This window comes from Monodelphis domestica, chromosome 2 (assembly GCF_027887165.1).
Source record: "Monodelphis domestica isolate mMonDom1 chromosome 2, mMonDom1.pri, whole genome shotgun sequence".
Classification (NCBI taxonomy): domain Eukaryota; kingdom Metazoa; phylum Chordata; class Mammalia; order Didelphimorphia; family Didelphidae; genus Monodelphis; species Monodelphis domestica.
The window spans coordinates 171,365,993-171,428,265 of NC_077228.1; the positions used below are offsets into that span (position 1 = coordinate 171,365,993).

Sequence of the window (62,273 nt, forward strand, 5' to 3'; positions counted from 1 at the left end):
ACGCTCCCTTCGGTCAATCATGAGGATCCGATGGCAGGACCGAATCACCAACCAGGAAGTCCTCGACAGAACCAACTCCACCAGCATCGAAGTCATGGTGCTCAAAACCCAGCTACGATGGTCTGGACACGTCATCCGCATGGACCCACAGCGAATACCAAGACAGGTATTCTATGGTGAACTGTCAGCTGGACTCAGGAAACAAGGTCGACCAAAGAAAAGATTCAAGGATCAGCTAAAGTCCAACTTGAAGTGGGCTGGCATTACACCAAAGCAACTAGAACTCGCTGCCTCTGACAGAAGCAGCTGGCGAACCCACATTAACCATGCCGCCACCACCTTTGAAGATGAACGACGTCGACGTCTTGCCGCTGCACGTGAACGCCGACACCAGGCCACAACCGCACCTCCCGTAACAACTGGCATCCCATGCCCCATGTGCCACAAACTCTGTGCCTCAGTCTTTGGACTTCACAGCCACATGAGGGTACCTCAATAGATGATAATGCACAAAGACAATCATCATTCTCGGTCACCAAGGGACTACCACTAATAATAATACTAATAACTCAGATTGAACTGCTTGTCAGCTCTGGGAGCAGAAAGAAAAGAAGGGAGAGAGATAATATGAATCACATAACTTCAGAAAACTTATGTAGAAATTTGTTATTAAAATTTTTTTTAATCATTTTATTTAAAAATAAAGGGAGCAGGAGAATAGTCCTTTGTTCTTTAAGTGAATTTTGATAATATTCCATGCCTTACTAGGTAGTTGATCCCAAGAGGAATACACTTAAGGGAGAGCTAGAGTTTTGACAAATTTAGATGCTCTTAAGGGGAGGCATGAGCCACACATGATTATAACCTGATCTGTGTCATAGAATGATGGAATTTGAAATAAACTACCTACACCAACCCATAACTGAAAAAAAAAAATCCTTACTGCAACACATTCACTAAGTGGTAATTCAGCCCCATTTTGAAAACCACCATGAGATGAAGCAGTCATGTGCTGAAGTTAGCTCAGACTGGCTTCCAAGAGCTATTTGTTCAATTTTCAGTGTGAGCATTTATACCTTGGAAATCAGCAAAGGGCTATGAATTAGGGTTTGATTTATTGTTCTGCTGATTTGGGGGAAATGCTCGTGATGCAAATTAAACTTTTAAATGTATCTTGTGTACATTTTTTTTTGCAATTAGGGATATAATCTGAGGTCATTTGACATTCACTTCAACATTCAAAATACATGTTTTAGCTCAGATCTCCCTATAGAGTTCTCCCAGGCTAGGAAGTGTAGCAGCCATTCATGAGTCTGATTCTAACACTGATCATCATGGAAACTTTAACTAGCTATACTTCTCTGACCTGAATCAGTTCACCCCCTCCATAGGCAGCCTGATGGCCCTCCACTCTCAGGGTCTCACTACATTGGTGACAGACACCCAAAGGCTTTCTCCCTTCCCAAAGCTCATTACTTCCAAACCCAAGCAGTCCACCAGTCTCAGTAGGGATCACTTTGCACCAACGAATTCAATCTGACCAAGTTTTGTCTCTCATAGACTATGAAGTTGAAACAGCCATCAGACATCCTATACTCAGATTCTATTTGCTGTAGGAGTTTCTGCTACAACATCCTTCATAACGGGTTAGTTATTCAGGTTCTACTAAAATACTCTTTTTTCCCCCATTATTTTCCATTTTCCATTCCATTTTCCAACAGCTCGAATTGTTAGTGTTCTTCCTCACACTTTGTAGCATTCCAGCCACTACAAAAAGATGTCTTCCTGGAAGCCTAGACTTTTTGATGATTGTGTCAATGTCCCTTCAGATGGTCAAACAAAGCCTTTGACATTCGACCTGGTTTCAGATGTCATCCTCTGTTCAGTATATGAACTAGGCCAAGATGATTTGAGGAAAGTTCACTATTCCCAAGTACTCATTAGAGATTGAACTTCTAATTCTCCTTCCTCTCTAAACACGAATGAGGAGTATAATCAGAGGATCATAGATTTAGAAATGACAGAGAAGGGGCAGCTAGGTAGCATAGTGGATAGAGCTCTAGTCCTGGAGTCAGGAGGTCCTGGGTTCAAATCTAACTCCAAATACATCCTAGCTCTAGTGACCCTGGGAAAGTTACTTAATCCCCATTGCCTAGCTCTTAACACTCTTCTGCCCTGGAACACAGTAATGATTCTAAGATGGAAGCTAAGAATTTTTTTAAAAAGGGAGTTGATACTAAGACAGAAGATAAGGATTAAAAAAAAAACTTTTTAAAATAACTGATAAGGACCTTAGAGGTCTTCTAGTATATTTCCTTCATAGAAGAGGAAAATGAAACATGGAGAAATTAAATGACTTTCCCAAGGGCACATAGGTAATCAATAGCCAGTAAGGTTTGAATAATAGCTAGTATTTATATAGTACTTCATAAAGAGTTTTAATCCTTATAGCATCCCTGCAAAGTAGGTTCTATCATTATCCTCATTTCACAGGTGAGGAAACTGAGGCTGAGAGAGGCTAAGGGAATTGCCTTATAAGTGTCTAAGGTAAGATTTGAACTCAGTTCTCTTTAGCTCCATGCCCAACACTCTATCTACTGCAAGCCCCTCAGAGATTCCCTGACTGCAAATCCAGAACTCTTTTTATGAGAGTCCCCCAAAGATCATAGATCATAGATGGTCAGAAGGCAGAAGGCAAACTAAAGTTCATCTAGCCCAATTACCTCTCATTTTACAGATGAGGAAACTGAGGCCCACTGTAAAAGAGAGGATTTGCAACACAAAGCAAAGGATATCATCTGTCAATCAAAAGTAACATTTCAGTTTGGAATGTTCCCAGGAAAAACAGTTTGGAGCCAAATTGAAATTGACCAAATAAAAAAATAAATATACTTTAAAAAAATAGAAATCCTGAAAACGTGGGCAGAAAATCCCGAGTCTTTGTAACAGGGGGAGGGGAGGGAAGGAAATAATGTGATTCTTGTAACCAAGAAATAATGTTCTAAATTGACTAAATAAATTAATTTTAAAATAATAATAAATTAATTTTTTAAAAAACAAAGTTATGTGATCCAAATTATCTCCCTCCCTTCTTCCTTCCCCCCTCCCACAGCTAACAAGCAATTCAATATGGGTTATATACATATTATCAAGTAAAACATTTTCATATTATTCATTTTTGTAAGCAAATAAATCTTATAAAAACAAAACCCCAAAACATATCTTAGTATCACTTCTAAGACAGAAGAGTGACAAGGACTGAGCAATGGTGGTTAAGTGACTTGCTCAGGATCACACAGCTTAGGAAGTATCTGAGTTCAGATCTGAACCCAAGTCTGATAGATTGACTCCAGGCCTGACCACTTTATCCACTGAACTGCCTAGCTGCTCCTCTACCTATGTTCTCTGACTGAAAGAACTTGAGTCAATTTTTTTGGTCTGTCCTCTATATAGATGGAACCTAAGGCCATCTCTCCTTGAGCCAGATACTTCATTCCCTTTAAGAAAGTCCTTTGGGGGGGGGGGTGGAGGGGGCAGCTGGGTAAATCAGTGGATTGAGAGCCAGGCCCAGAGACAGGAGGTCCTGGGTTTAAACCTTGCCTCAGACACTTCCTAGCTGTGTGACCCTGGGCAAGTCACTTGACCCCCATTGCCTAGCCCTTACCACTCTTCTGCCTTAAAACCAACACATAGTATTGATTCTAAAATGGAAAGTAAGGGTTTTTAAAAAAAAGAAAAGAAAGAAAGAAAGAAAGTCCTTTCTGCCACCTTCCCTCTGTTAATAATGTTTGCTCCTCTCTGACTGTGTCCTTCACAACTTCCTTTACTTCTGCCTTTCCCTAACCCTAAGCCCATATTTAGAGGAATTTGTTCTCTGTGGAGTATTCTCTTACTGCCTCCTCACAACTAAACATGGTTCCTGTCCACCTCCTTCAGGCCTACAACCATTAAACCATGAACAAATCAACTCTGCCACCCCATCCTAGATGGGATCCATCATTTCAGTAACTTTCAATCCTCTCATTCATTGGTTCCTTCCCTCCTTTCTTCATTCTTCTTATAATGCCTCCTCTGAGAGAGGACCCAGGAGCATCCAGGTTCCTATCAGATTCTCAGAATCCACAACACTCTCTCTACTTGCTGCTTCACTCGACTTTTATTCTCTGAAAGAATTTCTTCCCTTCCCTTCCCTTTCCCCTTCCTTTTTCCCTTCCCTTTTCCTTCCCTTCCCTTTTCCCTTCCCTTCCCTTCCTTTCCCTTTCCTTTCCCCTTCCCTTTTCCTTTCCCTTCCCCTTTCCCTTCCCTTTTCCCTTCCCTTCCCTTCCCTTTTCCCTTTCCCCTTCCCTTTTCCTTTCCCTTCCCTTTCCCCTTCCCTTTTTCCTTCCCTTCCCTTCCCTTTCCCCTCCCTTCCCTTTTCCCTTCCCTTTTCCCTTCCCTTTTCCCTTCCCTTCCCTTTTCCCTTCCCTTCCCTTCCTTTCCCTTTCCTTTCCCTTCCCTTTTCCTTTCCTTCCCCTTTCCCTTCCCTTTTCCCTTCCCTTCCCTTCCCTTTTCCCTTTCCCCTTCCCTTTTCCTTTCCCTTCCCTTTCCCCTTCCCTTTTTCCTTCCTTCCCTTCCCTTCCCCTCCCTTCCCTTTTCCCTTCCCTTTTCCCTTCCCTTCCCTTCCTTTCCCTTCCCTTCCCTTCCCTTTCCCCTTCCCTTTTCCCTTCACTTCCCTTTCCCCTTCCCTTTTCCCTTCCTTCCCTTTCCCCTTCCCTTTCCTCTTCCCTTCCCTTCCCTTCCCTTTCCCCTTCCCTTTTCCTTTCCCTTCCCTTTCCCCTTCCCTTTCCCTTCCCTTCCCTTTCCCCTTCCCTTTCCCTTCCCTTTCCCTTCCCTTCCCTTCCCTTTCCCCTCCCCTTCCCTTTTCCCTTCCCTTTTCCCTTCCCTTCCCTTCCCTTTTCCTTTCCCTTCCCTTCCCTTCCCTCCCCCTTCCCTTTCCCCTTCCCTTTTCCTTTCCCTTCCCTTTTCCCTTCCCTTCCCTTCCCTTCCTTTCCCTTCCCTTCCCTTCCCTTCCTCTCCCTTCCCTTCCCTTCCCTTCCTTCCCTTCCCTTCCCTTCCCTTCCCTTCCTTTCCCTTCCCTTCCCTTCCCTTCCCCTCCCAACAGGAGGTTGGCAAGGACTAGTCCTTATGACTCCAGGTCTGGTGCTCTATCCACTGTGCTACCTAGGTGCCCCTTTTCTGATGGAATTTCAACCAAGTATCATAGTTCTGACTTACTTCAAGTCACAAAGAGGAACTGATATGTATTGCATGATGGTGCTGGAGGAGGAGGAGGAGGAGGAGGAGGAGGAACAGGAGGAGGAAGAGGAGGAGGAGGAGGAGGGAGAGAGGGGAGAGAATCCAGATAGAAAAATGTCATAAAATAATTGTAAAAAACTGTTTCTACATGTAATTGAAAAATTAAATTAAATTTTAATTTTAAAAAATCCACAGAGGAATGGAATGGAATCTGGGTCTATTGATACCCAGTGCAGTACTGAAGGAAGCTAGAGAAAAATAATCATGAAACCATACTGATTGGAGTGATTGCAAGTTTGTGTTACATAATCTCAACCAAGCCCTGACTAAAGCAAGGCAATACTTTTATGCCTCCTTAATCAATTCAGTAAAAGTAGCTAGGTGACTCACTGTGGAAAGATCACTGGAAGTCAGGAAGACCCAAGTTCAAATGCAACCTCACACTGTTAATAGCTGTGTGACCAATGGCAGGTCAATTGACTCTATTTGCCTCAGTTTCCTCATCTGTAAAACAAATTAGCTAACCACTCCATGTCTACCAAGAAAACCCAAAAGGGTCACAAAGAGTCAGATACAACTGAACAACAAAAAGTGCTTATAAATTGTTGACTCACTGAATGTCTGAATAATAACTGGCATAAAGAACTTTCTAGTAAAGCACTTTATATCCATTATGTTTTTTGATCACCACAATAATTCTGTGAGGTAAATAGTATAGTATTATCCCTATTTTACAGATGGGGAAAATGAGGCTCATATAGGCAAAGTGATTTGACCATTGTCATATAGCTTGTAAATGTCAGAGGCAGAAACTGGTTTTCTCCTAGATCCAAGTCTAGTATTCTTTCCATTACACTAAACTGCCTAACAGACAAGGGTGGAGACCAGCCAAAGAAAAAGGCTAGAGGTAGGAGAGTGGGGGAACTATCCAACAGGAGGATGGTGGGGGGTTGGTTGGGTGTGGCCCTTTTCTTCTCTCTGGCTCCCTCAGATAAGAAGGGCCTCCCTCCCCTGTCTTTCTCCCTTCTCCCAGGCTCCAGGCAGCGTGAGGGATCCACTACTTAGGACCATGTCATCAAGGAAAGAGCGGGCCCCATGGATATCTAAGCACCAGTGGGACTTCATGGCCTCCTTCCTTTTGGGGGCCCCAGGAGGTAAGGATTGGGGAACAAAGCTCCCTTGGGCATGGGCTGTTCAAGTGAATCGAATGAGAGGAGAAACAAGGCAGGGAAAAGAAAGTGAGACGAGTCTAGTTTATCACCACATCACTTGAAAAGGGTCTGTGCATTTTCTCAATAATAATTTTCATCATTTTAGCACTGGGCTGTTAGAAAGTGCTTTATATAGTTATATTGTTATAAACATATAATATTTATTTATGTGTTATTTCTAAATATGTTTACATCATATTTACATAATGGTCCAATAAATGTTTATACAAACCCTATGAAATAAATTGTTGAGTCATATCAGACTTTTTATGATCTCATTTGAAGTTGTTTTGGCAAAGGTACTGGAATGGTTTGCCATTTTCTTCTCCAGTTCATTTTATTACAGATGAGGAAACGGAGGCCAACAGAACTAAGTGACTTGCCCAGGGTCACATGGGTAGAAAATGTTTGTGACTGAATTTGAACTTAGGTTTCCTGACTCCAAGCCCAGCACACTACAGACTGCACTACCTACGAGGGCACTTTTATTATCATTCTCTTTTCAGATGAGGAAACTGAAGTTGAGAGAAGCCACTCTGGAAAGAACATTGTATTTTGAGCCAACAGACTTGGGTTTGAAATACCAATTAAACTACTTATTTCCCCCATGACCTTGATCTTTCTGGACCTCAGTTTCTTTATCTCTAAAATGAAAAGTTGGCCTAGATGAGATCTAAGGTCTCTTCTGGTTCTAATATTCTATGATTTTATCAGTACTTGAAGTGACTTGCTCAGGATTTGGACCCAGGCCTTCTGATTCATAAAGCTCTCCAGCTCATTCATTCATTAATTGCCCAGAAGTGGAATCCCCTTGAAATCTCTTCCCCTCCTCCCAAGCCCTGCAGGTTAGGCTCTGGGGAACCTACAAGCACAGGAAGCTCCCATGGCTACTGGACTCTGCCCCCTGTCATAAAAGGCTTGGTGAATTGTGGGGCATGAGGACAAAGAGTCTGGTGACATTTTAACCAGCCATCCAGAGGCTTGCCCAGATCAGATCAGTACCAGGGAGTTTGGCAGCAGACACACAGACACTGAAAATATCTAACAGCATGGAGGGTAGGTTTGGAGGCGGAGAAGAAGGCTCTGAGAACCTAGTCCTGGATGGAAAACCTTAGAGAATGAGGGAGCTAAGAGAAAGGAGAGAAATTAAGGGGGCCTGATAGACTGAGAATTGGGGAGGCCAGGGTGGAAGGAGGGAAGGATGGGGACTTTACAGAGAATTTCCTTCAGGGACTTAGGTTCTTAAATATGGGAATGAAGGGGCTGAAAATGAAATAACAGCTGGTATTGGTAGGGGAATAGAGAGACTCAGGATTTGAACAATGGGAAATCTGGGGATGAAAGAGAAAGTTAGGGAGAGGGTTGAACTCTAAGTTATCTATCAGTGCCCATTGTGATCAGCCTACTCTTCTACCTTGCCAGGGCAAGCCGGGTACCTTCGAAGGTCTAGTGTGGCCTTTTTGACCCAGGAGCTAGGTGCTTCCTTCTTCCAGAAGCAACAGCTCCCAGCAGCCCTGGCAGATACCTTTCTGGAGCATCTCTGCCTACTGGACATTGACTCAGAACCAGTGACTGCCCGAAACACCGGCATCATCGCTACCATAGGTAATTAATAATATAAATCAATAAATATTTATTAAGTGCTTACACTGTTCCAGGCAATGTGAAAAATGTTGGGGATTTTTTTTAAAAAGGCAAAAGATATTCCCTGCCCTCAAAGAGCGTAAAATCTTTAAAATGTTTTTTTTCAATTACATATAGAAATAATTTTTGACAATTGTTTTCTAACATTTTGTGATTTGGATTCTTCCCTCTCCCCACCTTCCCAAAGGCAGTAAATACAAGCTTATGATCTAATAGCAATGCTCACAGCTTACACTGGCTGATAGTCTGAGAAGCAAAGCACTTTTGTGCACTGTTATCATTAGAATGATAGTATCTTTGAGGGCAACTGGGTGGCCCAGTGGATTGACAGCCAGGCCTAGAGACAGGAGGTCCTGGGCTCAAATCTTGCCTCAGACACTTCCCAGCTGTGTAACCCTGGGTAAGTCACTTAACCCCCATTGCCTATCCCTTACCATTCTTCTGCCTTAGAACTAATACACAATATTGATTCTAAAACAGAAGGCAAGGGTTAAAAATTAAAAAAAAAAGAATGACAGCATCTTTGTGAGTTGAGGTGATGACAAGGAGCAACTATTCCCACTTGACTAAGAAACTGAGGCCCAGAAAAATCAATGGACTTGTCCAATGTCTCACTATAAATTAATAGCAGAGGCTGACCTGGAACCCATTTCTCCAGGGTTTATTTCCATTACTCCCAAATGCTTTCCATTTGGACTCCATGGTACCATGCCCCAATGTTCCCATTTTTCTTCTTTAGACTGCCACATCCTTAAAGGTATGGCTACCATTTGCACTACCCACATCATGGCCACCATTTTCCCTCTCCTCCTTCACATTGGTATTACTTTGCCTGCATCCCCTCCCCAACCCTAAGAGTATCCTCTCCTCCTTCACTTTTACACCAATATTATTCTTGGGCTCCAGGGAGAATGGAATCTCACATCCTCAAGCACTGCCCCTTCTCCAGAGCTTTTTCTTTGATGACTGATGAGGTAGAATGTAGATTTCTGAGAGGTCAGAATGATTGTAAATGAATGGGGGAAGGAAGTGTGACTCTGGGCAAGTTACTTAATCCTATTTGCCTGTTTCCTCATCCATCAAAAGAGCTGGAAAGGGAAATGGCAAACCACTCCAGTATCTTTGCCAAGAAAACTCCAAATGGGGTAATGAAGAATAGAACATGGCTTAACAACATTATTATTATTGTTATTATTAGTATTATCTGTCATATTCTTAAGATCTTTCACCATCCTGCTCAAACTCTTCTGGATGCTTTCCAGCTTATTAATACTCTTCCTAACATGTGGTGCCCAGAACTAAATCCAGCATTCCAACTTGACCTGGCCAGGACAGAACTTAATAGGACTTCTGTCTCCCTCTTTCTGAACCCTCCTGACAAAGCCTAAAATCACATTGGATTTTTTGGTTGTCATATCAATGTAAACAAACATTGAGTTGGCATTCCACTCAGATCCCTAGATCTTTTTCACAGAAAGTGTTGCTAGCCACCCTTCCCTAATTCCTGTGCTTATGAAGCTGACTTAAAGCTCCAAGTGTTCTACACTGGGTACTTCATTTTATTTGTTGTTGTTCAGTTGTATCAGTTTTGCCTTAATCTACTGGAGAAGGAAATGACAAACTACTCCAATATCTTTGCCAAGAAAACCCCAAACAGGGTAATAAAGAGTCAAACGCAATGGAAAAACTGAAAACCACCACTGGCAACAACAAACTTCATTTAGATTAGTCCTAACATGCTAGCCTCTCAGAATATTTTCATATCCTGACTATCATTTGCCTGAGTTTGAGCAATCTGCAAATTTGAACCACAAGGCTTCTTTGACATCATTTATATTATTGGTAAAAATATGAAGGAGGTGTAGCTAGGGAGCACAGTGATAGATCACCAGACCTGGAGTCTGGGGGAGCTGGGTTGAAATTTGACCTCAGACACTTCCTAGCTGTGTGACCCTGGGCAAGTCGCTTGACCCCAATTACCTAGCCCTTGCTGCTCTTTTGTCTTAGAATTAATATTGATTCTAACACAAAATGTAGAGGTTTAAAATATATATGAATATATGTATATATGAATTGGGACAAGACCACACTATAGGACCATTAGTAACTCTTTTTTGGGTCTAGGCATCCATACTATTCAGCCTCTATCTGTTCTATTCTCCAGTCAGTATCTTACCTTTGTCATCCATAAGATTAGCTTTTTTCAAATGTTTTCCTAAAATCAAGAAATTTTAACCTAACAGCATCTAGATCTAGAAACCTTATCAAAAAAGGAAATGAAATTACTCCAGCATGACCTATTCTAGATGAAAGTCATGCTGGGTTTTGGTGATAAGCATGTCATTATTCACTAACCTGCTCCTTAACAACACATCCATGAGGGGCAACTGTGTGCTTCATTGGATTGAGAGCCAGACCTGGAGATGGGAGGTCCAGGGTTCAATTCTGCCTCAGACACTTCCTGCCTGTGTGACCCTTGTCAGGTCACTTAACCCCAAATTACCCAGCCCTTACTATTTTTCTACTTCGGAACCAATACTTAGTATTGATTCAAAGATGGAAGGTAAGGGGTTAAAAAGATTGTATCCTTGAATTTTGCCAGGGAAGGAAATCAGTTGTTTGTCTAGAAATTTCAGATTACATTCTCTTTCCCTTAAAAAAAAAATCAAGTTATCATTCTTTAAAAAACACACACACAACTTCTGCCTTAGAATCAATACTGTGTAATTTTTAAAAATTTTATTTAGTCAATTTAGAATATTTTCCCCTGGTTATGAGTCATGTTCTTTACCTCCCCTACCCCCACCCTTCCTGTAGCCAATGCACAATTCCACTGGGTTTTATATGTGTCCTTGATCAGAACCTATTTCCATATTGTTATGTCTGCACTAGGGTGATCGTTTAGAGTCTACATCCCCAATCACATCCCCTGACGCATGTGATCAAGCAGTTGTTTTTCTTCTGTGTTTCTATTCCCACAGTTCTTTATCTAGATGTGGTTAACATTCTTTCTCATAAGTTCCCTCCTTGATCATTGCATTGCCACTAATGGAGAAGTCCATTACATTCTCTTGTACCACAGTGTATTAGTTTCTGTGTACAATGTTCTCCTGGTTCTGCTCCTCTCACTCCGCATCAATTCCTGGAGGTTGTTCCAGATCACATGAAATTCCTCCAGTTCATTATTCCTTTGAGCACAATAGTATTCCATCACCAACAGATACCACAATTTGTTCAGCCATTCCCCAATTGAAGGGCAGCCCCCCATTTTCCAATTTTTTTTGCCACCACAAAGAGCACAGCTATGAATATTCTTGTACATATCTTTTTCCTTATTATATCTTTGGAGCAATACTGTGTATTGGCTCCAAGGCAGAAGAGCAGTAAGGGTTAGGCAATGGGGGTTAAGGGACTTGCCCAAGGACACACAGCTGGGAAGTATCTGAGGCCATATCTGAACCCTGGATCTCCCATATCTAGGTCTGGCTCTCAATCGACTGAACCACCCAGCTTCCCCCTGTTTATCATTCTTGAATCCTGTCGTATCACACTCTTTCTTCATCTCTTCCATATATCACTGACAGTGAATGACTTTGCAATCATACCCACTAAAGTCCTTTCCAGTTGCTGGGAATTAGTTCATCTGGGCCTGCTAACTCAAACTCATCAAGGACTGTTAGGAGGTCTCTTACTGTCTCCCTACAAATCTGGGATTGTAGAGGGTTTCTCTGGAGCAAAAAGGAGAATCTTTTAATCAAAAGAGTTTGCCTGAACAGGGTCTCTTTGAACAGGCTGTTGTCAGATTGTTGACAGACTCTTTGTGAGTTTGGGGTTTTCTTGGTGAAGATACTGTAGTGATTGGCCATTTCCTCCTCCAGGTCATTTTACAGATGAGGAAACTGAGGCAAATGGTGTTAAGTGACTTGCCCAGGATCACATAGTAAATGTTACAGGTAGAATTTGAACTCGTCTTCCTGACTACAGACTAGTGTTCTATCTGCTCTACCACTTAGCTGCCTTTGGATTGGTGAAAGGAAATTGATTGAAGGAGGATGGTTGGTCTGGAAGAAGAGAAGACCTAGTGGGGTGGGGAACAATGAAGTAATAAGAGATACAAAAGTGGGATAGGTTTCCTGAGTAGGTGAGGGAGGGAGGACTGGATGATACTGGGGGCTTTTTCATCAGGTATCAGTCAATACTAAATGGTCCCCTGAGTCTCCTCTAAAAAGGAGATTTTGTGATTCTGTTTTTGGTCACAGGCCCCGCATCTCGCTCTGTGGATCGGCTGAAGGAAATGATCAAAGCAGGAATGAATATTGCCAGGCTCAACTTTTCCCATGGCTCCCACGAGGTGCAGGGAGGGATGGGAGACGATACTGCAGGAACTGGGGGAGAGGGGAGGGGGAATCTGCCCGAGGGTCTGGAGGCCCTGCGGCTGGGGAGGCTGAGGGTTTAGGAGAGGTTAGTTAGCCCGGGATCCCGGTCGTCATCTCTCTTTTCCCTGTCCCCCGTTCCAGTACCATGCGGAATCCATAGCCAACGTGAGAGAGGCGGCCGAGAGCTTCGCGGCGTCACCCATCACCTACCGGCCTGTGGCCATAGCGCTGGACACCAAGGGGCCCGAGATTCGCACCGGGATCCTCCAGGGGGTGAGGACCTGGGCAGTGGAAGGGCTGGGCGGTACAAGGAGGAACAAAGAAAAGAAGGGTGGGGTAGACGCAGAAAGGAGTAGGGCTAGAAGGGAGGGCTCCGGGATGGGGGTGGGCAGGGCCAAAGCGAGAAGGGAGAGGACCAGGAACTTGGGAGGTTAAAGACGAATGAGCTCAGGCCCTACGACGCAGAATCCGGAACTGCGTTCTTGGAAGAATCGGGTAAAGGAGAGACATTGATGATGTGTGCGGGCAGGGACGTGATCAATCCGGGTAGGGACTGTCAACCTCTAACCGGCCCAGGACAGAAAGAGCTATTTATTCTCTAGTGGCCTGTACTACCGGACTCTTACCAGGAAAGGGTCCAGGGCAAGATTAGAGCTGGAGACCAACCAAGCCCCCAGACTCCAGCCCTGCTCTTGCTTTCCATTCTCTCCCCTAGGGCCCGGAGGCAGAGGTGAAGCTAGAGAAGGGTTCCGAGGTCCGGGTTACAGTGAACCCGGAATTCCGGACTCTGGGGAATGCAAGCACCGTGTGGGTGGACTATCCCAACATAGTCCAGGTAGTACAGGAAGGGGGATTTATCTACCTCGACGACGGGCTTATTTCTCTGGTGGTTAAGCAGAAAGGTGTGTGAACTCACTAGCCTGCCCCCTCGCCTCCAAATCAGGCCCCGCCCCCTTATTCTGCCCCGCCCCAACAATTGTCCCTCCTCCCAAGTAGCTCCGCCCCCAGGGCATGTCCCAGTCTTAAAAACTATCAAATTGCACCAAATCGTCCCTCTCTTAATCGGCCCTTTGCGATTCCACAGGCCAAGACGAGCTGGTTACGGAGGTCGAGAATGGCGGGATCCTGGGAAGCAGGAAGGGAGTGAACTTGCCTGGTGCAGAAGTGGACTTGCCGGGATTGTCCGAGCAGGATGTTCAGGACCTGCGCTTCGGAGTGGAACAGGGCGTGGATATTGTCTTCGCATCCTTTATCCGAAAGGCCCGTGATGTGATTGCTATACGAGAAGCCCTGGGACTTCGGGGAAGGGGAATCAAGATAGTCAGCAAAATAGAGAACCACGAGGGTGTTGAGAGGTGAGACTTCCAGTCTTTGACTTTATCCCCACCCTACCCCCACCTCCCACCTTCAATTCCCCCATTCCCTCCTGGCACGAATTGAATTAAAAGGTCCCTAATCTTCCCTTCCCTGACTCTATCCTCCCTACTCTCCTTAATTTTGCTCTCTATCTCCTGGCTGTGCCCTCTTTTGGGCCCCAAACCCTCCAGGTTTGATGAGATCCTGGAAGTGAGCGATGGCATCATGGTGGCTCGAGGTGACCTGGGCATTGAGATCCCAGCTGAGAAAGTCTTCTTGGCACAGAAAATGATGATTGGACGCTGCAACTTGGCTGGCAAGCCAGTTGTCTGTGCCACACAGGTCTGGGAGAGAGCAGGGGCATGTCATAGGTTTTATGGGCACCTCCCTGTAGAGCTGTGCGCACCAACTCCCCCATAGAGTCCCTCAGCCTTCTTGCTGTGGCTTGGGATTGGGGTACAGATGTTCTTAGTATAGCCAGGCTACACTCAGAGAGGGTCATCAGATGGGAGAGCACCCAATGTAGTCCCAAGGAATGCCTAGTTTGAATGGGGAGGGGAGGGGATGATTAATCCATGGCTCTCATGGAAATGGTGCCTCCAGATGCTGGAAAGCATGGTCACCAATGCCCGGCCAACTCGAGCAGAAACAAGTGATGTGGCCAATGCTGTTCTGGATGGGGCTGACTGTATCATGTTGTCTGGGGAGACAGCCAAGGGAAAGTACCCTGTGGAGGCTGTGAAGATGCAGCATGCGGTATGGAGTTGATGGGGAACATGGGGGGGGGGGGTACCCAGGATCCAGAAAACCAGGACCATTTGCTCAAGGCCTAACCCTGATCCCTTCCCTGGTACTTTCAGATTGCTCGGGAAGCAGAGGCTGCAATCTTTCACAGGCAGCTGTTTGAAGAACTTCGTCGGGCAATCCCCCTAAGTCGTGACCCGGCTGAGGTCACTGCCATTGGTGCTGTGGAGGCTTCATTCAAGTGCTGTGCTGCTGCTATAATTGTGCTGACAACGACTGGCCGGTGAGAGATCAGCAAGGCCCCCAAACAGAGGTGGGAAATGGACATTAGGGGGGCAGGCTGAACATCAAGGAGAATGAAGAGCAGGGTTCCAGTGCTGGAATTATTGCTCTGGGAAAGCTATGGTAGGGCAGCTAGGCATAAAGTGTATAAAGGGCCAGGACTTCCAAATCTGACTTCAGACACTTCTGAGCTGTATGACCTTGGGCAAGTCACTTAACCCTAATGCCTAGCCCTTACTGCTCCTCTGCCTTGGAATCAATATTTAGTATCAATTCTAAGACAGAAGATGAAGGGTTAAAAAAAAACCCAAAAGATATGGCAATCCAAGGGCTTATGGAGACCAAGTACCTAATATCAGTGCCTAGTATTAGTAAAGGGCTTTATACTTTTCAAATTATTTTCACATTGTTATTCTATTTGTTCTTTACAGTCTGACTGAGACAGAGCAGTTTACAAATAAACAGTTCTAAAAAGATTAACACAAAGTCAATGACAGTCTGCATTGGATACCAGATCTCCCAGCTCACAAAAAGGTGCCCTTTCCACTAAGTTGCATGCTCTCTCCTCCAGTTCAGCTCAATTGATCTCCCGATACCGTCCCCGAGCAGTTGTCATTGCTGTCACACGTTTTGCTCAGGCTGCCCGCCAGGCCCATCTGTTTCGTGGTGTTTTCCCCTTGCTCTACCGTGAACCCCCAGCGCCCATCTGGTCTGAAGATGTTGACCGTCGTGTCCAATTTGGCATTGAAAATGGTAAAGCTTCCATGGTTCTTCCCAAGTTTTTGCTTTCCTCTCCCAAGACAACCTGTCTCTAGTGTCTGCTTTGGCTTCTGTTTCCATAGCAATTTTTCAATATCTCTCCTTCCCCAACTCCTCTCCTCTCCTGAGATTCATCAGAACTCATTTATATCACAAAAGCCACCAAACTAAGTTGATATGAAAGCATGTGACAAAAGAGGCCAATTTATTGTCTTCTCTTGAGTCTGGGATAAGAGTTAATGGATAATGCCATCTCTTTACATTGTTGGGGAAGATCCTGAACTGCTGCAGGGACCAGTAAGAAGAAGCTGCACACTAACTTAGGGATGAATCATCAAAAAGGCAATCCAATTAAGAGAGAGGACAACTGGTATATACCAGAGATGTAGCTACAGGGTGTTAAGTGCCTTCTTATATTGTAGCAAGCAAATGCCCTTAAGAGTCCTCTACATTTTGTTCTCCAGGGACAAAACCCCTTTCACCCCACATTAGATGTCTGTTCTGCCTAGGAAGGTGACAGTTGGGAGAAGTCACCTTTGGCTATTGACCTAAAAAAGACTGAGAGCTGCTCACATAGTAGTAATGTCAGTTTGCTATCACCAAGGCAGCCCAAGTAGGATTGAGACTAAGGCTCCCTTCCAAATTTGCCATGCACATTGTCATTGAGTACATTCCTATAGGGTAGTCTCTGGGTTTTAGCAAAGATGGGAAGGGAATGGGTAAAGGAACAAAGTATGATTGCCTCTGCCCCACATCTAATTGGGATTGACAATTAATATTACCCAGCCTGTCCTAGGGGTATAGTCTCACCTCTTCCCTCTTCTCTATTCAGGGAAGCTCCGTGGTTTTATCCGAACTGGGGACCTGGTGATTGTGGTGACAGGCTGGAGACCTGGCTCAGGCTCTACAAGCATCATGAGAGTCCTGAGTGTATCCTGAGACTCCATGTTCCCATGAGCCTGAACCCTCAGAACCACATTCCAATGTAGGTGACTACCCCTACCAAATTATAGCATCCCTTTATATAATACCTCCCAACTCAGAAAACTCCTCCACTTGCCACCCTCATGCTGAAACGTCATCTCTTTCTAAAGTTTATATGAGACCACAGTCTCTTTCTAGTTCCTAGGTCCTGTCCCTAAATACCCTCTTCTGTCACCAGGTGTCATGGTTCTTGGAAACTTGTGTTCAATAAAATATCCATTGTTGTAAATTGTGCCTGACTGTTCACCTGCATTGAATCCCACTCCATCTCTGGCTTCTAAAATACCCTATGCCTTTGGGGTTGAGTCAGCTGGTTAATTTTTTCTCTCACTCATGGGAGAATGAAGGAGATGATGTAGAGAAGGCAGTATGTGTTCCAAGCATCCCTGAATTCTCTAAGTAGAAAAGGTAATGACCCTTTCTCAGAAGGGACAGATCCTGCACTGTGGAGTACTAACTCATTAGCTGACACCAATATTGAAAGCACAGGTGGGGTCATAGAATCATGGTACTGGAGCTGGAAAGGACCTTAAAACTAATCTAGTCCAACCCCTTAAGAAAAGGAGTAGGGGGCAGCTGGGTGAATCAGTGGATTGAGAGTCAAGACCCTTCCTAGCTGTATGACCCTGGGCAAGCCACTTAACCCCCATTGCCTAGTCCTTACCACTCAGTTCTGCCTTAGAACCAATATATAGTATTGTTCAGAAGGTAAGGAGAGAGAGAGAGAGAGAGAAAGGAAAGAAGGAAGGAAGGAAGGAAGGAAGGAAGGAAGGAAGGAAGGAAGGAAGGAAGGAAGGAAGTAGTTGGCCTAAAATACCCTAAATAAACCAGATTTTCCAACCCAAATTAAAAAAAAACAACAACCAACTCATTTTTAAAGCCTTTTTTTCTGTTTTGGTAACAACTCTAAGGCAGAAGGGCAAATGGGATTAAATGACTTGCCCATGTCACCCAGCTAAGCCTGATACTCTATCCACTATACCATCTAGCTATCCCATATAGCATCAGTTTTCCCATACCACAACATTTCAACTCTACACCAGAAATGAAAATGGCACTAGATGGCACTGACACATGGGCCATCAGTCCCCGAAGTCACCACCAACTTTCTTGCCCATCTTGCCTAAACAAAGTTCACCCTTCTGCTGTCTCAGCACCCTGCTGAGACAGCACTCTGCTACCCTGCTATCATTTGCCCAGAGGCCTTCTTGTTCAATCTGGTATTCATATGTTTATCCTAAAGCCAAAGCTGTATCCCACATACATGAGAAGCCAAAAGGGACATATTTTTCTTTTTTTTATATATTCAACTATCTGTAAACAAACATTAAAAAAAATAAAGAATTCCTCCACACACACCCACACCCACACCCACACAAGAATCCCAGAGCCTAGAGTGAGGCAGGGGAACTGTATGCCAGGGGTCTGGCTCCTGTTCTTCCTATGCTAATGCTATGGAGGGGGAAGACAGGGACAGATGGGGAGGTGGGAGGGGTTTCCTGTATCCCTGAGAAGGCAGAGGTGCTGGCTGGTCTGCCCCTCCCCTCCCCTGTTCCCTATTTCCCCTACTCTGTGGCTTGGATTCTTGCCTTTTCCCCACTCTCACAGTATAGGAAAAAAAGACACCTAAAGGTAAAAACTGCCCCCTTCCCTCCCCCTACATGGTTGGGGAACTGGAGAGTCCAAGTATTGCTGATGGAGACAGGCAAGGGCCACAGAGCTGGCATGAAGAGAGAGGGACCCCCTCTGTCTTTCCCCCTCCCCCTATGAGAGAGGGAAATACATAATTAATTCCCTAAGGAATCAGCTACTGTCCCCAAAAGGGCTCCTAGGCTGGCACATTCATTAGGGAGGGGCTGGACAGCCTCCATCCCCAGGGGCACAACTGGTTAGGAGCACAAGGAGGACGTGGCTCTTTGTTCACAATGTTTTTCTACAACAAAGTTAGGATCCAGGAAAGCTGGCAAAAGACGCCCATTTGGGCAAGAGGTGTATGTATTCATTGAGAGGGCCATAGACGGGTGGGTGCCTACAAATGGCAGTGATGAGAGCAGAGGTGGATGCCCAATACAACAAGGGGGGGCACAGAGGCCTGTGGTCTTGGCAGTGAGGGAGAACAGGCAGGGAGCCACCCTGGGCAGTGATACAGTATCTGACCCAAAGGGCTCATGAGCAGAGGGATGCCTGACCTGGGAAAACAGAAGAAATTTTTCTACTTGGCAGTGATGAGGATAAGAAGACCCTCATACCTTGTTGAATAGGGAAAAGGGGGAAAATGCTTATACCAGGGAAGGCCTATGGCCAAGGGGATGCTCTAAGCAAAGGGCACAGAGATACTTCTATTTGGCAGTGATGGAGGCATGTCATGAAGGGGTATGGCTGAGCTAAGGGACATATAGACACTTCCACTTGGTAGTGATGGGGGACATCCACAGTGTGTAATACTTTGTCTGTGGTACCTACAGACATCAAAGCACCCACACCTCTCACAAGAATCAAAGTTAGATGCACCCAAGAGTCTCACATATTAGCAGGAAGTTGAGGGCCCCTACTAGTACCTGGATCAGAGGCAGGAGGCCTGAGGGGTTGGGCAGTGCCTGGAAGCCTGGTTAAGAGCCCCGAGGCGGGCAAGCGCTCACCTCCTGAACCCTTGCGCCCAGGGGAGCCCTCTCCAGCTGCTCGATGAGGAAGTGATGGTTGTGATGCTGAAAGTGGCCGTCCCCTGGGCCCTAGCCGCCGTCCACCACCCCCAGGTGGAGGACCTAACAGGGAAACTTGTGACCGGCCTGCCCGGGATAAGCTGGCATGAAGAGTTCGGGCTGCTGGTGCAGGCAGGCGGGAGGTGGATGCCCAAGGCCCTCGAGCCAACAAAGGCAGTCCACGAGCAGGCACCAGCGGTGAGGCTGGTGAGCCAGCTGAGCGACGAGCTGAACGAGCAAGAAGAGCGGCAGGAGAGTCTGGAGAGAGGGGCAGCGGTGCCCGATGGTGGGTAAGAGCAATGGCCACGTTAGAGGTGACTGCAGCTGCTTGCAGTGGGGCATGGACCAGGGGCTCCCAGAGCACTGGCTTCCCACTCAGACGAGCACCTGTGCCCGGGGCCAGCCCCCTCACTCCCCGAGCCATGTCTCGGTCATGCTGTACCAGATGCTGCTCCATGACCCCACTGCCACCACTTCCTGGGCTGGGTTCTGAACGCTTGCGCTGAAGCAGGGAATTTTTCTTTCCTGAGGATGTCACAGAGAAGGTGGTGTCAAAGGATAACAAGGTCTGAGATGGGGGGAGACGTTCTGAAGATGTGCCTCACACACATGGGATGAACGGTAGGTTTGTGAGGTAGGCATTCATGGGGGTGGTATTGGGTCCATCCTATGTAAAGTTTGTGGGAAGGAGGAAACTCTGAACAAAGTCACAAGTAGGATAGACATGGGACCTAGGCCAAAGAGTGGGTCTCCAAGATGCAGAACGTAATGTGGCCAGGGATGGGAAGAGAAAGATGTTGCTGCTACAGTAGTCACTGGCAGGGGAAACAGATGGAAGTAAGGACCAAATTTTTGGATTTTTGCTCAGGGATGAAAAAAAAAAAAGAGGACCTAGTCATTAAAGGTGGGTGAGGCGAGGACTCACCAATTCGGTGCAACCTGTCCATGGCAACTGTCTCAAAGGCTCTCCGCATCATGGGGAATTCCTCTAGCACCGCATTAAAGTGGTCCACACTGAGTGAGTAGAGGCGACAGTAGGTGTCAGCCCTCACGCTAGCTGTTCGCCTACCCCTAGTCAGTAGGCAGATTTCTGAAGGGAAAGTAGAGAGGCAAGGTGTCAGTATCCCATCATCCACCTGTACTCTCATATCTACTTCTTGTCACCGCTTGGGATCCCAGATCCCCAGGTACTGCTGCTCTTTGCTATAGGAGTGAAATCTGGATTTTAAGAAAAAGGATTGCTATCCCTTAAAGGGATACTTACTAGAAGTCTCTGAGGACATGGCATAATTTCTTTCTGATTCCTTCTGGTATCTCTCAAATACTCTGATACTCCTCCAGCTCCTACTGATAGGAAAGGTTCTCATCTTCCTACCCTCCTCTCCCCCCAGTTGCTGAGGGAGATAACATCACAGCCTCCAGAAGAGGAGCTATTGATGAGGCAGAGTTCCTAGGCCCCAACTGTCTTCTGATTTTCTGCCTAAACTGCCAGCCTCACACTTCTCTGTTCTAGACAGGGATTATTCCTATAGGTTATGGGCCTAGAGCAAGTCACACTGTATGTGTCTATGTTTCTATGTACTCCAAGAGTACCACTAATGAGTAAATTCTTTTTCTAAGTGAAATCAGGTTCCAACCAATATCAAAGGTAACTGCGAAAGGAAAAACCTAAGAGTCTAGTTCCTTTTTTAGCATTGCCCCCAAGATATTTTTGCTCTCCTCACACAGGAGCTACTCTATGCACAGCTGCCTATCTGCTATCAGGACAGGGACACAGGGCCCCGACCCCCTAACCCCACATGAAAAAAGTATGGAACCTAGGCTTGCCTTTATCCTTATGTTCCCTTGTTCTTCCATTATACCTTTCTCCTACTTTTCCTCTTTTAGTCCTGCTTACCCCCAAAGTAAGAACCATCAGTGAGACGTGTGTCCCAAGCACCACGGGTCAGCACACTGAGCAATCCATGTTGAATAAAGTACATCTTTCTGCCCACAGAGCCTTCACGAACCACAAGGTCACCCGGTTGAAAGACCTCAAATCGAAGTTTGGTGAGCACAGCAGTGACGAAGCTGGGGTCAGCATGAGCAAACAGGGGCATGTGGGCCACCAGGCCCCTACAGGTGAAGTTAATGATCTCCTGGGCAGAGTGAGAAGTTGAAGTCAGTTAGGGCATCACCCAATGGACAATTTTCATGGTCTACAGCCAGGGAACTACCCCCGCACTGAACAAGATCAGCTTCAAAGACCCCAAACCCCTAAAAGATTATGATCTCCTGAGGAATGAAAGAGGTAGGGGCAGCATGGGCAGTATTACCCTTAGGCAGTCCCTTCAGAGAAGTTCTCCCCTAAAGAAGCTCTCCCCAAAAGTTTCTATAACTCATAGTTCCTACTCTTCCCACACTGGGATTGCTCATCTTCCCCACATCATTCAGCATCACTTAGTGCCCCATTTCCATCTCAAGAGTACCTCTCGAAGTGGCTCGCTCAATTCCCCCAGGATGCTTTCCTCATCAAACATTTTGCCCTGGTAGCGATGTTCATAGTACTCATGGATGCGTTGACGGGTATCAGCTGGTAGTTTGTGGAAGGACATGTACTGCTCCACCTGCTTATACTGGAGGCACCAGACCCACCCAGACAAGGGCCATCAACACAAGGATATGGACAAATTGACAAAGACAAGATGATGAGAACAAGGAGATATATAGGGATATGGGGACATAGGTATGGAGACACACACAGGCATGTGAGACAAAGATATGGGGACATATACACAGAGTCAGTCAGGGACATGCAATGATAGGGATACACAAGGATAGAGAGATAAACATGAAGACATAGTGGTGACAGAGACATAGACACTGGGAAGGATAGAGACAAGGAGATATTGCAAGAGCACAAACCCAAAGGCAAGTGTGGGCACAGATATAGTCACAAGGTCACATAGGAAAAGAGATATGGAAACAAAGGTCAAACATCACAGACAAGAAGTCTTGAACACAAAGACAGACATGGGGATAATCAAGCATAAAGGAATGGAAATAGTGAAATATATCATGGGTGAAGAACAAGGAGACATGGACACAAATATAATACCCAAATAGGAGGAAGCGTAGAACCCATAGCCAAGGAGAAAGAGACTGCCCCAAACACAAGAAAACAAGCACAAAGACTCAAGCAAATATATATGGGGAGGAGGGGAGGCAAAGATGTAGAGACCCTAAAGGGCACAATTTAGAATGGGAACTAAAATAGGATGTCCATTCCATAGTATTCTGCACAAGTTGGATTTACCTCCACCTCCACCTCCACCCCTGTCTATACCCCTGCTGACCTTCTCTTGGTACTGGCGACGGGATGAGTCAAGAGACTGGATGAGGGCAGTGGCATGACCAATGAACATGGCATAGCATGTAGCACCTACAATCATGCTAAGCATGGTGAGCCAAACATCCGGCATGCCCTGAGGTGCTTGTTGTCCATAGCCTATACACAGCATGTGACTCATGGCTTTGAAGAGGGCATGAGAATATTGGCGGCCCCACGAGTGATTCTGAGGAAAAAAGAGAATGGGGCTGAGCAGCTAGAGGCCAAGATCTCTTGCCCTCTAAACTTTTCTTGCTCTTGACTCAACCATCTCTTTGCCTTGCCTCTTACACAGCAGACAGAATTATGGCACTTTGCTCAGTGGAGCTTGGGAAATAACAAAAGGATGACTGACCCCCCAAGAGCCATGCAAGCATACTGAAGGAGAGCATAGGGGTAGTTCTGCATTCCTCTGCTTCTCCTTCCCATTTCTCCTCTCACCTCTTTTTACTCTCTTGATATATCCAATGCTTAGCACAATGCCTGGCACACAGTAAGTACTTTTTAAATGTTGATTGACTATTTTTCTCTTTTTTCTCCTTTCACACATCTTTTCCTCCCCTTATACATCTTTCCCCACTCTTACCTGTCTTTCCATTATGCCTTACCATACACAAGCCCATGTTCCCACCCATACCACAAGAGAGCTCTCAGAGTGGACCCCAAGGAGAGGCTGGCAGCCCACGAAGATAGATAATGAGAGAGAAGTGTCTCACCACCATGTGGTTGATGGAAACCCAGCAGTCAGGAGGAAAGTCCTGGAGCATTGGGACCAGGAACTGTAGGCAGCCATCCCAATGACACAACAACAGCATCATCCCAATGAGATTGAAGATCCGAACCACAGCACTGGCCAGGTCATAGGTCATGTGAAAGATCTGGGGGAGGAGTGTGTGCAGGGGCTGTGGGCAGGGTCACTTCTCTTTTGGTCCCGGTCCCTACCCCCTTCACAATTTTGTGAATATTTCTAGTTCTTCTGTCCTTAGGTAACACTACCTAATTATTCCCTATACATATATCTACAGTTATATACCACTATAGACATAGCCCTAGAGAGGGTGGTAAGATAATTTATAATCCTTATGCCACCAAGATGTGTGTAATGGAAGGATTGTTACCATCACCTTTACAGTGACTAAAAGTAAGGCAGAGGTAAATGAAATAATATATGTAGAGCACTTTGCAAACCTAAAGCATCATTTAAATGTTAGCTATTATTACTATCAGGAGAGAGACTGAGTGAATTCTCTTTTCATCCAATCTCTTTATCTATCTTTCCCCATCTCTTATCTTGGTCTTCCCCTTCCTCTCCCTTGGATCTGACTAGCCCCAAACACTTATATAGCCAAATAGGTATCTCTTCCACATCTTGACTTTCCCCATCAAAATTTTGCAAGGACTGGCATAAAAAATTATATGGGAATTTTTTTCAGAGTTTTGCTGAAGATGACATGGGAAGGCCAACAGACAATATGGGGAAAAAAATAGAAACTATATAGCTTATGACCAAATATTTAACCCAGTTTTTACACTGAAGTACTATAAATACTCCATGAAAGAAAGAAAAAATTCAGACGTCTCCAGTACTCCAAAAGGGAAGGTCAAAATTTTTTCTAGGACTTTCCAGATCCCAGAGGCTCCCTTCCTGTAACCCTCATGATGTGGAAGGGATTCCTAATTTGGTACTATAGACCATCAAAGCAATCATGAAATCAGCATCCTCCTATTGTTCTTCCTTTAGAAGTTTTCTTCTAGCCCTTTCCCCAAAGAGAACAATACATCGGGAAACCCCCTTTCCCTTCTCAATCCCTGAAGACTTCCTTAATAGAGATTCTACTTTAAAAGTTCACCCACTTCTCTAGTCTTTCAACGTTTTGGCCCCCAAGGGATGAGAATAAATCCCAAGAGATGAGAATAAATCCCACCCTGCCCACCTCCCCACCCCACCTCCTCCCACTGGTGGATGTATCTGATGAGGCGGGAGAGGCGGAGCAATCGAAGCAGGCTGAGGATCTTGGTGAAACGGACAATTCGAAGGGCCCTGGCTGTCTTGTAAACCTCAGCATCCAGTCTTGGCTCCAACTCCACCACCAGGAAGATGTAGTCCACTGGGATGGAGGAGATAAGATCCACCAGAAACCAGGTGCGGAGGTAGCGAGTGCGGATGGCTTGGGGAGCCAGGAGTATCTCTGCTCCTTCTTCCACCACGATCCCTGTCCTGAAGTTCAGCACCAGGTCCAGCAGGAAAAAGGTGTCAGAGAGGACATTGAAGACAATCCAGGGTGGGGAGTTTTCCTCCTTGAAAAAGGTGATGCCCACGGGGAGGACAATGAGATTCCCTACCATTAGCAACAGCATGATCAGGTCCCAGTAAAATCTAGTGGGAAAAGAAGAGGAGTAAGGACTCTAAGTACTCCTGCTCTACATGATTTACCTGAGTCTCATCCTCTCCAGTCTTCAGATTTTTAAATAATTTGTTCCTCTTTCCTGAGCTTTGCAAGCCTTCCTTGCCCTGTGCAATAATCCCCTCTCAAGGACTAACTTTCCTGGGTTTACTTCCTACTTCCTATCCATGAGAATTGCATTTATCTATCTTTGTCTCTATAATCTGGTAAAGGTGATGGAGTTATTCTTTTTCTCCCTTAACCATAGGAAGTTTCTAAGGACAAGGTCAATATCCTTATGGAGAAACTTTCCATACCACATACTTATAAGCATTTGCATACATAAAGGTTCAATAAATGTCCCTGGGCTCCTATCCTTCCTAACCCCCTCCAACCACTGATATTACAACTGAGTATGAGGCAGAGCTATGAGAGGAGAGATCAGGGACAAAAAGGAATGGAAACTCCCTTATCCAAAGGGCAAGGTTTTTGTTTTTGCTTGTTTGTTTGTTTGTTTATTGTCTGGGATTTCCAAGGATGTGAACCAGTCCTAAGCATTCCTCACCATCTAACTTCCAGACTTTGTTCAAGGCAATTGCTCTGTTACCTAAAGGACTCTCAGTTCCAGAGGCCCAAATAAAAGAGACCAATTTACATTTTGCTTGCAACTTATTTGAAAGTTCATTATGTTTCCCTTTCCCTGTAGTACCCACCAACCTCTAACCCTTTCCCTTCACTGTATTTCCCAGCTGCTGCTCCTCTTCTCGATAACCCTAATTATTTCACCTTTCTATCATTCTTACTTCTAGACCCTTTGATTTGCCAGGTAAACATGAGTTTCTAGTCATTCAGCCCCTTTCTCTAGTGATCCTGAATTCTCTGCCTTTCCCTCTCATCTTATGGAAAAGTACCCATTATACTTTAACATGAACAAAAAACCGAGCCACCTTTGCTATTCTGCCATGCTCTGAACCCTTCTGTACCTAAAGAACATCAGAGTTGTTACCAGAAAATGGGAGAGGAGGGAGCGAAATATCAAGCAAAATAGGATCTTCACAGCCTGACTCACAGGCAGTCACACGCGCCCATCGGGTGATATATTGGAGAGGATGAGGAGGGGCCACATGGTTAGAAGTGAAGTGGGGGAGGGGGACAACATACAGGAAACTGGAGGCAGTACAATGAATAGTGAAATTGCCTGTGGAGAAGTGGGGGGTAAGACACAGTAATGTGGAAATGGACAAGAAAAATGCTGCTGTGGTGTTGGCGGGGGCCCTGACAGAAGAAAGGAGTAAGGAGAACAGAGGAAAGGGGTTCAAGAGGAATATTTCAGGATTTAAAATAATCTTGTGTGGGGAATTTAAAAGATGTACCATGACTACAATTGGGTCTATTGATTTCCAACCCTTGAACTCTAAATTTAAATGCTAATCCCAAATTCTTTCCTCATCCAAGAATTGTCCTTCACTTTCTTTAAGGACAGGAACATCTTCCTTTTATAGCAGTGTGGGATTGGAGACTCAACCTCTAAAAATGGATTAGGGGGGTTCCGATCTCTTACTCTGCTTAACCTTCCTGGGAAGCAACAAGGGCGTTGTCCCTGACCCGCATAATCAGCTTCCAGCACCGCGATTCCCCAATTCCACCCCGTCCCCTGAACCTCAAGCCTCTACGTTTCAGCACTAGGGACAGCTCCCAGAGCAGCGCTTAGGTCTTTCTCCCTCTCCCGCCTACCTACGTGCCCCAAAATTTCTCCTGCTTTTCTCAGCGGTTCTCAATAGATGGGAGGTCAAAAGGGTAAGACCCTTGCCCGTCTCTAGTGGCCCCCAGGAATCTCCCTCCTCAGCTCCCTTGCTCTCCAAACACTAGGATTGGGGATATATCCCCAGGAATCCCCACCCTACCCATTCTTTCTAGCACAGGAAGATGCCGTCGAAGGTGGAGCCGAGACCCCCGAGACCGGAAATACCTGTCCCCGCCCCCACCCCAGCAGTTTTCCTCAGGATCACAGCCATCCCCAAGAAAATGGAACTTGTCCCCTCAAAGACGATTAGTCTACACAATTCTGGTGGTGGTGGTGGTGGTTGATAGGGGGTGGGGGGCGGGAAGGAGAGAGGGAAGTCTACTGGACCCAACGGCCATCCTTTCCCACTTGGTGACCACCCCCCACCCGGATGTGACGTTCCCGTCGGGGATGGGCAGGGTCCGAGACTCCCCGGGCATCCCCCGGACTAACAGTATCAGGCCGTCGGTCAGACGCGACGGGGTCCCCTGGATCTCCAAAAGCCTCCCCCGACCCGAGGTACCGGAAGTCACTATAGGGATGGATGATCCAGGCTCCAGCTGACTTGACCCGCTCCTGCTCAATCTCCACTGCCTTGTGGCTGCCGAACACCCGGAGAGAGAACTTGTTGACGGCGGGCTGGAGCAGGGCCCCGAGCTGCCGCCGCATCGGCCCGGGTCCCGATTCGGGTCCCGGAGCAGGCGAGGGTCCTGGGGCGGCGGTAGCCGAGCTGGGGGCGGGTGGGGAGGCCGTCTCCAGTCCTGGGGTGCCCTCGTCTCCCGCACCCGCAGCTGCTGCCGCGGGCCGCTGTTCGGTGTCCATGGTGGCCGTGCCCCTTACCCCCTTCACAGACTCGGCCTCCCCGCCCCAGATGAAGCCATCTTGACCCCGCCCCCGCCCCCGCAGCCCCGGGAGCCGGAGCGGAGCTCGAGCCTAGCGGGAGCTGGAGCCGGCGGCACAGCCCCGCGGGCTCAGAGCGGAGGCGGCCGGGCGGGCGTCGCCTCCCAGCTGCCAAGGCTTGGGGCGGAGGGGGTGTGTGTGACAGGCGGGAAACGGGGCGGAGACCGGGCTGGCCGGAGGAGGGGAGCGCGCGCCCCCAGGCGGGAGCTGAGGGGAGCGGGGAGGGGAGGAGGAGCGGCGGCCCTCGTTCAGGGGTCCAGTGGAAGGGAAGGGCCGGATCTTGGCAGCCCAGAGGCAGAGCGGGGCGGGGTCCAGCGCGGAGTCGGAGAGCCTCGGGTTTTGCTAGGCTGTTGTGAGAGAACTGAAGGAAGAACGTGTTTGACGAAAAGCCTGGGAGGCCTGGGTATCCTATGATACCCTTCCGCCCAGGAATCTAGAGTGTGGCACGCGCTGGCCCGGCCCAGGCGGAAAAGGGACAGCCGCAAGTGTAGAATATCCTCCCTTTGCAGCCTCAGTCCTTATCTTGGACCCCAATTCCAGATCCTCTCCCCTTGTTTATGACTCTTAGCTTGCACCCAGGCCGGTCTCCTGCTCCTGACCCTCCAGCGCTCTCTTCCGACCCATCCTCTTACCCATAACCCATCATTCCCTAACCCCCACACCTGCTAGCTACTCTGCCCCACAATCTTCCCACCTCTTGCCCCCTCCAGGCTCACTTGTCAGAGACCTTGACCCTTCTCAGTCCCTCCTTATCCTCTGCCCATGACCTTCCAAGTGTTGGACTTGGAGTCTGGGAAACCTGAATTCAAATCTTGTCACAGGCATTCACTAGCTCCAGGACTGTGCAAGTCATTTAACTTTTCCCCTCAGTCTCAATTTCATCATCTGTAAAATGGAAGTAAAAAACAAATGAAACAACATGTGTAAAGCACATCGCTAATCTTAAAAGCACCATATAAATGCTTTGGGTCCCACCTTCCTGATCTATATCTGACTTCATTGCACTTGGAATCAGAGGACCTGGATTTTAATCCTGTCTCTTCCACTTACTGTGTGACATTTAGCAAGTAATATTCCCTTTGTAGGTTTCATTTTCTTCATCTTTAAGACAAGACAGTTGGATCAAGGGCCTTTTCTAGTCTAAATCCTATGGTCAATTTCTGACCTTTCCTTCATACCTTTTCACTGGAGGAATCCTCAGCCTTCCCCCATCAGATTTTAGCTTTATCCCTCTTATCAATATTTCAGGTTACTCTCAGCTCTCCTGATATTTCCTCAGTTCCTTCTATCACATCCTTAAGGCTCTTATTTTATTTTTTAATAAACCTTACCTTCTGACTTAGTATCAATATAATGAAGAACTGCAAGGGCTAGGCAATAGAGGTTAAGTGATTTGCTCAGGGTCACATAGCTAGGAAATGTCTGAGGCCAGGATCTCCCAATTCCAGGCCTGATGTTCTTCTATCCACTGTGCTTATCTAGTTGCCTATCTTGATGCTCTTAAAAAAAATTGTAAATGTGAAAATCAACAAATATTTAATACACAAAGGATTTCATATAAACCTATGAGCTTCTATTAAATAATTTGAGTTTTTTAAGTATATGTAAAAAGTAGTAACTGAACCTCCTTTTCTAAACTTTTCCTATCTCCATGCTTACTGTTTCATCTTTGACTGTCAACATGGAATCTAGAAACCCCAAGTTTTAGGACTAGCTTGTAAGTTGGAGACCCCAAAGCTTGTCCTTGTTCCCTATTCACTTAATAATTCACTCTGAAGGGAATCTCAGGCTAGCAGTTTCAGACTGAATAATAAACCCTAAGGTAAATGACAATTCCAGTTAGGTAGGGCTAAGCATAAGTTAAGTCCTTTCTTAGTGCAGTAGGCAGTGCATCTGTCCCTTAAGCTAAGGTCCTGAGTTGGATCCTCTAAAGGGGGATGTAGTACAATGGGAGAAACTTCTAAGGCAAAAAGAGGCACTTAGCTTATGACTATCATTTAGCTTAGGATCCATTATTCAGTCTGAAACTGCTAGCCTGAGAATCCCTTCAGGGTAGATTCTCACAGGAACAGGGAACAAGTACAAGCTTTAGGGTCTCCACCTTATAAGCTAGTCCTAAAACTTAGGGTTTCTAGATTCCATGTTGACAATTCTTCTCACCCCAAATTCCACTTCCAGTTCTCAGTTTTCCTTTCTGTTTTCCCATTCTGTGTCTGAGCCTTCACTCCTTAGTCCCCCAATCCTCTCCTCTCTAACCAGTCTCCCTTGTGCTTTTGCTAAGTGGAAGGGTTAGCCCTACATTTTCTCAATGACACTTTCATCCTTTCTCTTGACCCTCCCTCCTCTTCTCTGTTTTGATACTGAAGAAGCTAGCTAGAGCTGGTAGTTCAGTAGCTAGAAAAGTGGACTGCAAAATTTTAATCTGTGTCTGAAAGCCATTTAGCATTCACTGTTCAAGAAATAGTGGTGAATGATAAAGCCCCAAGTTCCTTAGGCCAGTAGCGACTGCACACACATTGGCAATGAGAGAGGGGACAGGATTGATGGAATTGGAGAGGAACGCTTATCAGACTTTTTTTTTTCTACCTATTTCTGGGGTTCACTCCTTGAGTTGGAGGAAGTAAGAGTCCTTAATCAGTCAGTCAAGCGATAATTATTAAGCACTTCCTGTGTGTCAGGTATTGTATTGAACATTGGGGATAGCAAAAGAGTCAAGACTCAAGGGAACTTGCTAAAGGAGGAGACAAGTAAATACATAGAAACAAGAACCTAAATGAGAAGTAAATAAAAGAGAGAAAGCATTAGTATTAAGAGGGATCAGGAGGGGGCAGCTGGGTCGCTCAGTGGATTGAGAGTCAGGCCTAGAGACAGGAGGTCCTAGGTTCAAGTTTGGCCTCAGACACTTCTCAGCTGTGTGACCCTGGGCAAGTCACTTAACTCCCATTGCCCTAGCCCTTACCACTCTTCTGCCTTGGAGCCAATACACAGTATTGACTCAAGATGAAAGGCAAGGATTTAAAAAAAAAAAAGAAGAGGGGTTGGGAAAGGCTTCCAATTAAATGTGATTTTCATTTAAGTCAGAGAAGCGAGTAGGCAGAGATAAGGGGAAAAAAAGAATTCTACAGATTCTCTGCTAGGAGAGGCTTGGGTTTGTTCCAGAGGTAGATAAGATTAAGGATACTTGGGAAGCCAGGGGCTATGTCACCAAACTTTTTTTTTTAACCCTTATCTTCAGTCTTAGTTGGTTCCAAGGCAGAAGAACAGTAAGAGCTAGGCAACTGGGTTTAAGCTAGGAATTGTCTGAGGCCAGATTTGAACCCAGGACTTCCTGTCTCAGGGCCTGGCTCTATCACCTGGGCCACCAACGGCTCCATCAAACCTTTTTTTTTTCATCAGTGCCTGGTACTTTGCTAAGTACTGAGGATACTAGGAGAAGCAAAAGTAGGATTCTTTGCTTCAAAGATCTTACATTCTAATGGGGAAGACCACATAAAGACCACTATGTATACAGAATATTATGTAATATAAATTGGAGGTAATCTCAGAAAAAAAAAGCATGAGAGAAGGGGCAGGGAACACCAGCAAAAGGCTCTTTGCAGAAGATCATATTTGAGTTGAACCTTAAAGTAAGTCAGGGAATCTAAGGGGGAGGTGATGACAATGAACATTCCCAGCATAGAGGACAACTGGGGAAAAGACATGGAAGTTGAACACAGGATAACTGTTCTGTAGGCCACCTGGCACAGGGTTGCAATACCTCACAGAACAGCTAGATAGATGGAGCACTATACCAGGAGTCACAAAGCCCTGAGTTCAAATCCAGTCCTGAACCCTAACTAGCTCTGTGACCCTGGACAAGTCACTTAACTTGTGTTTGCCTCAGTTTTCTCATCTCTATAATAAGCGTAAAAGCATCTATGTCCCAGGGTTGTGAGATTCAAATGAGATAATTGTAAAATGGTCACTACTGTGCCTAGCACATAAACGCTATATAAGGGTCGGCTATTATTATTCAACTTAGAGCCAGCTCTCTTGCCTTGTTACCCCTGATGTTTTGCCCTGTCCTGCTAGTCACCATCCATGAGGGCCAGAGTTGGAGGACCATGAAGGACAATGGTACAGAAATTCTGTTCTGATCTGACACTATAGTTCCTGACCATGGTTTGTTACACTTCTATGTTAAGACAACTGAATCTTTTTAATAGAACCAGGCCTGAGAGCATAGGCTGAGAGGTGATCAGGCCTGGCTTCTGACTGACTTCTACCTCTTCCTGGGATTCCTGGAATTCCTCACTTCTCATTGGTTTATTTTTCAAGGCATCTTTAGTTTGTAAAGATGTAAAAAAATCATTCCAATGATAGAAAAGAAGGCAAAGTGCTTGCTTTTGAGAATCTTAATCTCATTGGGTAGATAAAAGGTTACCTCCTCTGTTGGGCCTTGTTGAATCAAATTCTCCAAAATTTGGAGAACATAAAGGAGAGCATTATTAAAACAAAGGACTTGGAGTCAGAAGATCTGAGTTTAACTCTGCCTCTGCCACAAAAACAAACAAAAAACCCTTCCCTTCTATTTTAGTATCACTTCTAAGAAGAGCAACAAGGACTAATATCTGGGATTAAGTGACTGGTCCAGGGTCATAAAGCAAGAGAATATGGGAATCTAGATTTGAACCCAGACCTTTGACTCCAAGCTTAACATTCAATCCACTGTGCTACCTAGCTGCCCTCTCTGCCACTTTTTAGCTGTGTGATCTTAGCCAACTTAAAACTTCTCTGGGATCTGATTCAGTTTATCTGTAAAATAGGGCTAGTGACATTTGTACTATTTACCTCACAGGGTTGCTGTGAAGATCAAATGAAATAACACATGTGTTTTCTATGAATTGTAACATTATCTCAATGTAAGCTAGTACTCTATAATTATATTGCTCCATCAAAAGTACTGACCATGTCTTAGCCTGAAACTGTGCTCTCAGCACATCACTCACCCTTCTCCGTTTTGTTCCACTAAGAAATGTTTCTGAAATTCATGGAATGCTCAAGATATTCCCTTTCCAAATCCTAAGGGGAAGTCCAAGGCACCTGAGACAAATTTGGGAAATGAAATTTGGTGATAAGAAAGCTTGGGGCTATACCCTAACCTATTCCAGTAATATCCTACATTCCTTAAATTCTAACCCACCCGGAGGGGGGCGTGGTTAGACAGCAGAAAAGCGACACTAACAAAGAAATCCCAGGAAACAAAGTCACACCAGGTGGAGGTGGAGGTGGTGGTGGTAAGGGGATGGCTGTAGCTCTTTCCCAGATTTAAGGTTCGGGAAGGGAAGGTGAAGAGATCCATTTCCACTATGGAGGATAGCTAAGCCCCAAATCGAGGAAGGAGGTTCGGAATGAGCCCTTAATTGTACGAGCTGCAGAAAGGCAAATGGGGAGAAGCAGGGGCACATGATACAGCCCCAGCACCCGCATCTGCAGATGCTTAGGAGACAGGAGGATCTCAAAGTACTTCCTAGTGTCGCCCAAACTAGAGAAGGTTTCGGGGTATGAGGGGAGGCGGAGACGGAAGAACGCGACTGACGCCTCGCCACCCGCCCAAAGCAGTCCCATCTGCACCCTTCCATCATCTTCCACAGCTCAATTCCTCCCTCCCTCGACGGGCGAGTTCCCGCGAGTAAACGGGTAGACGACGGCGGCGTGCGCGACCCCGACGGGAGGAGTCGGAGGGAGCTGGGAAGGGACGCAGGACGTGCGTGCGTGCTCGCTCGCGGCGGCGGCGGCGGCGGAGCGGAGCGGCCGGAGCCGGAGCCGGGGCCGGGGGCCGGAGCCGGAGCCGTGGCCGGGGCCAGGCCCGGGGTGGGAGGCGAGCTGCGGTCGGCGCTGAGGCGATAGATCCCAGGGGGCGGGAACGGGCCGGGCGGAAACGGAACCGAGCGCAGCGGGGCCCGGGGCCGGGTTCAGTGGGTCCGAGGCCCGTGGTTGCGTGGGTCGGGAGGGAGGGAGGAGCCGCAGACCGTCGCCGCGGGGGTGGGGGGCCGGTCTCCGGCCGCAGCGCCGCCGCCATCACGGACTTCCTGTGGGACAAGCGCACGGGCCTCGCAGCCAGAACGGTGAGCGCGCGGGGCTGGCGGGCCGCGGGGGCGCGCGACAAGATGGCGGGCGCGGGGGCGCGCGCGCCCCGGGGAGGGCTAGGGACTGTGGGGTGCAGGACCTAAGGGGCGCTGAGATAGGGGCTGGGGTCGTGGCCGTGCCGAAGGAGAAATAGCTGCTAGATGTAGAGGAGGGCGGTGGTATCGAGAAAAGGAAGGGTGTGGGAGGGGACTGGCCTTTCTTGTGGGAAGCAGGAAGTGGGGGGTTAGAGCAGAAGTGACTGGGAGTTAGGAACCAAGGTGTGGGAAGGGGACGAGGCGGCGTGGACCGCGCGCTTTGGGATTTAGGCGGGGTCTGCAAGGCTACAGGCTGCTGGTGCATCTCGGTTGCTCCTTGGGACTTGGTTCCTTGAGTAAGTGAAGAAAAAGAAGAGACAAGACTTGGGAGTTGGTCTATGAGAGATTTCCATAGGAGTAGTTTAGGGGGCAGTAGTTTATGGGAGGGAGGTGCTTTGTAGGACATATTTCGATGCAATTGAGATATTCTAGGCCTAGGTTGAAATGCAAGGGAGGTTCTCAATGCTTTGGGATTATAAGATTTGTACAGGTTTAAAATTACAGAAATACACTATAAGTATATTGTCTCGGTTGTTACCTCTAAGTTTGAGAGGTTTGAGGTTGTTACTTATAAATTTGAGAGATTTATAGAGGAAGGGTTAACTAGTGTCTTAAGGAGAGAATATCATCTTAGTATTCCTTGATTCTCTACCCTACTCCCAGACCAGGAACCTAGCCAAATATCAGTCTGCTCAATTCAAAGTTGGGAGAGGAGAGAAAATAAGACCCAGATGTCTGAGTAATAGAAATCTTACCACTTGGAATCCTCTGCTTCTGAAAATATTTCTACTCTTGAAACCCTCCCTTTCCCCACTGTATTGACATACATATACCTCCAACCTAATTCACTTGTGATTACTATTACCCTCTTGAACGTTTCCCACAATTTGTGGGAAAGGAGAAAGAAAATCAATGTTCCTTCTCTCTTCTACCTCTCCATGGCATCTGGAGAGTAGACAGCTCTTAGCCAAGAAGTGCTAATATCAGTTTTTAAATCTGCCATCCTTCATAGCCTCTAAATAAAAGAGGGGAGTGGCTTGCTAAAAAGCTGACTTTAGATACAGACCCAATAAAGAAAACGTCCTAAAGGAGATGAGGGACCACCCCAGTTATGGTACCTTACAGTTCTGGAATTCAAATCCCTAAAACAGTAATAGTGAATTGACAGTATTTATTGGATATTCATTCTGTACAATGATCTGGATCCTATATAGATGAGAGAGTAATAGAGTTTTGGCAAATGAAATTAGATATAAAATTGTTAAGAATCTTCATCTTAACATACTTACACCCTAATTAAAGAAATACAAAATGACAGTAGATCTCTTAGGCAATATACTTTGAATCTTGCTATATTCTGTAAGGAAAAACGCTATCCTATGTTCCACCTGAGCCAAAGATGAACCCTATAAAGGGCCCATAGTAACATACTGTTATCAGATACAATTTCATTTATAACAGCCCTTCAGGCCTCTGTCCAACTTTATTAAATCTCAGCTATTTGCAAATCGCGGTATGAGATGCATGGAGAAGAATAAAATTAAATAAGAGCCTTCTTGCTCTTGTGGAGGATATAGTTGAAGGGAATAGGACACAACTGTTCATACAAGGTTACACATGTGCCTGCAAAACTTCAAAGTGTTGAAATGGGGAAAAGATTGGGGAAGTTCATAGAGAAGAAAATGTTTAAGCTTGGCTTTGAAGGATTGGTAGGATTTCAGTAGTTTAGAGAAAGAACTGGGGTATTTCATTCCAGGGATAAAGAATAGTGAGCAAAAACAAGGACAGTAGACATCACTGGTAGAGTGGAATCATAGGCACAAAGGCAGGAACAGATATGTTATAGTTGATAAAGAAGATCAACTAGAAAGTAGATTAATTTACCTGATACCACAGGTCTTGGTAGGAGAGTCATATAAATCAGAATTTGTCTTAATGCTCTGTCTCCCTCACTTGTCTCCTCTTCTCTCAGATGCCTCACCCCCGCAGATACCGCTCTTCAGAGCGGGGCAGCAGGGGCAGCTACCATGAACACTACCGAAGTCGAAAACATAAGCGCCGGAGAAGCCGCTCTTGGTCCAGCAGCAGTGACCGGACTCGGCGGCGCCGGCGGGAAGACAGCTACCATGTCCGCTCTAGAAGGTGAGGGGTTAAGAGATGCTTAAGGAACTGAGGATAGAATTTTTAAAAGTCAATAGAAATGTATGATTGAAAATTGTTATAACTTTATAAGCCTTGAAACTATTAAATTATTAACAATATTTACTAAAATGCCCATTCTGAACAGAGTGGATGGGAATGTATTGATGAAGAAAATTAGTTATTATAAAATAATTAGGATTCTTGTCTAAAATGTACTTATTGTCTTGCTGGAAAAGCAGAATATAAAAATATGAGTACAGAATTCATAACACATGACTGCAGGTTAATTAAATGGATTAATGAGAGTGCAGGTTAGTTAGATGGATTAATGAGTGGGGTTATTCAGAGAAAATACCTAGAGTTTACTTTTCGTTGCCTTGTGAAGGAGGGAATAAAAAAAAGTCAAATAGGTTTTCTTGCTTCATGGGGCATATTTTGAGGTTGGAGAGGATTCTTTTTTGGATAATTTTCTTATCATCCTTTCCTGGGTCCTGGGCTCATAAGATGACTAGGAGGAGGTTTTATAGCTATTACCTGGTAATAGAATGCCTCATTTTTGTCCTTACCAATGGGAAAAACTGGAGAAGAGGGGGATGAGTGCTATGTTCTTGGGCATCACTTGATGTGGTAGAGCACATAGCTATATGAGAATGGGGAAAGATGCCCTTCCCATAGCAAATGGACTTGGGCTTTATCACTTCTTTCCTCTCAGCTATGATGACCACTCTTCTGACCGGCGGGCTTATGACCGACGATACTGTGGCAGCTATAGGCGTGACTACAGCCGGGAACGAGGGGAACCTTACTATGAAGCTGAGTATCGACATTCCTATGAGTACCATCGGGATGACAGCTACCGTAGCCAACGAAGTAGCCGTAGGAAACATAGGCGGCGGAGACGACATAGCCGGACATTCAGCCATTCATCCTCGGTGAGTAGTCAACACTGTCTTCTCTCCCCATTCTTCTTTAGGATTCCTAGGATTCTGGGTAAGTAGGAAATGACCTTGTTCTCAGCTATACTATGGGATATGAATGTTGTGGTAGGCACTAGGCCAATCCTTTTCCTCTGAAATTCTGGCTCTTGAAAGAGTCAAGACACTGGATCTAGGATTATATAGGCACTGTACATTTATGCTTGCTAGGCATCTTCTTTAGCATACTATATATGCTGTTCTTAGGAAGATCAGCTCTGTTTTGAATGCCTTGACTGCTTTTTAGTATTTAATTACAATAAATAGTAACAACATGAGACTTTGCTTGGGATATGCCTTTCCCTTAAGCTCTGGGCTCTGTACCCATCTCTGGGGTGGGGGGAGGGGTGGAATTGGTGGGGGGATATGGTAAATCTGTGGCCCATGGAGGAGACATTGCTTTCTGTCATGGGTTTGTGGGTGACTATAGCAACTAAACCACTTCTTTGCTCTGCCCCATTCCTCCTCCTGACCTCACTTTGGGTTTGGGGACCTGGGATTGTACGTCGCTCTCTCTTCTGTCCCCAATCCATCTTATTACATCTGACGTATTCCCTTCCGCTGTCCCCCGTCATCGTCTGTCCCCTTTGGCTGGGCGCCTGTGACCGGTGGCCCCTCTACCATTCACCCCGCCTCCCTTCGGCCCCCGCTCCGACACCTGGCTCGCTCCTACCCCCCACCGCCCCCTGACAGCAGCACAGCAGCCGGAGAGCCAAGAGTGTGGAGGACGACGCTGAGGGTCACCTCATCTACCACGTCGGGGACTGGCTACAAGAGCGATGTACAAGCCAAATCGTAACAATCCTATAGCTTGTAATGGTCCTATAAACATCTTAACCTCCCCTATGCCAACCCAAGTCACTGCCTCTTCTGTCTCTTCTCTGTGATGTTTGTCATATGGGTGGTTTGAGTTGTTACTATAAATTGATCCCTATAGCCCACTTCCAGCTCTTCTGACCCTGGGTTTAGGTGGTGGGAATCAGTCAGGGGTCTCCTCCCATGACTATCTGTATCCCCCTTCTGTCATCTATCCCCAGGTCAGCATGCCCATCTTTTACCAACTAAGCTCACCCCATTATCTCTCTCCTTCCCTCTCCCCATCCCATTCTGTACCATTTCAGATGAGATTGTGAGCACTCTAGGAGAAGGGACCTTTGGCCGTGTTGTGCAGTGTGTGGATCATCGAAGGTATGAATTAATAACTCTTCTTTTTTTAACCCCTTTTTGTCCCTTAGGCAGCCCCAGGAATAGAGGGCTATCTAGGGCATACTTTGCTGATTTCTAAACCTCTTAGCCAATCTCATAGGTTCCAGATTGTTCTTGAGTACCCACCAACAGTTTTTCCTGCCGTTCTGCAGGGGTGGAGCTCGAGTTGCCCTAAAGATCATTAAGAATGTGGAAAAGTACAAAGAGGCAGCACGACTGGAAATCAATGTGTTGGAGAAGATCAATGAAAAGGATCCAGACAATAAGAAGTAAGCAGGGAGGGAAAGTAAGGCTTGGTTTTCCATCCCTCCCACATACCAAGAACACTCCCAAGGATTTCCTGGGCCCTTGGGAAATAGGAAGAAACCGAGAGGGTACAACTCTCCCCTATCTTGCCATTTTTTGTTTCTTTATCTCCATCAGCTTCATACTCATTTTCAGTTTTTTAAATTTAATAAGTTCTTCATTATACCTATTGACATAATAACAGTATAGAACTTTTTATAATGACATAGTCCTTGATATCTGAAATATATGATCTTAAAGAGATGCAATAAATATGGATACATTAGCATAGGACATACTGGCAGTAGAAAAGAATTCAAAATATAAATGAACCAGAGGCGTGTATATACACACATTAGATAGAATATTTGGTAGAATATCTCTCTCACAAATATTTATTAAGCACTTAGCTCATGCCAGGCCTTTTGTGTGCAAGTACACAAATGCATGTGTGCCCATGCACACACACATATGCACGCATATAGGTGCTAGGGATGTGTGGCTTTTTGGTGTGAGAACTCCCTCCATGATGTTATAGGTAGAATTGCCTGGGGCTCAGAAAGTATAAGTAACTTGCCCATGATCACATATCTGGTAAATATCCCAGCCGGTCTTTGAACTCAGGGCTTTCTTAATCCAAGGCTGGATACCTCTCTCCTTTATACAAATGTGTATGTGTGGCGTGCATGTGGGCATGCAGGCACAGAAGTGGATTAAAGGTATGTATGCATATATATATATATATATTATTATTATCACAAATATTGGTTAAGGATGAGAGCATTTTGGGAACGAGGCCAGGAAAAATAGTTATTGGAAACTGGTGTTATTTCTACTACATTGGGTAGAAAACTACCAAGTAAGTGGCGGCATCTTAGATCATAGAATGAACCTGTGCTCTGGATCTGATCTCTTAGATTGCATCTAAAATCCCATCAGCCCTGCATCTGTTTTCTCTGATCAATCCAGGAAGACTTCATAAGGGATATGAGTATCAGGAACTATTAGTGATGGAAGAAAACTAACTTGATGGCTTTCCGGTGTCATGTGCAAAGGAGATCCTGAGTGCTGTTGTGTTGTTGGCCACAGGCTAGGCAGCGCCCCTACCCTGCCCTGCATCTACTGGCCTCATCCTGCCATGTGAGCCCACTCTGCCACCACTGCAGGCAGAGGAGGAGAAGGCAAATGGGGTTCACTGCTCTCCCCTTCCCTCTCTCCTCAGCCTGTGTGTCCAGATGTTTGACTGGTTTGACTACCATGGCCATATGTGTATCTCCTTCGAGCTCCTGGGCCTCAGCACTTTCGACTTCCTCAAAGACAACAACTACCTGCCCTACCCCATCCACCAAGTGCGCCACATGGCCTTCCAGCTGTGTCAGGCCGTCAAGTGTGAGTGGGGCGGGCAGAGGCGGGCTCAGGGCAGCGCCCCCTCCCCAGGGTACCTCTTCAGGCTCAGCTTCACACTTACTAAACCCTTGAGCAGTCAACTCTTGACTAAAATCTCCAGTTCTTGCTTTCAATGTCACTCTGACATCCTCTTCTTCTGACTTAACTCCTTGGTTGATATGCCATCTCTCTTTATTCTTACTCCACATTCAGCCAATCCAGAGCTGGAAGAGAAGGCCTTAACCAAAACACTTAATACTGCTTTCCCTCTTTTCCCTGGGAAGCTATAAGCCAGACATCCTATTTACATAGGGCCATTTGGCCCAGCATTCATCAGAAAGGGTTGATGTCCACCTCCAGCAAGGAGGTGGGGAGCAGGGAATCTGAACAGCTTCATGGTTCTTCTTGAGTCAGATCTTCATAGGGCAACTTCATGATTTGCTTTGAAGTTTGGAAACTTCTGTAGCATCAAATCCGTCTGTGTCTAGGTCGATATAAAAAGATGTTCCAAAGCCAGCTATGTGGTTTGAGGATCATTCTCTGGTTTTTATATCATATCATGGTTTCCCCTCCTTTGGCACTGAGAATTGAATGTATCCAATTTCTTTGTAGACCTTATAGATGATATGTCAGCCATGTGGTGAAGGGGTTCTTAGTGCAGTCAGTTAAATGGCTTTAGAAAAAAGGTGTACTACTAAGTGGTTCCTGGACCCAAGCTCTGTGACATTCCTGATCCCACCCTTTGGACTAGGCTGGAATGCTTCAGCCCTGCCCCTGCTTAGGACTTGGCTTGACCCCGCCCTCTCCCCTGCAGTCCTCCATGACAACAAGCTGACACATACGGACCTCAAGCCAGAAAACATCCTGTTTGTGAATTCGGACTATGAGCTCACCTACAACCTGGAGAAGGTGAGAGGGCTGAAGCCTGTCCCCCTGGCAAAGGGGTAGGGGCAGCTGTGCCACTTCAATTGTTCCCTTGCTTCCTATCCTTTCACCTTTATGTCTCCTACATCTTCTCCTTTCCTGTACCTCCACTTCAGTTCCCACTAAGACCAGGAATACTAAAATAGAATGAGAGGAAGAAAACCAGCTTAAATTGCAAGAGGAATTGGGAAAAACACAGAGCTACCTTTCCTGTAGGAAGATTTGTTTTATTCTCTCAAAATATTACATTAACATTACTGATTCCACATTTCTATAGTTCTGATGAAACTGATATTCCAGTCTGAGCAAAACTCTGTTCTTTCTCTTCCTTGAGATAGTTTGTAAAGCCATTGAGTTCAGCTAGCTTGAATACTAGAGGAAAAATAAAAATATCAGAGATAAAAGCTGAGTGGGGATCAGAGGGATAGCACTGTCCTTCCCCTGACTCAAGCCATCTTTCCTATAAGCCATCTTTCCTATTATACACAAAGGTGTATACATAAACATTTAAGTGCCACATATTGAGAAATCTTGTGGATGGATGTAGACTCTCAGGTTGGCTGATAATCGTTCTTGATTCTCCCCTGGCCTCCCATTCTGGAAGTACTTTGCCGAGCCAGATGGGGAGGCTGGGAAGCAAGAGGCATCTCTTGACCAATGAAGGAGTGGACGGGAAGCAAGCACGACCCACATCCTCAAGGATTCTTTGTGAGAGTGCTCTCTAGTGCTTGAAGCACACAGCCAAATCATAGCTGTACCAGAAGTTGAGGTTAAATCTCCACTTACCTTTCTTGTAGAAACGGGATGAACGGAGTGTGAAGAACACTGCAGTACGGGTAGTGGATTTTGGCAGTGCCACTTTTGATCATGAACATCATAGTACCATTGTTTCTACTCGACATTACCGAGCTCCAGAGGTCATCTTGGGTAAGGGAGGGCAGAACCATCTGGGGTGGGGTGGGGTGGGGTGGGGCCACCTGGGGGCCTCACAGCGCCATCTCCCCCTCCCCATCCCCTCCCATCCCCACACCCAGAGCTCGGCTGGACACAGCCCTGTGACGTATGGAGCATCGGCTGCATCATCTTCGAGTACTACGTTGGCTTCACCCTGTTCCAGGTGAGGGGGAAAGGGCGCCTTGCATCATCCCCTGGCACCTACCTACCCTTTCACCTTCTGAGAACCCTCCTGCCTGTTCTCCCAACCCAACATTCCTGCTGATCTCTGCCACTCAGAAGCCTTTCTATCTACTTAGCACTTAATCCATCAGCTTCCCTCCCCCATGGACCATTTTATCTTTTTTCATCTTTCAGACTCATGACAACCGAGAACACTTAGCAATGATGGAGAGGATTCTTGGGCCCATTCCCTCTCGAATGATCCGAAAGACCAGGTAGGTGAGAGCCCAGCTTGGGTGAAGCCTTAATATTCATCCTCTCTCCTTTTAGGGAGTGAGATTTTCTGAGAAGTGGGTACATTTTTCTATCTTGGTTCTTTCTTGGCCAGCCATGGCCTAGGGATGAATAATAAAAACTGATGTTTTTATAGTGCTTTAAAGACTTTCAAAGTGCATTACATACATTTTCTCATTTGGTCTTCGTAACCCTGTGAAATGGGTATTATCCTTTTTTATAGATAGATAAAGTAAGGTTCAGAAAGGTTAATCTCATGGTTACAGAATTAGTATGTCAGATGTAGAAAACTGGGTCTTTCTTGACTCCGAAACCAGCATCCTTTCTACTTTATGATGCTGCCTGTCTATACTAAAACCAAGAAGGTGGGGGAGTTTCCCTTATGAATATGAACCCCTTGGATCCCCTAATCCCCCACCTCCAACAGGAAGCAGAAGTATTTTTACCGGGGTCGCCTGGATTGGGATGAAAACACATCGGCTGGCCGTTATGTACGAGAGAATTGCAAACCTCTGCGGGTGAGCAGGGTTGGGGATTGTGGATTCTGAGAGACTAGTTTAAATTCTGGGAACCAATGGAGGGGTTGGAATTGAAGGAAAAATTGTCTGATTATTGGGGGACAACATGAGAGGCTGAAAATGGTGGTTATATATATCAGTCAAGATTTTCCCAAGACAGAACAGAGCAACATCCTAGGTACGGTGTACAGTTATTAAATAAAGAACAAATGTCATCTCTAACTTTAGGTAACATAATCAAATAGAAGACATGAGGAAAATTGGTTTAATGAATCAAGGATGAGGTTTCTTGGAGAGGGTACATAGAGCTGTGAAGTCAAAGGAGGAGTAACAGTGGTGGGAGGTACATAGATGAGTTAGAAATATTAGTCTAGGTCAGATGTTCACCAGGGCTCAAAACCAAGCCTACAGGAAGAACAAAATGAGTCCACCCTGGAGGGTCTTGTCTCCCTGGGGCAGTCCAGCTTACCCTTTTCCTGCCCTCCACCAGCGATACCTGACATCGGAGGCAGATGAACACCACCAGCTATTTGACCTGATTGAAAGCATGCTAGAGTATGAACCTGCCAAGCGACTGACCCTGGGCGAAGCCCTGCAACATCCTTTCTTTGCCCGCCTTAGGGCTGAACCACCAAATGCTAAGGTGTGGGACTCCAGTCGAGATATCAGCCGGTGACAACTGGGCCTGGGGCCCCTTGCTGTCTCTTATGGCAATGAGTGGCCAAACCGGGACACTGGTGCTTTTTTATACAAAAGAGTGGAGCCGGAGCTTAACTTCCCTCACCCTCCTCCTGGCTCCTTTGTAAACCTGTGAATATGTGAGATAGTGTAAATACAGCAGAGCTCTCTGGCCTTTATTCCCTTTCCCCTTTGAAGTCCTGTATATAAAGCTATCCCTTCCAAAGCCCTCTCAGGCCTTCATTTGCTTTTTCCAGCAGTGCTGGAGGAGGCATGAGGTGGTGAGGTAGCACCTACCCTATGTTTTATAAGGAATTTTGTACAGTCTTTGTGAAATAAAATATGATGTGCTTCAACTGACCCATCTGAAATTTGGAGTTCGGGAAAACATATTGGGTATGTGAAGAACAACTGAGTATTCTCCAGACGTGGACATTCTCAATCTTCGCCAATGAATTACCTGTGGGGAAAATACAACCTAACGACTTGATAACTTAAAAGTGGCTTGAAATGAGCAATATACTCCCTGGGTAGATGATGCTAACGTTGGAGTGGCCGAAAACCCCGGGGGCGGAGCAATGGGTTGGGCATGGCCTGCGCTGGACCCAGCGGGTTACCTACGTTTGTGGAGCAGAGGTCGAGTTCTTAGTCCGAAATCTAGAAGTACTTGAGACCAGGTGGTAAACGTTTGTGTCGGGCTGGCCGGGCTGAGGGGCAGGGTCCCACAGAGTGTTTTGGCGCAGTACCTACTGGGAAGCGTAGTTCCTCATTGATAGGCGGTCACGTGCGTAAGGGGGCGTGTCCAAATTTCGCTTGACCAATGTTGTTGCTTTGTTTCCGCCTTGGACTTCAGCGCATGCGTAGTCTCCCTCTGCAGCAGGGATTACCGAGATTCTTCCGCTCCTCTTGACCAATCGGCGCTCCCGGGAAGCGGGGCGGGCCGAGAGGGACGGATCCCCGCGAGCAGCTGCTGCCGCCGCGGAAGAAGGGTAGGAGGAGCAGAAAGCTGAGCTAAGGCCGAGGCCGAGGCTGAGGCCGACGCCAAGGCCGAGGCCAGACCATCCGACATGGCCCAGAGCGAAAATAGTGGGAACCCTTTCGCCGAACCCAACGAGTTTGACAACCCCTTTCAGGTGACAGGCACTGGCCTCTGACCCTCAGTACCTGGTGACATTTGAACCCCGGGAAAGACTGACACGTGGAGGGTGGCCAAGCAGCCCGGCTCATCCTCCCCTCTAGCCTCGGGCGCCATCGGCACAGGACTGGGGGTAGTGTGGGGGGACAGTGTTTCAACTTAGGCACCCCATATCTGGGGAGGATGGGTGGTGGGGTGTAGGATTTCGGGAAAGTTGCCAAAAGATTAGGGCCTGGCTTCCTTCCACCCTCCACCCCCCCCTTCCCCGTTCCCCTCACCCCACCCCCGTTTCCCCCTGTACCTTCGGTGAGGATGGGGAGCTTACCAGAAACCCTTCTGCATCCTTAATTCTCCCATAAGTAATTAGTTTCTATTCCCAGGACCCAGCTGTAACCCAGCACCGACCCAGCCCCCAGTATGCCACACTCGATGTCTACAACCCCTTTGAGAACCGTGAGGTGAGTCTGTGCCTGGGATGGAAAGATATGATCTAACCCTAGAATGGGAGGTAAAGACGTCGTAGACTTCTTTTCATTCTGAACTTCATGCATGGGAAGAAATCTGACATGTGACATAGGAAATAACTGGAGAGATGGAAAAACAACACCCACCGGGTTTAATTTCTCTTTATGTATTCAGAATTGGAAGGAACATTACAAAGAATCAGTCTATAGATCATGTTCTCAGTGAAGTAAGGGACAGCTACTCATTTTATTTTAGATTCATACCATAGTTTGACATAAAGGCCAAACACAGGAGTTGAGGTTGAAATCAGTTCTGGAGAGAATGAAGAAAGATTGAGCTAATGATGTCAGTTTGGGGAGGCTTCCTGGAAGAGTAGTAATAGTGGAGGAGGATAAGGAGGAGGACAAGGATAGCAGTGAATGAAGATAATAGGAAAACAGACTGTACTTAGGCTCAAGACACAGGAGAAAGGAGTGAATAAATGGATAATAGAAAGCCTGTTTGTCTTACTAGAGAGTTAGAATCAAGTCTCAGGAAATGAATAGGGTAATATGGAAAAGAATGGATGGAAGAAGCCTTGGGCTCCTGCCTAATGGCTCAGATGGAATGTGAGAATCAATCAGAGCAGATGACTTAATATTTTTCTATTTTTCTTTAGAGCAGCAAAGAAGTAAAAGTTGAACACTCTTCTACTGTCTCCCTTCCCCTCCCATTCTTGGATGGAGGCTCCATCAGAGATATTTTAAAAGGGATTCCTATATTTAATTCCATTCCACAGTCATTTATTGAGTGTTTGCCACATCCAAGTCACAGTACTCTGGGTTGGTTGGGAGGTTAAATGATTTCTAAGGTTAGCTCTAAGATTCTTTGTTTCTGTTTATTATCTAATAGTCACCACCATCCTATGAACCATCTGCCCCATTGCCACCACCAACAGTCCAGCCCCACCAGCAGCCCTCCAGAAAACTTAGCCCTACAGAACCCAAGAATTATGGCTCCTATAACACTCAGGTATTGTGTTTGAAGAGGTGCCTGGGGGCTGGGTAGTGTTCTTCAGAGACATCCCTAGTATACAGGAAAAGAAGACTGACTCACTTTGTGCTTTTCTCTCTCTGGGTAGGCTTCAGCTGCAGCAGCCACAGCAGAACTTCTGAAAAGGCAGGAGGAGCTCAATCGAAAGGCAGAGGAACTAGACCGGAGGGAGAGGGAGTTGCGACATGCAGCCCTGGGGGGTTCTTCGAGTAGGTCCTTGGTGATGGCAACCAAACACCAAACCAGCTCTTGTGGGTTGCAGGCAGGGAGTAAAGCCTTATAAGGTTTTGAAATGAGTTAAAAAGGGAGATGGGGTTATTCCCCATTAAATGCCATTCCTACCACTTCCTCACTGGCACCCTTTATAAGACTGATTTGGAACCTCTTGATGGAAAATAGAGAGTTGTCATCTCTTTTACCCTCTTGGCCTTTGATAGCCTTCAAGTATCTTCCTCACCTGCCCCCTCTATACCTTACAGCCCGACAGAACAACTGGCCCCCACTGCCCTCATTTTGCCCTGTCCAACCTTGCTTCTTCCAAGACATCTCCATGGAAATTCCCCAGGAGTTCCAGAAGACAGTGTCTACTATGTACTACCTCTGGATGTGTGAGTAGTAGGGAACCATAAAGCTTTATTTATGTAGAGGAATAAGAGTATCTTTCAGGGAGAAAAAGAGAGCCTGAAACCTCCCTCTCTTGCTTCCAAACCACCTCATATACCTAAAACAACTTCTTCCTACCTGTCATTTGTAATGTCTCGCACTAATTTGCCATCATATCTCAAGGCCCATCTCCTTCAGGAAGCCTTCTTGCTTGATCTCACTACTGCAACCAGAGCCCATTCTCCAACCTGCCAGCATATCTCTGATTTCCCACTCACATTCCTCTAAGTACAGTTCCACAGGTGATCACATATGTTTGTTATTTGCTTGACCTGTCTCTGCCATTAGTTTGGAGGCTTCTGGAAGAATAGGCTCTTCTTTTTTATGAACTTCTGCCACAGGAATATTGGATAGATATTTGTTAATTTATTCACTTAAATATCACAAACATTTATGAAGAGCCTACTATTTGCTTGGCATTGGAGTTATAAAAAATTACATAGTCCCTGCCCTCATAGAGCTTACGTTCTCATCCAAATGGGGTTAGTGGAGAGATGCAACCTATATATACAAATAAATATAGGTAGGGTAGGATGGAATGAAGAAATCTTCCTTCTAGGAAAAACTGAAATCAAAAGAACACTCAGCTAGTTAGAACTCTGAAGGCTTCATGACAGATTGATACTGTCCTCTTTCCTTTCCCACCCCAGGCAGTACTGTGGCCCTTCTCCTGAATTTCCTTGCCTGCCTGGCCTGTTTCTGTGTGACCCCCACTATCAGTGGCTCTAGCTTCGGACTCTCCATCCTCTGGGCCCTGCTCTTCACACCCTGCTCCTTTGTCTGCTGGTACCGCCCAATGTATAAGGCTTTCAGGTAAGCAAAGATGGGACTGAGAGAGAGGAAGGATTTCAGCTGTTCCCCCATGTCTGCTCCCTTATGCCTAACATCTCTTTCTTCCAATTCTCTGTTTCTGTTCCCCTGCAGGAGTGACAGTTCATTCAATTTCTTCGTTTTCTTCTTCATTTTCTTCGTCCAGGACGTGATATACGTGCTGGCGGCAATTGGCATCCCGTCGTCAGGATTCAGGTTAGCCTGTCCACCCTTTCTACCCTCTTCTCTTTGTTATAAGCTCTCCCTATAAGTAGAACTCTTGTCAAGTAGCAAGCAATCCAGAGAAAGATGACGATCTCCCTAATCCTTTAGTGAATAAACATTTATTAAGTACCTTCTGTGTTCCAAGCTCCATGTTAAGGTCTAAATAGCTCCTAGTTTGATCAAGGGAGACAGTGAATTACTAAGACAAAAGTCAGAAAATTGACTAGAGGAGACTGTTAGGTGGCTCAGTTGATTGAGAGCCAGGCCCAGAGACTGGAGGTACTGGGTTCAAATCTGGCCTGGATACTTCCTAGCTGGGTGACCCTGGGCAAGTCACTTAACTCCCATTGCCTAGCCCTTACCAGCCTTAGAACCAATACACAGGATGAATTCCAAGACAGAAGGTAAGGGTTGGTTTGTTTTTTAAGCTTTAGACTTCAGTGGGAGGAAGGATGTGATTAAGAGGAAATCTATGGGCAATCAGCCTGGGAAGGAAAGGGTTCCTGGAAAAAGAAAGTCCAGAATAAGGAATTTAAACAGAAAGAAAGGAGACGGTGTTATAGGAAGAGGAGTGGAGAGGGAACTAGGAGAGATCTAGCAGTGAAAGTGACTAGAACATTCTGAAGTAAACAATCCAGGTCATAGGAGAGAAACTGCTAAACATTGAGACTGAGGAAAGACTGTGAGAGCTGTCCCATATCTGGAATTCTGGGGCTACAGTGCTAGAGGGTCTGATGTGTAGCAAGTTAGACCAGGATGGATGGGAAGCTGGAAAAACCACTGATGAGGAGGCCCAGAGAGAAGCCCTGGGGACCGGGCTGTGACATGTGTTTCCCTCCTCCTCCTCTTCCATCCGATGGCAGTGGCTGGATCTCTGCCCTGGTGATGCTGAACGTGAACACAGTTGTGGCTGTCCTCATGCTCCTAGTAGCCTTGTTCTTCACTGGCATTGCTGTGCTGGGCATTGTGATGCTGAAGCGGGTGAGGAGGGTCAGGGGCCTGAGGCTGGGCCTGGGAAGTTAGAGGAATGTGGGGAGGGATTGGAGTGCTTTAATTGCAGGCTGGTTTCCGAGTGCTGGATATACAGTGACTGGAGAGCAGGGTCTGGGTCCTAACCTACCTTTGTCTCCCCCAATGCTTTGCATATGGTAGGGGTTATTTTTATTGAATGGACTGAATATGAAACAGATTCTGAACCAGTTGTTAGATATGGAAGAGGCCAGAGAGAGCCAAAGAAGAGAAGTTGGTGAACCCTTGTTGGGAGAGCCATCAGGGTGCCCATCATCATTTGAGCTAGTCTCATTGTGAACTGGGTAATGGCTTGGTCTGCCTCCTGGGGCACCTGAGGGTGGCTCAGCGCCACTCAGCTTTCTTTTCCACATGCTTCATCACTCACCTTTGGGTCTCCCATCCCACCGTGTTCCCAAGAGTTGTGGTTAGCTGGGTGGTGGGGATGACTGAGGGGGCAGATGATGGGTCACCACAGTAAAGCCCTTCCCCTTTCTCGCAATCCCCAGATCCACTCCCTGTACCGCCGCACTGGTGCCAGTTTCCAGAAGGCCCAGCAGGAGTTTGCTGCCGGTGTCTTCTCCAACCCTGCAGTCCGAACAGCTGCGGCCAATGCAGCTGCAGGTGCTGCCAACAATGCCTTCCGGGCCCCATAACCTTCCTCACCTACTTACCCTTCCCCAAGTGGTGCACTCCAACCTGGCTCTGGATGATGCTGGCTTTACCTCCCTTTTTCTCATCTCTCCCTAGGATTGACTTTGGACAGAGAGACAAGTGTTTTTATTCTCTGTCTCCTCCCTAATCTTTGTGGCAGTGAGAACTGGCCTGCCCAAGAGGGTGAGGGGAACCCTGGGGTACTGATCCCAGCCCCAACCACTGCCCAGCCCCCCCCCCCCCCGACCCCCACCCCCAGGCCTCACTGTGCTGCTGCTCCCCGCCCTCCCTTCCCTCCGCTGTGCCAAGACCAATGCTGAAGTTATTTAAATAAAGGTAGAACTTGGAGCCAAGCCTCTGCGTCTTCGTGTTCGGCCGGGCATCGGGAAAGAGGGGGTTTGAGGGTGAAGACTAGGAACCTTTAAGATGGGGCCCGGGCCCAGAGGGGGGCCACCAGGTACTTCGTACAAATGGGAGAGGCAGGCGAGGGGCAGGGCTAGGACGGGCGCACCAAAGCCATGCTGCCGAGAGGGCTCTGCCCACCCTCCACTTTCCATTAGCTGTTTGCGAGAAGCCGCAGCTGCCCAGAACCAGCTCTCTCCCTGGGGGAGGGCAGGAGTAGGGTGGGGCAGGATGGGCTGCGAAGATAAATGGGATGATAAGTAGGAGGTCCGGAGTGAAAAGCTCCGACTTGGGAAGGGCCCCACCAAACCGGAATAAGCTGGGGGAATGGGGAGGAGGGCGCCCAGCCAGCCCCGCCCTCCTCACCACCTTAGTGGTTCCAGTACCGGACTACAGCTCCCAAGTTGCACAGCGCGCTAGCCCTCTTCACCCCGCCCCTCCTCTCCATCCCCCATTCCCCTCCCCCCCTCCACTTCCTCGGTCTTAGACCTGCTGCAGCCAGGAACCCGGGGAGCTGAGCTGGGCTGACGGCCCAGGGAGATGGCACTGCAGCGGAGCCAGAACCTGCCGAGAAGCCCGGACCTCTAAGGGACACCCCACTAAGACCTCGAGACCTTACTGACCCGACCAACCTCCCTCGCCCGCAAGCATCCTCCAGCACTCAGCTTCATCTCCAGTCTTGTCCCAACCCCTTCCACCCAACCCTCCCCACTTCTCTATCCCCACCCTATTCCCCCAGACTCTCTTCTGCACCCTGTTCCGTGTCCCTGCTGACACTCCTCTAGCATCCTAGAGCTTCCCCTCATCCTCCCGGGGGAACCTGGCCCCTCCCTGCACCCCTCCCCCACCCCCATTCCTAGGGCGATGAAATGAACCGGTGCCCCCCCTTCCTCCGAGCTGCCCCTGGGCACTGTGCCCACCCCCTGCCTGCTGTGGGGAGAGAGCCTCCAGCTGCCCCCACGTGACCTCTGTCCCTGGGGGACAAGCAGATTCCCCCCCACCCCACCCCAGTGGCTTCAAGTGTCCTGTGACATTCCTCCTGCTGGAACATTTGGGCCATGTACTTTGGGACCCAGGCAGGGGGTGGGTTCCCTGGCTAAGAGGTGGGAGTGGGGGGGAGGGCAAGAGGAGAGAAGAAGGGAGTGGCCCTTGGGTTTAATTGAGATGCCCTCAGGTGCCAGGGGGGCACTGCAACAGAGGCAGGCTCCATCAGGGTGGGCACAATGCCCTCACCCAGTGATTCAAGCCATTCACTGACTAGCCGACCAAGTACCAGAGGCCTCACCCATCTCCGGCTCCACCGGCCTTGGCTCCAAGCTCTGCTCACACTGGGGCTGGCCCAGGTGATACTAGGTGTCCTGGTGGTCACCTTCAGCATGGTGGCTTCTTCAGTCACCTCCACAGAAAACATAAAGAGGTCCTACCCATCTTGGGCTGGCTTCTCGGTGAGTACCGGCCGATAAGGAGCCTTTGTTGTTTTTCCCCACTGTCCCCTCCCCCAGTCTGGAATTCCAATCCCTAAATAGTTACCTTTTCCTATTCTGTGGCACTGCCTGACACCTGGAGAAGGGGGCACCCTCCTACCCTATTGACCTATGACTCTCCATGCCTGAGATCTTTCTGTCTCCATCTCTGCCTGGGTCAGCGCTGAGGAAAGGGGGAGGAGAAGGGGTTGGAAATGTGCCCCTCGTATCAGGTTGTGCCTGAGCCTCTGCCCACTCTGTCTCCAGCTGGCATTCTCAGGGGTAGTTGGCATCGTATCATGGAAGCGACCATTCACTCTGGTGGTAGGTACAAGGGGAGCAGAGCCCACTTATACCGACTTACTCTTGGGACTCCGTGATGCCCAATGGGGGGATGCCCACTCATGTCCTCTAAGAGAGGAAATAACCTCCACAGTGCCTGGTGGGTAGGCTGTACTTCTTGGTCCTCATCAAGAATGGAGAATCATTTTCTAGCTCAGGGGTACCCACTGGGAGGTAAACCCCTGGGAACACCTGTGGTACCAGCCCCTGCTCTCAGCCCACTACCTCTGTGCCCCCTAGATCTCCTTCTTCTCCCTGCTTTCCGTGCTCTGTGTCATGCTCAGCCTGGCTGGCTCCGTCCTTTCTTGTAAGAATGCTCAGTTGGCACGAGATTTCCAAGAGTGCTCAATGGTAAGATGAGGAGAAGAGGAAAGACCAGGAAGGTCCAGGGGGCTGGATACCTGGTTTTGCACCTACCTCAGACTTCTCCAACTTTGCCCCCCAAACCAGGAAGGAAAGGTCTGTGTCTGCTGCCCCTCTTTTCACTTGCCCAGACCCTGCAGGGACTTCGGACAGGAACTGAAAATATCCTTTAGCACGACTTGTGCTGATGCTCTAGGGGCTCTCAAGGTGAGCTTCCCTTCCAGGAAGAAAACATCTCCCTGCCCCTTCCTCGTACCATTCTCTTAGGCCCCGTGCCCACCTCTCTCTATTCTCAAATGCCCATCTACAGGGATACTTCTTAGACACACCACTCCCATGCTCAGAGTACTAGGGGTGAGCTGGGGTGAGCGGGGCCGAGATGCTGTTTGATCTGCCCGCTCCTGCATGCCCACCCTGCCCTTCCTGTGCACCCAGCTCACCTTCCTCCATCATTTCTTCAGAACCTCCTGTTCAGTGTCTGTGGCCTCACTGTCTGTGCTGCCATTGTCTGTGCCCTCTCTGCTATTGTTTGCTGCATCCAGATATTCTCTCTCGACCTTGTGCATACGGTGAGATGATGGGGACCAGGGCAAAGGCGGAAGTTTGTGGAGGTCGAGGACCTATTGTGTTCAGAGGAGCCCAGGGCCAGGAGAAAGATGGCGGGAGGCCAGGAGTGTGTGCTTGGTGTTGGGGTCAGAGGAGGGTATGGAAGTTCAGGTTAGGAAGAACAGGTAGTTTGAGGCTCTGGGTGATGGATGATGGCCAATAGGGTTGAAATTTGGCTCTGGGGGTGGTATTTGCCTGAAGGAAGCGTGTTCTAGAGAGTTGGGGAGCCAAGTGGAGAGAGAATGGGGTGTGGAACTAACAGTAACAACAATAAAGATGGATGAAGTACTCTAATGTTGGCAGATTGCTTTACATGCATTACCTTACTTAATCTAAGCAGGTTCCAGAGGGTGGGGACAGCAGTAGAGAGCTGGGAGAGGAGGCTGGCAAGAGGAGAGAGGGGCCAAGAGGAAGGAGGGAGCAGGGCTGGGGGGATCCTTCTTGACCTTACTCTCTTTCCCCCTTCCAGCTGGCCCCTGAGCACTCAGCTTCAAGTACTTTAGGGCCCCTGGGCTGCGTGTCTCCCCCAGCTCCTCTGCTCCACACCATGCTGGACCTGGAAGAGTTTGTGCCCCCAGTGCCCCCACCTCCATATTATCCCCCAGAGTATACCTGCAGCTCAGAGACTGATGCTCAGAGGTGGGCCAGGGGCTGGGGCCAAGGATCACTTGTAATGGGCAACAGAGGGAGGGAGGAAATTGGGGAAGGAGGGTTCTAGGCTGACATTCTCCTTCATTTTCTCAGCATCACCTACAATGGATCCATGGACAGCCCAGTGCCCCTGTACCCCACCGATTGCCCCCCGTCCTATGAGGCTGTCATGGGACTTCGAGGAGATAGCCAGGTGAAAGTGTGGATGGGGTTTAGAAAGAGCTATGGGTGGAGAGCAGGGCAGGGCTGAGGCTCGGGGCCAGGAAGTAACAATGCCAATAAATTTGCCTTGGTACTTTGTAGTTAGCTCGCCAAACATTCTCAAGTATTTCATTTAAACCTCACAGCAGCTTCAGGAGGCAGGGGCAGGTGTTACTCTTCCCAATCTGGGCAGACTGACGCTCAGGAAAGTTGTTGCCCCAAAATCACGCCTGAACTGGGACTAGCCTCCAGATCTCTTTCCACTTCCCTGGGAATTGTTGGTGGATGAATGAGAGGAGGAGCCAGCCCCTGATTCCTGTCCTTCCCCACAGGCCACACTATTTGACCCACAGCTTCACGACAGTTCCTGTATCTGTGATCGGGTGGCTTCCATTGTGGATGGTGAGAGAATGGGTTGAGGTGTCTCCCTACACTGATGGGTTTGTCCTAAGGGGTAGGGTGCTGGGGGGGGGGGGGGCAAAGTCCAAGTCACTGACCATAGCAGCCAAAATCAGAATCAGAATTGTAACTGCCAGGCATGAAGTCTGGGCTAGAGAAGGAGCCTAACCTAGGAGTCATGGGACCAGAGGAAAGAAAAACAGGGATTGATGGATCTGAGAGTATTTCTTCTGATACAAAGGTGTCAAAACACGGAAGCCCTTCGGTAGTAGGCAGACCCCTCCCTACCCATTGTGGTGGGAGCAGATTAAAATGTAATTGGGAGATATTATTTAAAATAAATAAAAATATAACATGGATATTACATTTGTAAAATCGTCAACATGAAGCCCACAGAGATTCTTATGTATGGTTTAGAGGCCCCTATTTCTATTTGCGCTCAACATCACTGTTCTGGAGCGTGAAGGTAGGGTGAAAATGGAATTCCTTGGGATGGGGCCACTTGATGATGATTGTGGTAGACAGGGATAAAACCTGAGGCCGGGACTAGGGCTGAGTGGGGTCTGTGCCTGGTGCCCACAGTGTCCATGGACAGTGGGTCCCTAGTGCTGTCAGCCATTGGAGACCTCCCCGGCGGCTCTAGCCCATCTGAGGACTCTTGCCTGCTGGAGCTGCAGGGCTCTGTACGTTCCGTGGACTATGTCCTCTTCCGATCCATCCAGCGTAGCCGGGCCGGCTATTGCCTCAGCCTGGACTGTGGGCTCCGGGGCCCCTTTGAAGATAGCCCTCTGCCCCCAAGACCACCTCGAGCTGCCCGATCCTACTCCTGCTCTGCCCCAGAAGCCCCACCGACGCTGGGGGCCCCCACTGCTGCCCGCAGTTGCCACCGGCTAGAAGGCTGGCCACCCTGGGCTGGGCCATGTTTCCCAGAAATCCGTCGACGGGGGCCTCGGGGAGGTGGTCGAGGAGGAGAGGCACCTCCAGCCCGGCCACCTGCCCGCCGATTCAGTGACAGCTCAGGCTCTCTCACCCCTCCTGGGCACCGGCCGCCTCAGCCGGCTCCTGCCTTGCTGCTCCGATCTCATAGTGACCCGGGCATCGCCACCTCCAGCGAGACTGGTGAGGCATCTGATGGGTAGGAAGTGGGGCAGATTTGAGGGGGAAGGGGGAACATTGAGGCCCCTGAGTGAACACTGAGTGGGTTGACAGCCCAGGGAAATAAGATTAGCCTCAGGGGAAGGCGCTAGTGTGTGTAAGTGGAGGAAGTTGGAGGAGAACTTTTTAGGTGAGGGGCAGGCTAAAGGTGAGCTTGGAAGGGAAGTGGGGCTGAGGACACTCAAGTTGAGGAGTGAATCAGGCTGGCAGCTGGTGAGGGGAGAATTCCCTCAGTATCTGCTTCACTTCTCTCCCCGTCTAGCTGATTTCAGGGACCTTTATACCAAAGTGCTTGAGGAGGAAGCAGCTTCTCTCTCCTCTGCAGACACAGGTCAAGAAACAATTGGGCTCAGGGTGGGCATGGTGGGGAGAGTGCTCATCACTTGTTGGGTGACCACTGTCCATCTTTCATCCTTCTTGCTTTGCAGGGCTCTGCTCTGAAGCCTGCCTCTTCCGCCTTGCCCCTTGCCCTTCCCCCAAGTTATTGCGTGCCCGCTCAGCTGAGAAGCGGCGTCCAGTGCCCCCCTGGCGAAAGGTGCCCCTGCCTTCTGGGCCTGCACCTGCCCACTCGTTAGGGGATTTGAAGGGCAGTTGGCCTGGACGTGGCATAGTAACTCGTTTCCTCCAGATGTCCAGGAGGGTACAGGAGTCCAGTGGACATGGTGTCCATGGTCATAAGCAGGTATGAATCAATGGGAATTCATCCAGCAAAGAATTTCCCCCTGTGGCAGCTAGGTGGCACAGTGGGTAGAGAGCCAGGCCTTGGAGTTGGGAGGCCCTAGGTTCAAATGAGGCTTCAGATACTTCCTAGCCGTGAGACCATGGGCAATGAGACATAACCCCCTCACCCTTCTGTCCTCGAGTCGATACTAGGGTATACAGAGGGCTCGTTTTTTAATCCTTACTTTCTGTCCTAGAGCTGCTACTAAGACGGAAAGTAAAGGTTTTTTAAAAATAGCCTTCTGTATGCCTGTCCCTGTGCTGTATACCCACACCCCCCCAAATTCCGTCCTGACAGTCTGGGAACCCTGGCCATGTTCTAATCTGGCTTTCTGGCTTTGCATCCTGGAACTCTCCCAGACAGGCCCTGAGAGCTTCTAATCGATAAGTCACTCAACATTTATTTAGCACCTGCTGTGTACCAGGCACCATGCTAAATGCTTCTACTGCTTCCATGGTCCCCTGAGACACTGTGACATATCATGGTTCGGAGTATACCAGGCATAGAGCTGTGTCTAACCTTGTGCTGTCACCCCTCAGCCTTAAGTTTGCTCCTCCAAAAGAACACCCTGACCTCCTGGTCCATCATCGCTGCTATAGTCTGATTCCGCCCTCCATCCCCCCTTTTAGGTACAACGAAGCCCTTGGGGCCGGCCTGGACGTGAAAGCCTCCACCTTCGAAGCTGTGGGGACCTCAGTTCTGGCTCATCCCTTCGCCGCCTTTTATCTGGCCGTAGGCTAGAAAGAGCTACCCGCCCTCATAGTGTCAATGGGGCCAGCCAAGAAAGCAGGCTCTGAGCCCCGACATCACACCCTTACTTGGCTCCGAACTGGGTTCTGTGCCACCCTCACAGCCATTTAGGCCCAGGTAAATCCAGGGCTATAAGCTCCTGGATAGCATTGGACCAGCTTCCATCACCGCCTTGCAACAGTTGGCAAGAAAAATCTGCTGAATACCCCTTGACCAGAAACCCTCTCCTTCCTGGCTCTGGGTGGGGTGGGGGAACATTTCTTGCTGCTCATCCTTTCCCTTTCTTTTCACCCAGGAGAGCTTTGCTCATGCACTGCATGGGGCTACAGGGCCGTTGGGGGGGAGGTTGCCTGGGGCTGTGCCTGCTTACAGCTGATACACAGTGGGTGTGTGTTGGTTGGAGGAAGAACCAATAAACTCCTCTCCTCCCCCAAGACTGGTATTGAGCACTCTGACTCTCTCACAGACTCTGAATAAAAGTAGTAGAGTGGGGTATTGGGAACAAAGGCAGGGTCCTCCTTTGATTCCAAGTCATCATATTTTAGGACAAACAAGCATCTAAGGGAAGGGAAACCTTCCTGGGGCCCGCCACAGACTCAGCTTGGGGGAAGAGACTTAAAGAGGATGTCGTCTTCTGGAGGTGGAATATTAACAGCAACGATTGCCCTTTTATAGCACCTTCTTTGTTGTTCTTTTGAGTCCTGTTTCACTCTAATGATTCCATTAGAGTTTTCTTGGCAAAGTGGTTTGCATTTCCTTCTCCAATTCATTTGATAGATGAAGAAACTGAGGCAAACAGGGTTAAGTGGCTTGCCTAGGGTCACACAGCCAGTAAGTATCCGAGACCAGATTTGAGCTCAGGAAGTTCCGGATTTCAGCACTATCCACTGCACTCCTTAGCTGCCCTGCTTGATTCGCCTAAAGTATTTCCTCAAAGTGGGGAGGAAGGCTGGTTGATATGGAAGTGGTGCAGAGCAACAAGGGAAGAAATGGGCTTTCTCCCTCTGCCCCTCCCTCCCCCAAATCTCTTCCTTTTTCTATCTGCCTAAATTCTTCAAGATCTGTGACTCCTTCTCCATCTAGCCTGGACCCCACGCTAGCCTAGTGTCTCAGACTCCTTAGAGCTGTCATCCACAGCACTGGCCCAGTTTCAGGTCCTTCTCCGGCAGACTATGGCAAAGACTAAGTAGTTTGCGCAGGGGGCACACTGTAAAAGTCTGGAGTGGATTTGATCTTGTTTCCGGACTCCTTGCCAGGTGCTCCAGCTGCTTCAACCCCTACCTGCCTTTGTCCTTCAAGCTGGAGCATTCTTGACCAATATTATATTTTATCCTGGGAGACATATACTATTATTCTCAGTTCACGGTTGGGACGTAATGGTAGAGGCTGGACTTGAACTTCTGTCTTCCTTCCTGGCTCTTAGCTACTCTCCACTGGACCACCTAAGCATCCCCGTCCTGGAAGGTTGGCTGAGGTGCCTGAGAAGGTCCCCTCAGAGGCAGGGGCCGGTGGGAGGCACAACTCTGGGGCTGGGGACAGCCTAGGCTGTCTTCTCTGGGGCATCGTGAATAATTCAGGACCATAACAGCCCAGTTGCTTCTCCCCAGAAAACAGGGAGGACTGGGGAGGGGGAAACTGAGGCTCAACAGGCTACAATCTGGGCACTGGATATGTCCAAACCCAAGGGCTGGGCAAGATGGGCGGTCGAGATTCAGTTACAGGAGAAAGGTAAGCGCTCGCTTCAACGGGGCACACAAGATTTCGCCATCTCCCCTGCGAAGGAACAGACAGTGAGGCTAGAGGAGAGATTTGGCTTTAGCGAGGGACCCGAGTCCCAAACCAGGCTCTGTCGATTACTACGATAATACTTGGAGCAGATCACTCAGACAGCCTCAGTTTCCCCGTCGGTCAAAAGAAGCAAATCAGATGCTCTCCCGGCATCTCACCGGGGAACTGGAGGAGAGGAAGGGCCCAAGGCTAGGTTCCACAGTCCGGGACTTGAATTCTTTCCTCGGGTGTGGGCACGGGAAATACGTGTGCGCCCCGACCAGCCAACCCGGCTGAAGCTGGCCAGCGAGGTCTGTCTGTCATCTGAGAGGACCAATGAAGAAGTCAAAGAGCCCGCTCTGCCTCCCGGTCATCCCCATCCCTCCCTGGCCAGGCCCCGCCCCTCCTTCCGGACATCCTGCCTCGGCCACTCTTCGACCTCTTTGTTTCTGGGGCTGGTCGGTCCTTCAGGCGCCCGGGGGCGGACCCCTTGTGGGCCCGCCCAGGGGCCATCCCTTCCTGGGCTCTCTTGGGCGGTAAAGGAGTTTTCTTTCCTTCTCCCTCGCGGTGGGGCTGCTGCTTTGCTGTATTCGGGCTTTGGCGCCGGCAGTGCACTGTGTGATGTAGACTCCCTCCGGAGTGGGTCTCGAAGGTCAGAGGACGCCGGAGTGGGAGGCAGGTCACCTCGGTTTCCTCCCGGGCTTGTCTTGGGCAATCCACTTCCACCTCTCCGTTTCTCGGGGCTATAAATGATTTGCCTCTTGCCACATCTGACGTTTTGGCCTCCCGCCTTGAAGTGGGCGGCGAAGAGGGCTCGAGAATGGAGCGGATTTCTTCGGGGAGTCCCACGGGGATCCCTGTGCCTCTCAGCCCCGATCGCCCTGTTCTGCAGCCGGGCTCTCCAGGGACTGAGCTCTTCTGACTCATGCTCACTTTCCGATAGGCACAGTAGTCGGCCATTAGCTCGCTGTGCCTGAGGCTGAAGCCGACACAGACCGGAGGAACTGAGTTTTGCCTTGCTTGTCACTTAGCACCGCTGCGAATAAACAGCTAGGCCTCCCACAGTTGCACACTTGAGCGCGCCCCACACTGCTTGAGATTTGAAAGGAAGCCGACTCAGAACACGGAGAGACCTTGAAGTCTTTTGCTCCAAGCGCACCCCCCACCACCATTTTTCACTTGAGTAAACCAGCACAGGAGTTTATAACTTGCTTAAGATCATAGAGTCAAATACGGCCAGTCAGGACTAGAACCGGGGCTCCAAACAACCATTTATTGCCTGAAATATCCAGGAGGAGAGAGAGCCAGGTGATGGGCTACAGGGTGGGCCAGGGAGTCAGAAAGCCTGGAGGACTCGGAATGACTGCTTCTGCCCTGAATCTGAGTCTGGAGGGCCTCTCTGTGAATTTAGGCACTTAATGGAGCAGAGGCTCCCGGGGTAGCTCCAAGGCTCTGAGTCAAACAACTCAGGCTAATGGGTAGAGGAAGGTTCTTCCTGGTACATTCCCCAGAGAAAGAACTTTGATTCATTTCCTATGCATGCCAGCCACTGGGGATGCAGATACAAGCAGGGCAATCCTTGCCCTGAAAGGGCTTACATTCTGATGAAATGAGGCAACAGATAAAGTGGGCATGGGGCGGAGATGGAGCAGTGGGGGTCCCTGGTTCCAGGCAGGATAAGGGGAAGGCTTACCTATCAAAACCAGAGGTTCTAGGGGGCAGCTGGGTATCTCAGTGGATTGAGAACCAGGCCTAGAGATAAGACGTCCTGGGTTCAAATGTGGCCTTAGATACTTCCTAGCTGGGTGACCCTGGGCAAGTCACTTAACCCCCATTGCCTAGCCCTTACCACTCTTATGCCTTAGAACCAATACAAAGGATTGATTCTAATGCAGAAGGTAAGGTGGTTGTTTTTTTTGTTTTGTTTTTTATTAAAATTTAAAAACCAGGGGTTCTAGACTCAGAGTTCCAGGCTGGGGATGGGGTAGTGTGGAGATGAGATTTATGACCAGGGTGCAGGAAGCTTGATGTAGGTAGGCGTGGCCAGGAAGTGAATGAAAGGAAATCACACACACATATGTGTGAGAAGGGGACAATCTTAGAGGCTTTTCAGAAAAAATAGAAAAGGTAACAAGTATTAAAATTAAATTTGTTCCTAGTAATAAAAGTATTATGTTTTATGAGGTTTATTAAAGATTATTAGAAATAAAGGATACAAAATAATAAACCACATGCCTAGGACTGATTAGCCCATTCACATTTTACTCACTACATGTTGTAATCGCTAGGTCTGGAGTGTAGAGGACCTGCATTCAAATCTAGCCTCAAAAAACCTTTTAACTGTGGGACCCTGGGCAGACCATTTAACTTGATACTACAGAAGACAAGGGTTTAAAAAAAAAAAAGGTAACATTTGGGCTAAGTCTTATAGCCTATGTACCATTTTGTTCCTGTTCTTGCAATCAAGTTGGGTGGAACTAAATACTCCATGTCATCCTGAAGCCAGAAGCTAGAGAATAAGGCTGCTTATGAACAAGCACAAAGAAATTAGGAAATAACTACGTTTGAGTGATCACAGTGAGGTGATACATCAGGGAAGCCTTTCAGGGAGAGGTGGTACCCCCCAATTAACTTGCTTTCTGCATACTCATAGTGACTGACACATGTAGGTAGCATTTGGACAGCTTCCTTGTTTTATTTTTTATTTTCATTTTTATGTCTTGACTCCCCAACTCAACTAAACTCCTTCAGGGTTCAGGGAAGACACTAAAGAGATATTCCCTAAGACACATAATACATATAGGAGAGGCAGGAGGATAGAAAGATTCAGCTAGGTCTCTAGAACACTTCTCAGAGTCAGATAGACCCGAGTTCAAATTTGACCTCAGACACTGACTAGCTGTGACATCAGGCAAGTCACTTAGCTCTGTTGGCCTCAGTTTTCTCATCAGTCAAAAGAGCTGCAGAAGGAAATGGCAAACCACTCTGATAGGCCATGGGACAAAAGACCCCCTTTCCCCAATCACTACTGAAACCAATAGCACCCCTTCCCCTTTACCTGCTAGAACTCCAGAACAAAGCAAGTAATTCCACTTCATAGGACACTGCTCCTTCCCATGCTGTGACCTGACAAATCCATGATGGATGGATGGATGGACTTATTATCTGTACCATACTAGGGACTATACAAGCCTAGGAACCAAAGTCCCCACTCCCAAAGCCAACCCTCTCGGGGCCATCTAGTGAACTGGACCCAAGTAACCCCAACTTGACCAATAGACACAACAGAGATTACCTCATCCCAGACTACCACCCTATAAAAGATTTCCCCCTTCTCCACCCAGGTGGCGACCCCTAGCCATCCACAGGCTTCAGGCTCCCTGATCACGACTGTCTCCCCTCCCCCCCCATTCCACAGCCACCTTTGCTGGCATTGAGCCTCCCTACTACTTCTTCCCTTGCCACTTCTACACCCCTTCCCCACCTTTCCTTTCCCACAATAAAGCCTACCACCACTTCATTCCTGCCTCATTTGCCTCAAGTTGAGCCAATCAGTGGAAATGACAAACTCCAATATCTATGCCAAAAAACTAACCCAGATGGGGTCACAAAGAGTCTGACATGGCTATAGACAACAATAACAACAACAAAATTCACAGCGTTGTAAGGCTTAAATAATGAAACATCTGTGTCATCTAAATGCTAGATATCATCATTCTAGAAAGAGAAAATAAACTGACTGAGAGTTTAGGAAACCTGGGTACCTAAATCTGGCTCTGCCACCCACCCTTTGTCCCTCTGACTTTTGTTTCTTTCTCTGTATTGGGGGGTGGGAAGGATGGAAGACTGGGAATTGGGAAGGATTTAGACCAGAAGACTTAGATAAAGGCCTTTCAATAAAGGCCTGTTTATCAAATTTGCAAATGAGACAAAACAAGGAAAGATAACTAGCATGTTGGATGACTAAATCCA

General features: G+C 47.7%; 5 protein-coding genes across 12 annotated transcripts; 4 read left to right on the forward strand and 1 right to left on the reverse strand.

Annotated features, from left to right (window-relative positions):
- Positions 1–6,284: 6,284 nt before the first annotated feature.
- On the forward strand, positions 6,285–16,859 carry PKLR (pyruvate kinase L/R). 2 transcript variants are annotated; one of them, XM_056816293.1, is made up of 11 exons: positions 6,285–6,428; positions 7,908–8,090; positions 12,389–12,480; positions 12,647–12,778; positions 13,221–13,407; positions 13,590–13,860; positions 14,053–14,203; positions 14,465–14,617; positions 14,722–14,888; positions 15,459–15,640; positions 16,479–16,859. In XM_056816293.1, the coding sequence occupies exons 1-11, from the start codon at positions 6,344–6,346 to the stop codon at positions 16,583–16,585; spliced, it is 1,710 nt and encodes a 569-aa protein (XP_056672271.1). In that variant the 5' UTR covers positions 6,285–6,343; the 3' UTR covers positions 16,586–16,859. The 2 variants fall into 2 exon arrangements, with proteins under 2 accessions (XP_056672271.1, XP_001374169.2); XM_001374132.4 differs by lacking the exon at positions 6,285–6,428 and adding an exon at positions 7,416–7,541.
- A 1,057-nt stretch (positions 16,860–17,916) lies between these two features.
- HCN3 (hyperpolarization activated cyclic nucleotide gated potassium channel 3) lies at positions 17,917–33,401 on the reverse strand. Of its 2 annotated transcripts, XM_056816292.1 has the most exons (9): positions 32,752–33,401; positions 27,387–29,262; positions 24,644–25,073; positions 23,413–23,574; positions 22,665–22,883; positions 21,798–21,944; positions 21,227–21,467; positions 20,255–20,419; positions 17,917–19,854 (listed from the first exon to the last, which is right to left on the reverse strand). In XM_056816292.1, exons 2-9 carry the CDS (start codon positions 27,683–27,685, stop codon positions 19,151–19,153), a joined length of 2,367 nt encoding a protein of 788 aa, XP_056672270.1. In that variant the 5' UTR covers positions 27,686–29,262; positions 32,752–33,401; the 3' UTR covers positions 17,917–19,150. The 2 variants fall into 2 exon arrangements, with proteins under 2 accessions (XP_056672270.1, XP_056672269.1); XM_056816291.1 differs by having other exon boundaries at positions 27,387–33,401.
- Positions 33,402–33,737: 336 nt separating this feature from the next.
- Positions 33,738–43,849, forward strand: CLK2 (CDC like kinase 2). 2 transcript variants are annotated; one of them, XM_056816294.1, is made up of 13 exons: positions 33,738–33,870; positions 35,939–36,108; positions 36,821–37,040; positions 37,776–37,863; positions 38,204–38,270; positions 38,441–38,557; positions 39,796–39,962; positions 40,774–40,868; positions 41,681–41,810; positions 41,918–42,000; positions 42,195–42,274; positions 42,721–42,811; positions 43,302–43,849. In XM_056816294.1, exons 2-13 carry the CDS (start codon positions 35,939–35,941, stop codon positions 43,485–43,487), a joined length of 1,494 nt encoding a protein of 497 aa, XP_056672272.1. In that variant the 5' UTR covers positions 33,738–33,870; the 3' UTR covers positions 43,488–43,849. The 2 variants fall into 2 exon arrangements, with proteins under 2 accessions (XP_056672272.1, XP_056672273.1); XM_056816295.1 differs by having other exon boundaries at positions 37,779–37,863.
- Positions 43,850–44,335: 486 nt separating this feature from the next.
- On the forward strand, positions 44,336–49,829 carry SCAMP3 (secretory carrier membrane protein 3). 2 transcript variants are annotated; one of them, XM_007482030.3, is made up of 9 exons: positions 44,336–44,622; positions 45,005–45,082; positions 45,981–46,100; positions 46,210–46,330; positions 46,601–46,729; positions 47,435–47,597; positions 47,709–47,810; positions 48,683–48,800; positions 49,337–49,829. In XM_007482030.3, exons 1-9 carry the CDS (start codon positions 44,557–44,559, stop codon positions 49,481–49,483), a joined length of 1,044 nt encoding a protein of 347 aa, XP_007482092.1. In that variant the 5' UTR covers positions 44,336–44,556; the 3' UTR covers positions 49,484–49,829. The 2 variants fall into 2 exon arrangements, with proteins under 2 accessions (XP_007482092.1, XP_016285893.2); XM_016430407.2 differs by lacking the exon at positions 48,683–48,800.
- Positions 49,830–50,316: 487 nt separating this feature from the next.
- On the forward strand, positions 50,317–56,968 carry ENTREP3 (endosomal transmembrane epsin interactor 3). Of its 4 annotated transcripts, XM_001374050.5 has the most exons (12): positions 50,317–51,328; positions 51,614–51,670; positions 51,929–52,039; positions 52,139–52,258; positions 52,513–52,620; positions 53,127–53,296; positions 53,402–53,501; positions 53,842–53,911; positions 54,491–55,027; positions 55,326–55,394; positions 55,492–55,745; positions 56,414–56,968. In XM_001374050.5, exons 1-12 carry the CDS (start codon positions 51,107–51,109, stop codon positions 56,579–56,581), a joined length of 1,986 nt encoding a protein of 661 aa, XP_001374087.2. In that variant the 5' UTR covers positions 50,317–51,106; the 3' UTR covers positions 56,582–56,968. The 4 variants fall into 4 exon arrangements, with proteins under 4 accessions (XP_001374087.2, XP_007482091.1, XP_056672275.1 ...); XM_007482029.3 differs by lacking the exon at positions 55,326–55,394 and having other exon boundaries at positions 50,335–51,328; XM_056816297.1 differs by lacking the exon at positions 52,513–52,620 and having other exon boundaries at positions 50,335–51,328.
- The last annotated feature ends 5,305 nt before the right edge of the window (positions 56,969–62,273 follow it).

Coding starts and splice junctions, on each gene's coding strand:
- SCAMP3 (XM_007482030.3), top strand. CDS start 44,557: ATGGCCCAGAGCGAAAATAGTGGGAACCCTTTCGCCGAACCCAACGAG. Junction 45,083..45,980: donor ACCCCTTTGAGAACCGTGAG/GTGAGTCTGTGC, acceptor ATTATCTAATAG/TCACCACCATCCTATGAACC. Junction 46,101..46,209: donor ATGGCTCCTATAACACTCAG/GTATTGTGTTTG, acceptor CTCTCTGGGTAG/GCTTCAGCTGCAGCAGCCAC.
- HCN3 (XM_056816292.1), bottom strand. CDS start 27,685: ATGGACACCGAACAGCGGCCCGCGGCAGCAGCTGCGGGTGCGGGAGAC. Junction 22,884..23,412: donor TTTCCATCAACCACATGGTG/GTGAGACACTTC, acceptor TTTTTTCCTCAG/AATCACTCGTGGGGCCGCCA. Junction 21,945..22,664: donor GTCGCCAGTACCAAGAGAAG/GTCAGCAGGGGT, acceptor TGGTGCCTCCAG/TATAAGCAGGTGGAGCAGTA.
- PKLR (XM_056816293.1), top strand. CDS start 6,344: ATGTCATCAAGGAAAGAGCGGGCCCCATGGATATCTAAGCACCAGTGG. Junction 12,481..12,646: donor TTTCCCATGGCTCCCACGAG/GTGCAGGGAGGG, acceptor CCCCCGTTCCAG/TACCATGCGGAATCCATAGC. Junction 13,408..13,589: donor TCTGGTGGTTAAGCAGAAAG/GTGTGTGAACTC, acceptor GCGATTCCACAG/GCCAAGACGAGCTGGTTACG.
- ENTREP3 (XM_001374050.5), top strand. CDS start 51,107: ATGCCCTCACCCAGTGATTCAAGCCATTCACTGACTAGCCGACCAAGT. Junction 53,297..53,401: donor TCAGAGACTGATGCTCAGAG/GTGGGCCAGGGG, acceptor TCATTTTCTCAG/CATCACCTACAATGGATCCA. Junction 53,502..53,841: donor GACTTCGAGGAGATAGCCAG/GTGAAAGTGTGG, acceptor CCTTCCCCACAG/GCCACACTATTTGACCCACA.
- CLK2 (XM_056816294.1), top strand. CDS start 35,939: ATGCCTCACCCCCGCAGATACCGCTCTTCAGAGCGGGGCAGCAGGGGC. Junction 38,271..38,440: donor CAGTGTGTGGATCATCGAAG/GTATGAATTAAT, acceptor GCCGTTCTGCAG/GGGTGGAGCTCGAGTTGCCC. Junction 42,001..42,194: donor TTGGCTTCACCCTGTTCCAG/GTGAGGGGGAAA, acceptor TTCATCTTTCAG/ACTCATGACAACCGAGAACA.